General features: G+C 45.6%; 1 protein-coding gene across 4 annotated transcripts; it reads right to left on the bottom strand.

Annotated features, from left to right (window-relative positions):
* Positions 1–30,413: 30,413 nt before the first annotated feature.
* On the bottom strand, positions 30,414–65,004 carry FECH (ferrochelatase). Of its 4 annotated transcripts, none has more exons than XM_044921317.1 (11): positions 64,761–65,004; positions 59,470–59,614; positions 55,110–55,229; positions 53,162–53,310; positions 47,023–47,157; positions 44,117–44,223; positions 40,477–40,575; positions 37,335–37,442; positions 36,766–36,930; positions 32,238–32,297; positions 30,414–31,764 (listed from the first exon to the last, which is right to left on the bottom strand). In XM_044921317.1, the coding sequence occupies exons 1-11, from the start codon at positions 64,825–64,827 to the stop codon at positions 31,630–31,632; spliced, it is 1,290 nt and encodes a 429-aa protein (XP_044777252.1). In that variant the 5' UTR covers positions 64,828–65,004; the 3' UTR covers positions 30,414–31,629. The 4 variants fall into 4 exon arrangements, with proteins under 4 accessions (XP_044777252.1, XP_021542055.1, XP_044777253.1 ...); XM_021686380.1 differs by having other exon boundaries at positions 59,488–59,614; XM_044921318.1 differs by lacking the exon at positions 32,238–32,297 and having other exon boundaries at positions 59,488–59,614.
* Positions 65,005–72,089: the final 7,085 nt, after the last annotated feature.

Below are 72,089 nucleotides of genomic sequence, written 5' to 3'. Positions count from 1 at the left end.
GCAAAAGCAAGCAATTCCTGGACACCAGCTGGGCATCCTACAATTTAACTCAATTCTGACACTGTCTTCCCGGAGACAGCATCAGACCCCACAGGTGAACGGCTCAGTCCTATACGACTACGCTCCCTTCAGATGCTAATTACCACTGTGCTTCTGACCCACCAGCCACAGACTGGACGTTCCTCCAAGCCCCTCCTCGGGTTCCATTCATTTGCTAGAGTGGCTCACAGAACTCAGAGAAACTTTTTACTCATTGGACTCAGGAACAGCCTGGTGGAAGAGGTGCATAGGGCAAGGTTTGGGGGAAGGGCGTGGAGCTTCCCTGTTTTCTCCAAGCATAACACGCTACCCAACTCTCCCCATGTCCAGCAACATGGAAACTCTCTGAACGCTCTCCTTTCGGTTTTTATGGAGCCTTCATTACACAAGCACAATTGACTAAATCACTGTCCACTGGTGGTTGAACTTAATTTCCAGCCGTTCTTACCTCCCAGGAGGTCTGGGGGTAGAAATGAACGTTCCAACCCTCTATTCAAGATTGGTTCTGGCAACTCTCCCCTATCCTTAGGTGCTTGGCAGTAAGGGCTGAATCGTATTCATTTTTTGTATCACCAGCATCTTATTTTGTACATGGCGGGACATGAGATCTAGAGACAAGTGGGAAATGATAAGGATAGGAAGGTTCAGGCCCCTGGTGGGGGGTGGGGGCCAGGGGGAAAGGAGCCAAGAGCCAACCAACCAAGCAAGAGAAGTGAGGTCAAGAACTAAGCAAGTGTTGGCAGAGGACTGACTGAAGTAGAGAGCAGGTGTGAGCAGGGCTCTGTGGAGAAGCAGGGCCTGGGCCTCAGGTTTGAGCCACGAAGAGCTAGCTTCTGGGGGAACACATCGCCCTGTGGCTCGGGCAAGTGCCAGCACTGGTAGGGCAGAAGGGCGGGGGCTCAGCTTCCCACGGGAAGGCTCTGAGAAGCACCCAGGTACCGTGGCCTCTGATGACCACGCTGCTGAGAACATTCAGAGCCTACGAGCCCAATGCAAGAGACAGATTACGGCAGATGTACTTGGGGCCAGGAGAATGAGCCCTGAGCAGCCTAGAGAGCCCTTGGCTTTACTCCCCTTCCCGAGGAAATGTTTAAGGACCCTGTGAGTTTCTCCAGCAGATTTTCCAGAATCTCAGTGAAAATCTGTTTCCTCTCTGTGCCCATCTCTTTGACAAATACATACACAATGGCCATGACGAGAGTCTCTCTCTCATGAACTCCCATCTCTCCATACCATCCCGTGAAGGCTGATACAATATTTATTAAGGCTTAAATAGCGCTGTTAAGTGCATGCGTTGATTTAGAATGATGGACAGTGTCCACGGAAAGAAAAGGAATTCAGCCGCAGAGTAGGGACCCCCCAAAGGACAAGTAGATACATCGTTAGCTAAAGACTCAAGCTAGCAAATGCCACCAGCAGAGAAAAGCAATTCTTTAATTAGGGCTTTCTTTACACCGATTGTTAACACCAATTTTTTTATAAATACATATATTTTTAAAATATGGCATTAAATGGAAAGTACAGCTGTCTGCCTCACCCTCCCTACCCCCTCCCCAAGTCCCACAGATTGGAGGAAACCCCTGTTAACCTTTGGTTTTTCATTCTTCCAAGTTACTACCATAATTCTGAACAATATGGCCAGATCTCAATTCCTGGACTTGCCAGTGATAGAAAACATCAAGTCATTTCTGTTCTCTTTGAGAAAGGAAGAATTTAGCTTACAATTCCACTCGTCTCTCCCTCTTCTGAGTTTTGTCAGTTACGCCGGTACATTTACTTCCTCTATCAGTTGCCTTTACACTTTTAAACATACTCTTTTATACGTCATCCTCCATGTTCCACCTGCCCTACACAGTATCTCTTGCTTCATCCCAAAGTCAAATGAGGAAAGCTGCACCCCTACCCTCGCCTTCCCGCCCCCTGCTGCCAACTAGAACTCTGCCCCTGAAGCATCACCTTCACCATGTCAGTTACTGCACGGACATGCTTTTCTATAACATTAATTAAGCCTTCTGTTCTGATTATAAAAATTGAAACTAGTAACCATTTAATTATGACTATGTGAATGTGATTATATGACTATGAGTCACGGCAGAAATTGTGTGATTAGGGGCACCTGGGGGGCTCAGTCAATGGGGCATCTGACTCTTGATTTCGGCTAGGGTCAGGATCTCAGGGTCATGAGATCAAGCCCCATATTGGGCTCTGCCCTGGGCGTGGAGCCTGCTTGGGATTCTCTTTCTCCCTCTGTCCCTCCTCCCCCCTCCCCCACCCTGGAACACTCTCTCTCGGAAGAAGAAAGGAAGGAAGGAAGGAAGGAAGGAAGGAAGGAAGGAAGGAAGGAAGGAAGGAAGGAAGGAAAGAAAGAAAGAAAAGAAAAAAGAAAAGAAAAGAAGGAAGAAAGAAAGAAAGATGGAAGAAAGAAATTGTGTGATTAGATCCATGGAAAAAGAAATCTGTCACTGATTCTCTCAAAGGAGAATGTCCCAAGGTTTAAGGTCAAATGGATTTCCTTCTATTCCATCTAGAGCCAAGATCAGGCCACAATTTTGCTAGTTTGTGTTTGAACCACAAGTTTCTTATCTAGGGGCGCCTGGGTAGCTCAGTAGGTTAAGTGTTTGCCTTCAGTTCAGGTTATAATCCCATCAAGCCCCACATCAGTCTCCCTCTTCAGTGGGGAGTCAGCTTCTCCCTCTCCCTCTGCACTGCCCACCCCCACCCGGCTCATGCTCTCTCTAAAATAAATAAATAAAATCTTTTTAAAAAAAGTTTCTTCTCTAGTTTTTCAATGTTTTTTTTTTGGCATTTCTAATTGTGCTTCTTTTTTCTTGCTGAGAGGGAAAAAAAAACCCTAATTCTTCTTCCTTATTGGGTTAAGAGCTCCCAGCTTCTTAATCGCCCTACCTATTAAATGATTCCCATTCTAGTCTTGGAGCAATTTTTAGGGTTCTCTTACTTTATGTTTAAATTTGAGCTAGGTTTTTAGGTATGTTGTAGAGGTATCACCCAGGATAACTTTCCATTTCAAATCTAGAATAGTACCACTGTTTCCTGGGCCCATAGCTGCTTCTCTCTCTCTCCTGTACTCCTGGTAGAGGACACCCTCAAATAAGTGTATTAAAGAAAGATATCTTGGTATGGGGTGCCTGGGTGGCTCAGTTGGTTAAGCGACTGCCTTCAGCTCAGGTCATGATCCCGGAGTCCTGGGATCGAGTCCCGCATCGGGCTCCCGGCTCATCAGGGAGCCTGCTTCTCCGTCTGGCCCTCTCCCCTCTCATGCTGTTTCTTACTCTCTCTCTCAAATAAATAAATAAATCTTTAAAAAAAAAAAAAAGAAAGATATCTTGGTAGATAAAGATTCTGATTTGTTCTGAACCCGGAATGGCTGGAAAAGTGTTTATTTTACCTTCATATATATGTAATTTAAAATTTTTTAGCAGCCACATTTAAAAAGTTAAAAGTTATTTATTAGATATTTCACATTATTTTTCTCATACTAAGCCTTTGAAATCTAGTGTATATTTTATAGTTACGGCACATCTCAATCTAGACTAGCTACATTTCAACTACTCAATAGCCACACGTGGCATCTGGCTACTCCATTGGACAATGCAGGTCTAGAACTTTCTCTTTGTCTTTGTGCTGTATTGCTTCACCTAAAGATATGGGTGTTTTTTCCACTTTCTTGCCTAGAAATTAGTATGACTTATAAATTTTAAAACTTGTGTTTTTCTGTCATTGTTAGATGCTCATACTATAATTTATGTCATCATTTTCTCTCCTCTTTCTTTCTGGACCTCTCATTACTTGAATGCTGGAACTCTTATTTTATCTCTTAATTTTCCTCTTGTATTTTTCTTTTTTTTTTTAAAGATTTTATTTATTTATTTGAGAGAGAGAAAGAGGAGGGGGTGAGGAAGGGTGAGGGAGAGGGACAAGCAGACTCTGCATTGAGTGTGGAGCCCAGTGTGGGGCTTGATCCTGTGACCCTGAGATCATGACCTGAGCCGATACCAAGAGTCAGGCACTGACTAAGCCACGCAGCCGGGTGCCCCTTCCTTCCATATTTTTCATCTTTTCACCACTTTGCTCTGCTCTGAGAGAGTTCATGAAATTCATCTTCAGCCATTTTATTCAATTTTTATGCTGGCAGTCATATTTTTCATTTTTAATAATTCTTTTTGTTTTCTATAGGCTTTTTTCATAGCAGCCTGTTCTTTCTTTATGGGTACAAGATCTTGGTATCACTCTGAGGACTCTCATCAGATTGTTAAAACTTCTTTCATCAATTTTACTTCAGTTAAAAAAATTCTTTTCATTTCTGAGGGTTTTTTTTACCATTGGGTTTCATTTTTCACTTCAGTTTTCTCTGTCTGCTGCTTGTTTCCTTCACTGTCTTGGCTTGCCCATTCATATTTACGCATGAAACACTCAACTGACTAACCCAGGAAGCCATGATGGGTTCCCTCTAAGAAGGTGTGTGTTTCCACACATGACCTGGCCTCTCAACTGCATCAGGGCAATGGTGGTGGTTGATGGTGAATTCAATTCTTGTGAGCTGGCACCTCCCTATGCCCCTTCCCCACTCACTGCCGAAGTTTTGGGTTTTTTTTAAAGATTTATTTATTTATTTATTTATTTATTTAGAGAGACAGAGAGTGCACGGGGGGGGGAGGGGCAGAGCGAGAGAATCCTTCAAGCAGACACCCCACTGGGCAAGGAGCCCGACACAGGGCTCGATCCCACAACCCACGAGATCATGACCTGAGCCAAAACCAAGAGCCTGACACTCAACCCACTGAGCCATCCAGGCACCCCACACTGCCAAAGTTTTTAAAGGGTCTTATTATAAGGCACCAGCATACGTGTGAGGAGCCCTAGCCTTCTCCAGACATCTCTCAGATCAGTTTTGGATATATCTTTTTTTTCTTTATTAACTGAATCTCTTATAAAAATTAGAATCTCTGGGCTGCAGGTGCCTTCCCCACTTCCATTCTTGCTGCTGATATGGGATTTATTCATTTGTGGAGGTCTTCACTGTCATTACACTGGGATGTTGTGTACATCTGCCTTCCTGAATCAAAAGACCAATTATCTTTAAGGGAAATATCCCTCTTCTTCTAAAGCCGTTGTTGCCCAAAAGATAATGAGCAAAGGTTTGACTTTTGAATTTGATTTTCATGGTGGAACTCCTATTAGCCAAAGCATAGGTATTTGCACTGACAAATGATCATCTGACCCAATGGCAATCTAAACAGAGCCCACCAGGCACATGCCTTCCAATTTCCTCTCCAAAGTTCTTAAGTTGAAACATTTTTATGGGGTGTGTAGAGACACTGCCAACCCTTCCCCCTCTCCTTCTCTAACAAGTGCTTTGGGGGTGCTTTAGGGGAACTGAGGACCAAGGGTTCGTCTGTGTATTGTCATCCACAATATAGTGTAAGAACACTGGCCTCATGATGAAGAGACATAGGTTCTAGTCTCGGCAGGGTCCCTCTCGGTTCTGCACTGGATCCCTAACACTTGTGAGCTTCAGCTGCCTCATCTGTAAGGAGGGTGTAAACACCATTCCTGCATGTCTCATGGGGCCAATAGAAGGAGGGAAAGAGCTAACGTACTGACACACATTCTGCCCTCAAGAAATCCTGTTGGGTGATTAAGTGAAGGGTTCAAGGCAGGTGTCTTATTTTAAGGGCCTGACTGCTAACAGCCAACAGGGGTGATCAACCTCCCTGCCAGCATCCAGGCTGGCATGCAGAGTGGACCAGGCTCTGCCATCTCTCCCAGAGAACTTTCCAGAATGACTTTGATGATCCCCACAAAAGCAAAGGAAGCACAGATAGCTCTGGTCACAGCCTTCACAAGCCAACAGCTTCCCATGTATAAAGGATTCATCACCACCAGGAAGGCAGGCAAGATGACGGGGGGTCTACAGGAAAGGGCTGGGAATTATAAAAGGGCCTTGGGCCATTAAGGCTCACACTCTCCCTTTACAGATGAGGGACCCAGTGGCCCTGAATGGAAATGAGACTTGCCCAGTTAGTGACAGAGCCAAGACTAGAGTTTCTCATACAATTGTCACATATCACCTGAAACTATGCCTTAAACCCTGAAAATCCTATTTTGAAACATTTCCTGGAGACAAGCAACTCTCTTCAATGATGCCAAGCTGGGTTTTGGGAAACTGACCTAAACCTCAAGCCCAAGAAGGCTTTGAACCCCAAATTCGTGCAAACACCTGCTGGGACTCAGAGCTTATAAGAGATTTCTTGGGGGGGGGGCAGTTCCACTTGTCCAGTGCCCAGGCCATTCTCCTTCCTGGGGACCTCCAGCATCCATTCGGCTGAGTCCCCGACTGGCGGGAGCGCTCATGTCCACACTTTGGGCCAAAGTCCCAAAGTGCCTGGCATATTTCAGGCTTGCAGCATCTCCAAGGGGCCCTAGGGCCCTGCCAGAGAAGGGTAATGGCAGGAAGCCATAATATATTAAAACAGTAGATTAAAACAAACAAGAGCATTTTGGATCGTATTACACATCACTTTCCTCACGTCTGACAACAGAAAAAAATCAAAGGCGGTAAAAGACAATCGTAGACCATAATGGTCTAATAACTTGGTGATAAAAGTGCTTGTGGGAGCAGCGTGGGAGTCGTCTGCTCCTGGTGCAGGAATCAAAGCTCTCCTCCAAATCCACAGTGGCATGCTCAGAGACATTACTGCTTAAGTGCTCGGTTAAGACTTCCTCCAAAATGCAGCACACTCTCACTGGAGAATCATAATTAGGCCTCAGTTGTGGGCCATATTCACACATTGTGCATCATCCTTAAAGATGACAGAAAAAAAAATTACCCAGGGCCATGCAGAGTGGATATTACCTCTTTCACCATTGTCCTCTGTGAAAAAAAAAAAATTAATAATTCCCCATCTAGACTCACAGCTTTCTGAATACTGAGCACTATGACTGTTTGGGATTAAAATGGAAGAAGAAAAGGGGATGCACTGTGGGGATGGATGTGATCAAATCCATAAGGAAGTAAGAGTGTCAGTCATTTTCCATTCCTGGGGCACTGTCAAATGCAAGTGAGATACATATTCCAGAAAAATCACAGATGACGTTCATCAGGAGTATTCCAGCCCTGAGCTGATTAAACACTTAGAGCGCGTAATCTTTTGAAGACCACTTTCAACTAAGAGTTTGCATGATGAACTAAAATGCCATGAAAATGTCCAACCATTTGTCCGTTACACCTTCTTTTCTGCCCAAACTTCTCCCCACAAACCCACTTCCCTAAGTTTCTGCTCCTGGGGAACAGCTTTTTTAGAAATTGACAAAGCTGCCCATTGCTCAGTGTCCACATCAGCCCAGCACGTATCTGCCTCTCCCCCACAGGCCCACCTGTTCTCATTCGGGGGGCAGGGGGGTGCACCTAAACCTGATCTCAGGTCATCTTTGTTTGCACTCAGAACCCACCTACTGCTGCCATTTCTTCATACCCTTTCTCTTCATTGGTTGTTTTTTCTTCCTATTTCCCATCACCAGAAACACTTACAATTCCCACTGGCTCTTCTGGGACCCCATTTGGACGTTGGCCATGTATCGCGTTAGTGCCCTTGACTTTTTCATGGGCTAATCTGCCTTCCTTGAACACATGACAATCTGTCCTACGTCATGTGTCTCTCACCAAGTCCTAGCGCAGTGCTCACGGCGACCCTCAGTCCATTGTTGCCTGGGGCACAAGGACAACGAAATCTCTAGACCATACCTGAATTTAATTTCTGCTGTTCATTTTTTCTTGTACTGTAACCTCCCACCCTTTCCCCCCCATAGACCATTCTCTCCCCATTTTTATAAGACTTGAGGAAAAAAACAGCCCACCTTTTCTTCTCCTGGCTTTGGCAAGACGTGAATATGAGCAAAGAGAGACACAATTAGGAAACGGGAAAATACAAAAGGTCTTATAATCCTCACGGTTGTTCCAACCCTAGGTAATCGATAGTTGCCTGGACATCATCATGTGTGTTTTCTGTACAAAAATGGTGAGCACTTTGGTATCTACTTTTGCTTCCCCTTTCTTCACTTTTGCGAGCCATCAAAGCATTTGTAGAATGTTTCAGAATTTGCGAACCCCCTTCACATAGATCTATCTAGGTGCTTAGTAACAGATTATTATTTCCATCTTATAGTTTCTTAAATCTGCACTTTTTTAAAAATATTTTTTATTTATTTGACAGAGAGAGAGATAGCGAGAGCAGGAACACAAGCAGGGGGAGTGGGAGAGGGAGAAGCAGGCTTCCCGCCGAGCAGGGAGCCCGATGTGGGACTCAATCCCGGGACTCCGGGATCATGACCTGAGCTGAAGGCAGACGCTTAACGGCTGAGCCACCCAGGTACCCAAATCTGCACTTTAATAAGAGCCTCATAGCTAATAAAGGAGGTGTCACAAGTCAGTGAAAAAAAGGAATAAATTGTTCAAATGTGATTTTAAGAAAACTGGTTCTCCAGAGGCAGGAAACATCTAAATCCTCATTTCACATGATGAAATAAAATAAATTCCAGGCACGTCAAAATTACAATACCCAGAAATTACTTTAAAAACTCTAAGAAAATGTAGGTAAATATTTATTTAACCGATCTCTGCATTGAGATCGGATAAAGCATTTTCCAAGCACAAAACGACACAGGGAGTCATAAGGGAAAAGACTAACAGATTCTATCACACAAAGATTTTAAACGTCCAGATATAAAAAATAAAATAAAAGCAAACAATAAACTGAAAAAATATGAGCCCTACACATAACAGGCAAAAGGTTAATATTCTTACTTTATAAAACATCCATACAAATCAGTAAGAAAATTTAAAAATGGGTAAAGGTTATGAATAGACAATCTACAAAAGAGAAAATACAAATGTCTGCCAAATCCACGCAAGAAAAGCTATTCAGCCATAAAAAAGTAATCAAAGAAATTAAAAAGTCACCAGACACAGCTTCTTGCTTATCAAATTAGCAAAAACAATAGGAAGATTGATAGCACCAGATGCTACAAAGGTGAAGTGAGAGAAATATAAATTATATGACCTTTCTGGAAAGTGGTTTGGCAACATGTTTCCAGAACCTTGAAAATAATCATACTCTCTGCCCTGGTAACTCCTCTTTAAGGATTCAATCCTAAAAAGTGATCAGAAATATGGGCTGAAATGTCTGTAAAAGACATTCTCTAGAGAGTAATTTGTAACGGTAAAATATGGAAACAATGTCCCCCAAGAGGAAAGTGGTTGAAATGATGGCATATCTACAGAATGGAATATTGTAAAGACATTAACATTTGGGAAAAATTTCAGTGGCAAAGAAGACATTTCTTGCATAGCCAGAAAAAAATAATTGAGATAAGCCTCAGTGTTTTTCATTAAAAAGTCTGGAAAAGGTAAACAGCATAATGGAATCCAACCCTGGTCACATGATTCCACATCCACTGTTCTCTCTGCTCAACACGCTTTCTCATTTCACGGAAGAAAAAAGACCCTGCATCACCACAAAGCCCACCATACTCTAAAATCACTTCCAAGTTGGTGAATATACATAGTTGCAATTATATAGTAATTAGTAACTAGCCCTAATTATTCCTAATTAGTGCTTCTGTGTTCTGCCTTTTCTGTTTAATATTACTTAATATTTAAGTTCCCATGTATCAGCAGAGTCAACATGCACACTATTTTATTTTTAAGATTTTTATTTGTTTGAGAGAGAGAGAGAGCACAAGCAGGGAGAGGGGCAGAGGGAGAAGCAGACTCCCGGATGAGCAGGGAGCCCAACATGGGGCTCGATCCTGGGACTCCAGGATCATGACCTGAGCTGAATGAAGGCAGATGCCCAACGGACTGAGCCACCAGGTGCCCCCATGCATATCACTTTAATTATGTGGTAATCATTGCTATGTGTTCACCAAACCCCATCACCCCTACTCTCTGGGCGCATATTTCCCAGCCTCGCTTGCAGTTAGGTGTGACCAGATGACTGCACTGTGCCCACTAGAGTGCAGGCTGTCATAATGCTGCCCCCAGAACTCCAAATCTGGTTCGTGAAATGTCCCTTGTGGTCCTCTGTTATCCCTTCGTTCCCTCATGCACCTACCAGATAGAGAGAGGAAATGATGGGGCCCATAAATGTCAGGAGCCCGAGTCCCTGAGTGACCATGTGGAGTAGACTCCACTGATGAATGCTGGACTGTGATGTGGGCAAGAAATCAACGTTTGCTGTGATAAGCTGCCCAGGTTTGATGTAGTTCGTTAAAACAGTTACCCTACCCTGACCCCGGACTTAGCTACTATCCTTAGCTACTTGGCTATTTTCATAACAGATCAGTCTGCTTAACCACTGTTCTGTCTTGGGCATTTCCACGGTTGCTAAATAACGCCATGATTATCTTTGAACAAATTTTGGTTTCTCATTTGCCCCTTCTGGCTCATACTCCTCGAGCATAATCCCTAGAGGGGATTACCAGGGGGCAATACCAATGCATTACCACGATTAACTATCTCACAGCTCTTGTTATGCCAGGCTGCTCTATAGAAATCCAGGAGCAAATGAGTGCGATGTCAGCAATGCATTGTGCTTCTCCCCATCCGCGGTTGCAGTGGGTTTTATTATTTTCACTTATGTTTGTTAATTCCTTAGCACCAATTAGAAAGTGCTTTTCAAGAGATTTTACTGAGGTCATTTACACTTGCGATACCTATGGGAGTTCCCCTCTACACCGTATGAGGCAGATAGTATTTTGCTCTACCAACCCCACCCTATTCCTTACCCTTTGGCCTGCCCTCTGATACAGGCCTTCGCGGGGACCTTCACAGGTCCTGCGTTAGGAAAGTGATGACACAGCAAAATGCAGTAAAAGGAATCCAGCTTTCTCCTTCTACATTACAAAATAGGCTTTTGGAAACTCACATCAGAGACTCTAGTTTTAAGGGAGGGGGGGAGTTTTACGTGTTTCAAAGCGTGGCTTTTGAGTATAAGAAGCCTCAGGCCTGAAGGACTCTGGGCATACGGTTGAGGCATAAATAATAGATTGGGAAGAATACGTGATCAGTCAGAGCCAGACAGCTCTGCCCCAGGCTAGATAAAGTTTCTCAGGGCTGAGGCAGTGGCGAAGTAGAGAGGAAGAGAGGGCTTAAATGGCGGGTCCCAAAGGCAGAGATGTGTGACAGTAGCCCTGAGGGGCAGATTGCAGCCAAGTCCCCAGTGCTCTGCATGTGCCTGCGCAGTCGGGGGCGGCGGGGGGAGGGGCGTCCATTCACAAAGTGTCCGTGCACACGCACTGTTCTGAGCACTGCGGGTACTAAGAGACTGAGTCCTTGCTCTCATGGAACTGACATCCTAATGAGGGAAATAGACAATAAACAAAAATATATGGCTTATATACATACACACACACACATATATAGGGTTTATATCCATACACATTTCCATATAAATAATGTCAGTGGTGATAAGTGCTCTGAAGACAAAACAGGACAGAGAGTGATGGTTGATGGTGTTATTTTAAATAAAGTGTCACAGAAGGCCTCTCTGAAAATGTGACATTTAACGAGTGGAGTGGGAAGGGAATCATGAGCATATTTGGGCATAGAGCATTCTAGAAAGTGAGAGCAGTGAATGCAAAGGCCCTGAGGCAGGAGTGTGTCTTGGCATAGACAGATCTGCAAGGAGGCCACGGTCGGGGGGAGAGAGAGAGAAAGATGAGTCAGAGAACTAGCAGGGAAACAGAGTGCAATCAGCCTCTCTGGATAGAAAGGACAGAGGTAGCCTTACTTAATACAGGGCCTCTCTCCTCCTTTCCTAGTGTAGTATCTACGTTTCTAGCTATGAAGGGCCAAGGCAATGAGGGTAGGGTGTCACAAGAGGGAATGTCTGGGCTGCAGTCACATCAGATGTGACCGACGGCCCCAAGGTGGGCACGGTATCCTCCTTCTCCTCACTGCCAGGCCTCTGCGCCCTGTCCCACCCCCACCCCCCCACCCCCCCACCATGCACAGTTTCTCGCCGGCACGTGGAAGACAGCTGGCCTCCCGGGTACCTTGCGGATGGGTGCTTGCAGGGGGCTAAGCCAGATCTGCAGGAGAAACGGGTCCTTGGACCCTGCGCCCCCTCCTCTCCTGCTTTGCACCCTCGTTAGCTGCTCCTGCCCACACTGCCGCAGGCCTGGCCTGCCAGATCTCTGCACCGGGTTTCAACATCCCCACCCCCTTCCCTGAATTCCTGAGGAATTCAGACTAAAGCAATCTAATTATGTGAAGAAATACCACGTACATCAAAATGGAATAACCCTCCACGGAAATTAGTTGCTAACTAACGTAAATAAGTCTCTGATTAAGTGAACATGGAAGGAGAGGGTTTTGGGGTTTGGGTTTTTGTTTGTTTTAGCGGTTTCTTACCTATTTTTCCACTAGGGCAGGTGCGCGCATGCACGCACACGCACACCTGCATCCCCTAGAACAACAGGGCTCGGGAACCTGGCACTGGCTATCGACAGATTGCTACTCCTGCTCTAAATGAACTGCCGGCCTGGGCCTCCTTTTCAACTCAAAGGCCATTTGGCATCGCCCCATTCATCTGCGCAGACTGTCAAATTCTCTCTCCCGGACTTCTCCTGTGACCTTCATTTTATTCTCTGCTCATGCCTGAGTGTGGCGGCTGAACCGGATTGATTAAAGTTTTAGCCCTGTCTTGTTTTAATTCAAGAGCTAAGCGTAGCATTTAAATGAACTCATAGCCAGGCCCACTGTCAGGATTCTGAAATCTGGTTAACGGTGCTCCCTTGGCTACACCCTGCCCCCATCCCTGCTCTGTCTCCAGGTTGGCTTCTGGGTGATGTTCACGGTGGTTAAAAATGACATCATCAGAGTGACTGAGAGTAGATTAATGTTCATTTCCATCTATCCATCCATCACTGGAGTTCCTGGGTTCATTAACCGTGCTCCAGTCATGAATTCCCTCCATTTCCCATAATTCATCGAGGGGTCTAATGAACTAGAATGGAGTTTGTCAGTTTCCTCCGGTTCGGAGTAGAACGGACAAAGGTTCTTCGGTGCCAAGCATCTGTTATCCTGGAGAGAGAATGTGAGGGGAAGTGGGGAGAAAGGCCTGGCACGGTGACATAAATGCACATTCCTCGTTGCCATTTATAAACACTGTGAAGGGCTCCCACACGGTCAGGGATGCTCGACTCACACTTCTTCTGCCCTGGGCCTTCAGTCTGATGGCTCCTTTTCAGAGAGTCACCTGGTCCCTGCAATTGGTTATCCCGCGGTAATTGCCCATGGTTCTTCTTCTGACAGAGGGAGGAGCATGAGAGAAGTAAGCCAGGCGTCCGTCCCTAGGGCCGGATCAGGCATAGAATGTCACACCCAGGCCCCCGCTTGAATTCTCAAGGCTCTGCTCATCCACCCACCCATTTCTTCAATTCAGCAAATAGTTACCATTTGCCTTGTATGTGACAGGCCCTGTGCCAGGTGCTGAGGTATTCTAAAACGTACCAGGAATCTTGGTTTTATTCAGGTTTGGTGAGCCCAGGCAATGGCCAGCACCAAAAAGAGAGCTCGCTATATCCCACCCCCAAGCCTTATGGGTCCCAGCCTGATGCGGTGGAACGCCACACAGCAACAAAAAAGAACAAGCTATAAACACATGCAGAAGCTGGGATGAATCTGAGAACAATGATGAGTGTCAGAAGACAGATGCAAAAGAGTTCCCTTTATATGAAGTTCAAGAACATCTAGGGGCGCCTGGGTGGCCCAGTCGTTAAGCGTCTGCCTTCGGCTCAGCTCATGATCCCGGGGTCCTGGGAGCGAGCCCCGCATCGGGCTCCCTGCTCGGCGGGGGGTCTGCTTCTCCCTCTGACCCTCCCCCCTGCTCTCGCTCTCTCTTGCTCTCTCTCTCAAATAAATAATACATAAAATCTTTAAAAACAAAAGAAAAAAGAACATCTAAAACTTACAGAATTCAGAATGGTGGTTACCTCTGGGTGGGTGGGTATTGACTTAGAAGGGAACCATCTGGGCGTGCTAAATAGGTTCTATAAGGTGCTCTGCGTGGTTGTTACATGAGTGAATACTAATGTAGAGAAAAAAGGAAAAGACAGTTCCTTGTTTACAGTCGCTAAGAGGAGGGGGCACACCATGCCACATCACGCGGGGCCACACAGAGAAGCAGTCAGGAGACAGAAGGAGCAAGGAGAAAGTCATGGGCAAAAGCCTTTCTTGTGGTTTTGGTGGGAAGGAATGGGTGAGGCAGGGTAAGCAGCTGAGCAAGCTTGAGGATGGATAGTTTCGAGACTTTCAGCAGGCTCTCGGCTCTAGGGTTCTCAGTTGCCCCATCGCTGGCTCTGGGGTGGGTGATTTAGGGCAGGAGAATAATATTCTGATGAAGGGAAGTGGTTGGAGGATATGGATTTGGGACTGGGGATTGCAGATCAGTTGTTTGCTATCTAGGAATAGGCCAACCCTGGGAGGGGTAGTCCCTCCCTGGGTCTGCAAGGCCCCAAGATATCATCATAAAATATAGAAAATTTAAAATATGATTAATACATGGGGTCTCCAAAAATGACAGCCTTTGCCCTTAAAGAGGTCACAGACCTCAAAACAAACAATTGCAGTAAAGTTTGCTGTCATAATGGCACGAGATGTACCAGTCAGCTTTGGGGATGTGTGCCCAGCTCACAACTCCCCACTCGTAGGAAATACACCTCAAGTTTAAAGGAGTAGCAATCGTCAGGTTTGTAATTCATGACTTTACCCTCCCCACACCCCCCAGCCATAGTTAATTGGATCAAACTAGCCAGCCAATCCGATGTCCTCTCCCACTAATTTGGAATTGACAGAGACTGCAGAGCTTGCGTGGGTGGGAACTGTAACAGCTAAACCCAAGAACCTGGAGATAGTCTTACCTCACCATACAGACCAGTGATCCCCAGCCCTGCAGGTACACCAGAGCCATCTGGGGAGTTTGGAAGAAATACATACACCTGGGTCTCAACTCAAACCACTTACATCAGAATCCCTGAGGCTGGGGCCCAAGGGTCGGAGCCCCTGCTCCCAGGCTGACTCACTTAACAGCCGCATCGAAACTGAACTCCCTGACACCCTTGGCCCCCCAAAAGCACCACTGTGTGTGAGTGACACGGGACTGGGCTATCATTTGCGTGGATATCCCCCACATCCAGGGACTCACGGAACACTGCCTCGGGGAAGGATGGAGGATGCTCCATCACCGTTCTCCCACTAAGGCTTCTAATAAAATGAACGTCCATCAAAGGAAGATGTGTGGTGCACCCAAGAAGTCAATATGTCAATTAACCAAGAAATATTTTTAGAGAGGGGGATGAAGGAGAGGAAAGAGGAGGCTCCTGCTCTGGAGAGGTCTCCTGCTGAGCTGCAGGAGAGGTTTAGATGCCAGGTAGATACACACACATGGAAATACACACGTACGTATGCAGTCTGTTTGGTTGAGAGTAGGAGACCGAGCATAATACACACTAACAAATGGCACTCCACACAATCAGAAAAGAAAAGTCACTCTGCCCTGGCTGGTCCAGGAAGACTGCCCGGAGGTGGGGGATTTAACCTGGTCTTTTGAAGAAAGGTAGGTTTCAGACGAGTGGAAAAGGCGGGCAGCCCACAGGCCAGGGTAGCCAGCCGTGTGGGTGTTTGAGGGAGCATCTTCCCCACCTCTCTGTGAAAAGCCGGCCCCGCCAGAAGGTGTGTTCTCTGGTCTCTCCCCAGCTGGCTCCCAGAGCTCTGGTCAACCAACTGTCCGAGGTTCATCACTCTCTTGCAGCCTCACAGTTTGCCCCCCTTTCCCATCGAGCAAACCAGAAAAACGCAGGAATTTAAACTGCCACTAGTCCAAATCCAAGAAAGCACATGGACCCAGGCGGGGCCCTCTGACCTCTGGGAGAGCAGGCGTCAGGAGACAACGCAGGTGGTCCCAGAAGACAGGAGACCCGGGGCTCACCCCTGGGCAGATGCCGCCATTCAAAGGCACAGGTGCATCAAACATTTGAAACTCAGAGTCCTCACCTTCAAAATAGCTACTCTGAGAGGCAGAAACAGACAAGAGTTTTGTTCGCGTGGCTCAGCTCTTCCCAGGAACGAATTCCTAAGTGCCGGGGGTCGAGGGGTGGGGGGGCCTGGAGTAAGTACAAAACCAGTCATTCCAGAGGAAAAAGCATCCGTACTCCATTCTATGTGCACGTTTACAAATTGCTCTCCAGCTTGAGAACCAGCCATCCTAGTGAGCGCCATCTTCCCTCCGGCCTCTTCTCGTTCCCTCCGGCTGCCCTCCATCCTCCCTCTCCCCACCCCTACCTGGACCCCTCACTCCTTAGTGGCAGTCCATTCTCAAGAATTTAGCCCCAAACTCTCAAATCTGTGCCTGGATTTCTAAGGCCTTCAAACCCACAGCCTCCATCTGAGTTTCAGATCAGGGGTGTCCCCTTTCCTTGTCCTTGGCGGGGGGAGCTCAGATTTCTACACACCCTTTAAAAAAAAAAAAAAAAACAAAAAACCTTCCCTCCACTTAGTTTGGGCATGAGAATAACATCTGGGGACAGATGTCTCTGGGCCACCTTTGTCATGGGGCTCGGTTTCCCCCATGAGCAATCCAGAGTGGACCCTGACCTCTCTCCAAGGACGGCCCCTCCCCCTGCTCCTGATGCTGTTTATGGGCTTTTCTCCACGATGGCTGCTCCTTTGCCGCTGGAGGCTTTCAGCCACGCTGAGCTCTGCTCCTTTCTGCTGCTGAGGAACATTTCCCATGCCACTGGGGAGCGGAAATGCTCCTCCCATGCATTTTTGAAAGACCTCGGAAACCTCTGCATAAATCAGTAGAAGTTTATTTATGGTTTTAGAATATTCTGGATAATTTATTTGGTGTCAAGGAGCCTAAGCCCTGCAGGGCTCCACTGCATTTCCCTTGCATGTTTGTTTTGGTTTGCCCTGAAATGCTAGCCAGCCACAAGGAGACCTTTATCATTATTCCAAATAGATTTTTCCCCTTTCTAATGACATACTCTTCAGAGGTTTGACACTGAGCCAGTGCCTCTTTCCCTTTTAAAAAACCAAGAGCTAATCTAGAGCTCTTCCTTCCAGGCCACGCAGGCCACGGCTCTTAGATTTCAGCCCGTCCTTCCTGAGAGTTGGAACAGCACACAGACCTCCTCCCCGTGACTCCCTGCTGTCTTCACACTGCCCAGGACATGCAGCCTACAGAAAAGCTCCCCAGATTGTGGGGACACCATTGGAAAATGACATCTTACCCCAACAGCCCGCAGATTTGGCATGCTTGACATTCTCGGGGCTGTCCTACCAGAAATGCCTGGAGAAACACACAGCTGACATATTTAGCAATTTGCACCGTGGCTCTGCCCGGAGGCTTTTTTACATCCTTCCCGGCTATGGGTTGACATTCGGATGGTTGGCGTTGCCCGCTATTTGCTCTCTCAGTATTTCCGCTACCCCAAATCATGTGACCGAGCCCTAAACTCCTGTCCTCAGAGGACAATCAGAATGACACCTTTATTGTTTGTGCTGGATTTTATGGCCTCATGATCTTGTGCCCTTTGGAGTTCAAAGGTCACATCAGGCAGCAGGCAGGGAGGTTTTTGATGTAACCTCTGAACCCCAGAAAACAAAAGGGCAGAGGCCCACAGAGACAATCCATCTAAAAATGGTCATATAAAGAATGCAACTCAATCAGCCCAGAGCATGCAAATCACCCAACATTTTTATGGAGCATCCTGATAAATTCAAACTTATCGTCAGAAGAAGGGACACAAGCCCCATGATCCCAATACATAAATCAAAGCTTGAGAAAAGCAAAGAAATGAGTTTACAACTGGTTCAAAATGGAAGGATTTGCAAGATGTGATTTATAGATTGTCTTTTTCCCCCACTCCCCGCCTCCACACACACACACCACACACACACTGGTCAACACCATGCCACTATTTGAAAATCAAGCATTTTCTTTTCTGAAGGTTTGCCCAGAGCTAAGCTGGACAAATAAGTGAGACCCATCAAAGGCCAAGTGCTTTCTCCTTGGCCACCAGAACCATCCTCAGAAACAGGCTGAACGTCAGTAAAGCAGGCAGTCGATAAGAAGGATGAGGACTTGTCCCATTCTGTAGAACAGATGTCACCTCCCATACTACACGGAGTGTCCTTCAACAGCCCTTAATCCCTGGCACACATGCCCCTGGACAAAGGTCAGACTCATTTTGGAATTGGCGAGAAATTCTACTCATACAGTTAGGTTGTTGAGCAGGTCGGCCTCCTGTTTTTCATGACTATGAAAGTTTTACTTCTCAAAAAAATAAATACCTACATGTGTGTGTATATATAGTTTGGCAGGGAGGATGCTGATACTGGGAAACAGGCCTTTAGAACTTTGCCAAATGAGTCAGTATGAGCGGAAGCTGTGTTCAGAGACTAGACCACGGGGAGAGACGGTGTGCCTTACCCTTTTAAACGAAGACTTGGTTTGCAAATGAAACGTGTGTCCCCTTCTACAGTGAAGCTGAAGCAGTGTGTGGGAGCATCCAGACTCCTGTCACTGATCTTCCATCTGGAAGAAGTTCTCTCTGCTCCGTCTCCTCCAGGCTCCTCCTCTTTCAACTTCGCGTAGGATTGTGATTTCGCTGGGAGGAGGGAACATATTGTTGACCCTATCTAACAGTAGCACAACTGTGTCAGATAAAAATGTGTCCCCAACACTGGAACCCAAAAGCAACGTCAGATGGAATTAAGAATTACCAGAAAGAAGTCGAGAAAGGAAGAAGCCTGGTCCTACAGTTGGAAGGTCTCAGGCAGGCCACCCCCGCCCACCCTGAGCTTCAATTTCTTCATCTGTAAGTTCGAATCATGCTCCTGCTTTCCAACGGCCTGCCGCACACAGGCCCTGCCCGGGTGCCTGGACGGCACCATATCTGCTCACACTCTCTCTGGTTCTGGCCACTCTTATGTGGGCACAGGAGAACGGACTAAACCACTGCTTCTTTAACCCTATTCTTTCACTCAGGGCTTCCACAAATTGTTTCCTTCTCAGAAATAGAGAACTACAACCCACTGAAACCATTTTCCAAGTGATAACTGAGCAGCAAATATTATTAAGTGGGCCGCAACATCCTCTGGGCTATTCTGGAAGCCCAGCCCAAGGCGCGGACATGAACTAGAGGAGAGCGGGTGCAAACTGAGTTGCCGGAACCTCACATTTCTGGACGGGGTCTGCTGGACCGAGGGCTCCAGGCCGCTGTGGCTGGAAAGGCCAGGGGTCGCTTAGTTAGATCACCACCTTCTACACATTCCAGAGACACTCACTTTATCCAATTCAGGGGGGGGGGGGGGGGAGGGGGGGGGGCGGGGGGGGGGGGGGGGGTTTTTTGACCCCGCCCCCCCCCCCCCCCCCCCCCCCCCCCAACTTTAGGCGGGGGGGGGGGGGGGGGGGGGGGCATAGGAGGTCACGTGGCTAGCTGGGAAGAGTCAGGCTGGGAGTCGGGTTTCTCCACTCCCAGTCCATAATAAGTCAATGATAGCAAGTGGTTACTGTGGCCCAGAGCATGTGCTATTTACGGTCCACATCGTCTCATCTCTACAACTGCGTTACTCTCCTCATCTCAGAGATGAGGAACCAGAGTGCTGAGAGGTTTGATTGCTCAGATCTCACACCTGGTCCCTGGGTCCCTGGGGTCCAGGCTCTGCTGGATCCCAGGCCTCTGCTTGTCACCACCCACCTCAGCCCTGAGACCCCATTTCTATGCTCTAACCATACAATGCTGCCTTATAAGGGGGAGATATGAACCCAGCAGATCCTAAGGAATGTGTGTGGGGGGGTGCTTTCTGGGACAGGCAAGAAGGGGGTGTGAAGGGGGTTGAATGGTGTCCCCTGGAAAGACATGTCCGTGTCCTAACCCCTGAAGCCTGCGATGTGACCTATGTTGGGAAAAGAGTCTTTGGTGAGATCTCAAGAGTCTCAAGGTGAGATCATCCTGGATTATCTGGGGTGGGCCCCAAATCCAGTGACAAGTGATTCTTATGAAAGACAGAAGACCTGGGAGAAGGCCACGTGAAGACGAGGCAGACACTGAAGTGATGCTGGTACAAAGCAAGGAACACGTCTGGAGCCACCGGAAGCTGGAAAGGTTCTCCCCAGAGCCTCTGGTGGGAGCGCAGCCCTGCCAACACCTTGATTTTGGATTTCTGGCCTTCAGAACTGTGAGAGAATACATTTCTGGATTTTTTTTTTAAGTCACGCAGTTGGTGACTTTGTACTTTGTTACAGCAACCCCAGTAAATGGAGACAGCATTTCCTGTCAGAAGGGTTGTGTCCTCAGAGCTCCTCTCGTGAAGCCAGAGTAGTTACTTAGGCTTCTGAGGTCGTCGGTTCTGTCAACGTGAAATCTCCTTCCTTCTAGGAAGCGTGAGAGCTAGAAGGGCCATCTGGTGAGTGAGCGCCAACCCCAGCCCAGGCCCCAACCTGCTGTCCTCAGGCTCTTGACCATCCTAAAGCTGCCAGGAGTGGCTTTGGGGACTATTATCCCATGCACTTTTTGCTTAATGGCACCCAGTTCCTTTCTCTTAGTGAGACTTGGCAAGCGAACCCAGACACGTGCTAGCCTGAGTCAAAAACCCAGATTTACAAATTAGCCATCGTGGGCATGTGTTAGAGGAAGGTTCTTTACTCCATGGAAGCTTTCCTTTAGATTCCAATCCCTCCCCAGTATCTGAGAAAGGTCGTTAGATTCACAAAACTGCCCTTCCTGTGCAAATGTTTAGGATCAGGCCTCTTAGGAAAAGCATGGTCCACGGTGTGGACTTTGCCCGTTTGTTCATGCTGAATATTCAGGTTCTGGGGTGAAGGGCGGAGGGCCTGTGACCGAGGGCAGGCACCACAGGTCAGTCCCACTGCTGGACAGGGCCATCCTTCCCTGTGCTTCTCACCTGTAAACCAGAAGGACCAACTACCCCAAACGAGGGCAGGTGAGAAGAAATGGCACAGCTTACCCCTCCAACTGGGCGCTGCTGACACAGAGGCTCATTTGATCGTCGCCCCGCGGACGTTCTTCCAGTGATTCCCAACCTTTTTCGTGTAGGACGCAGGCCACATCCTGCTTTGCTGGTGTGGTTCTGGGCGGCCAAACGTGACCAGCCCGAGGTCAGGCCACCGCAGGCCACACCTGGCCACGCCAAGGGCTAGGGTACCAATAACCAGAACACCGAGACACCTGCCCGAGCACAAGAGTCACGAGGCTCTGCCTTATAAAGCTTATTTTCTGCATGTATTTAATATTTAATAAACCCAATTTTTTTAAAAAAAGTGATAGAGTTCCAATCCTCAGAAGCAAATCTTAAGATATATGGAAATATTTAAAGATGCCTCCCAAGCAAATAAAAAGAGAGTGAAGGTTTTTTAAAAATAGAAGCTTATGCCAAGGGTTTTGATAAAATGAGATCACGGTAATAAAAAATTCTCTGGGACTCCGCTCCTACCTGTGAATCACGCTGACAATGAACCACTTTGCCTTGGACGCTGGAAAGATCCTTGTGGACGTGTAGTTTGGGGAACATATAAAAGCCCCACTTTCCTTCACTTTCAGGACGAAGACCCCTCTCCTCCCCCGCTCCAACCCTCTCAACCCTCTCAACCTTCAGGTGCGCACACATGCACTCGCGCGCACGCAGACGCACCCACGCGCCCCCACGCGCGCGCTCCCACACCCCGCCCCCACAATGAACCAAGAAAGGAAGGGAAAGAGATCAGTAATCAGAGAGCCCACTAATGGATTGGCTTAAGTATAGAACAACATCCCATCACTGTTCTAGAAAATAATCAATCAAGCACTTAATTTTAAACATAAAAGTAAGCTGCCAGGAGACTGTTAATAGATAACCAAATAAATTAACAGTTGTAGGTGGGATTTGAAACCAGGTCAGATTTCCCTCTCCCCCACGCTCCGAGCCCATGCATATAAAGGGTTTCCGCAGCTTGGCACCTGATCTCACACTGTTTCAAAGCGAAATCTCCTTTTAGCCGATAGCCCCTCTCAGCGGGCTCGTCACTTCAGGGAATTGTCCTTTGTGCATCTTCCATAAATTTTATAACACCGCTACTTTAAAATATTGATGGGCAACTTGGCCTTGGCCCAGACCCGCCGTGGGTTAGTGTGGACGTGAAAACCTTCAGGAGCATAGAAGCAGGAAGAAACACATCCCCTGCTGACCTTTCTTAAAGGGACAATTGTGTAAGTGCGGTGGTTACCTGAGCTGGAGGCCTGCCCGGCTTTGATGGAGGTTCTGCCCTCTGGGAGCCCCTCTCAGAGCCACGCGGGGACAGGAGGGTGTGCAGGACACACACAGGCAATGCTCAGGTACCTGCAGACCCGTAAAGGGTAAGTGAAATCCACACATAAGCCCCCAAGTTGTTTTAACCCCAGACTCAACTTTCTCTCAACATTCAAACTCTTTGCAAAGTTATTGATGAATAAGGATTGACAGCTTTATAGTCGGTCTCTTCTCCCTCTACCTGTGACCTTCTCAGGGCAAGTGACCAAAAGTAAATGCAACAAGGAACATCAAAGGCAAGACTAGCGAATTGATCCCTGATTCCTGGAGGCCCTGTGAGTGCTCTGAACTTCAGGGATGACATCCATTCCACCATCATGCACTCTTCATAATGCCCCCCCTCCCGCCCGAACAACAACACAGTAAAATTCCACCTCCTAGAATAGTCACCACTGAGAGCAATATGGCAATAGTCTGCTAATCAAATGAATAAGAAAGTGATAGCTGTCATTTATGGGCCCTTTCACACACACACACACACACACACACACACAACACCCTGAGCACCACACTGTATTAAATACATTATGCATGTGATTTCATTGAATCCTTTTTATTTAAATCTGCAAAAATATCCTTTGATTCAGAATATCCATTTCTAGGAATTCTTCCCATGGAAGTAATTGAGAATACATCCAAGGATTTTGTTTATAAGGATGTTTATCAAATTTAAGCAAAAAATGAAAATAAGAAAAAGTTCCAATAATGGAGAGGTGGTAGAAGAATTACAATATATCCGTTCAATATAATATTGTGTAGCCATTTAACACTATGCTGTGAAAGAATGTGTATTGACCCATAAAATATGTCTAGGAGATAGTATTCGGTAAGCAGAAGAAGAGTAGGAACAATAGGAATATTTTTAAGAAATTACAGTATGTAATACATATATGCATAAAGTATGTGATGAAATGCATCAAAGTGTCATCAGATTATGGGTGATTTTTTCTTCATTTTATTTCTCTTACTTTCTAATCTTTTATAATTTCTAATAAAAGTATTTTTTAAAATTATGATCTAGGTACTATGTCCAAATATTCATAGCTCTGCATTAGCTTAAGAAGAGCCCATTCTACACACAAAGCCCTCTCTGGTCTATAATGTGGTTTTGCCACGTTGTCTCAGCTGACCCTCCCAGCAACACTTTCAGGTAGAGAGAGATGTTTGGAAATTGCAGAGATTCTCAAACACACACACACACAAATGAAAGAGAATGGTAAGAAGATGCCAGAGGCCCCCCTCGCCCCACGGGCAGGCAGCGCGCAAGTCTGCGTGGAGCAGGGCTGCCCCTGGCCGTGGCCATGAGGCCGTCCGCTCCAAGCCCTCCATGTCCACTAGGGGAGCGCGGCTCCATCGGCTGCATCTCGGGCTCTCCAAGCAATCTGCCTCGTTCCTCCTTTGGCTTCGCTGACCCCTCCCCTACCAGGGCTCAGGTTCTCCAAGATTCTGCTCAGCTCGGAGCAAGAAGGGCGGGACAACATTCCCGAATACCTGGGAAGCAGAATCTGTGACCAGGATGAGAGTCAGCAGTACCAGGGAGCTGCCTCTGACCCCCCGAGGAAAGCCAATTATTGGCATCTCTTCCCAAGCCTGCCATCGGTGACATCACAAAGGGAGCTTGCAGCCGGCCATGGTGGGAGCATTTACACCATGGAAAGTGGCAGACACTAGAAATCAGGGCTTCTTTCTCCCCCCAGAGAGCCGAGAGTTAAAGTTACCAGCCCCCCATTGGAGAGCGTCAGAACTAGAAATCCATATATTGCAGTGAAGGTCCCCCTCCGCACACCCCCGCTTTCAAAGGGATTACACCTGCGTAGACTAACGTGGGATGTGACCACTCTTTCAACATGATGACACGTTGTTCAGGAAACTCCTCGTATTTACAAAACCTTGCCAGTCTGCCTCCTCTCCATCTTCCTTGCGGCCACTTAAGTTTGCTTCCTTTTGCTATGTTCTCTTCAGAGTCAAAGGCCATCTAGCGCCCTTTTCTTTTTTTTTTTTAAAGATTTTATTTATTTATTTATTTGACAGAGACACAGTGAGAGAGGGAACACAAGCAGGGGGAGTGGGAAAGAGAGAAGCAGGCTTCCTGCCGAGCAGGGAGCCCAATGTGGGGCTCGATCCCAGGACCCTGGGATCATGACCTGAGCCGAAGGCAGATGCTTAACGACTGAGCCACCCAGGTGCACCCCCCCTTGTTTTATTTCTAAATTTGACGATGGGAATGAGCAGAGTGGCCTGCTCCCCGGTAGGTGCCGGGCCTGGTTCCGACAACTCAACAACTCGGTCTTGGCCCTGGGACTTCCCTCGGGGACCCTCAGGCGCAGCAGCCTGTCCCTGGGCCACCTCCGCTGACGCTGCATGAACCATCTCTGCTCTTTCAGCATTTGAGGACAACGCGACTGGGAGTGAAACTTGATCAGGAGATAATTCGGTCCAGATGGTGCTAATGCACACAGAAACAACGGGCAGAAGCATTCACTGGTGCAGGTCCCTAGTCTGGGGGAATCCATTTAAATTTCTTTGAGAAGTGGCTGTCACCGAGCTGCCAACTACCCACCAAACGCTCCCTCATGTGGCACAGCGGCCATCAAACGTGTGAGCTGCTCCCCGAGAGATGCCCAGCTCCCAGCAACGTAAGGCCAGCCTAATCCCTTCGGCTGGCTAGCCCAACCACGGCTCAGCGGCAGACTTGGCCTTCGGGGGCTATGGGAAGGATCAGGCATGAAACCCTGTAGATAGCCCTGGCTCCTGAGGATCAAGGGATTGCGGCAAAGGATCACACAGGGCTGGCAACAAAAGAAAGCCTCTCCGAAGCCCAGGAGGGTAAAGTGGCTGCCACGAGAGAGGCCTCGGCTCTCTTCTGGTCCAGTTCTGAGGCATAGAAGAGGTTGGAATTCACTGCTTGACTCGGTTTTATCTTTTCTGTCGCAGACTTGACATAAGAAAGACACATAAAGAAAGAAAGAAAATGCTTGTCTGCAGAGCCCAGCCCTGAGTAAAGACCACTTGGCTTCAGGAAAAATAGGAACCATGGAACCAGACGCACTCAGATGGGATGAGTCTGCAGTGAGGGGGCAGCTCGGGACTCTGGCTGTCACGGACGTCATGAGGTCCTTCCCGAGGAATGGACGTGAAACAGGAGCACGCACTCACAGAGCCCCTACTGCTCTTGAGAGCGCGATTCAGGGTTCCTGAGCAAGTCCCGGCCACCACATGTGGCCCTCACTCGTGACAGCTCCGTGGGCCGCGGGACAGGAGTGGCAGAACAAAGCCCCCTCTGCGGACCACATCCAGCCCCCTGGCTGCAACCGATGGGGAGAGGCGCACACTCACTTTTCAGGGTTTCTGTTACGACAGCAGGCTTGTGGAATTTTGTTGGAGACCATTGGAATCTTACCAAAAAGATTAAAATTCCTACTCACCATGGGGCAGCCCCCACTCGGAAGAGACAGTGAGGAGAGAGTTGTCTCTACGCATCGTGCATCCGAGGGGCAAGTATGCAGTCCACATGTATCAGGAGTGCCTTTCAGGCACTAGTGTTTTGGTAAATACTCACCAACCAGCTCTCTGAAAAGATAACCTATGCATTTGTGAGTGTATATTTATTGTAAACTTTAGCAGGATAAAAGATATGACACACTTTATACAAATTATAAAGTACATGCGACTCTTTACTGTAAATTCCATATAGTCAGCGGATCCTCAAAGAAAGCCTTTTGTTGATTTTTACCAAGTTCCTGCATCTGTAGGCAGCCTCCGGTTGCAATGGGTCAAAAAGTAGAGTTCTGACATGAATATGGATTTTTTTTTTAAATGAGTAATACAAATGTCAAACAACTTCTTTGAATGTTGAAAACTTCACTTGGATCAATTGGATAATAGTTTTCAAATAATGGAAGAGTTGTTGCGCTATTCAAATAATGTTCAAGTTACTGCGCTATTCACCATGTAATGGCTACAGATGACAACTTTTCATCTGCATTACTAATATTTTTCCATCATTTTCTTAAGTCTAGGTAATCAACAAGTCCTAATTTATAGTATTTGCTGATTTCCACAGTGTAAATAGCCCCCATCACAACCCATTGCAAGCTACCACGATGTTACTGCACCAACTTGGAAAGAGAGGAACGGTAACTCAGCCTATATAGTATTTCCACCAGATAGCACAATGAACGTAAATGACTGCTACAACAACCATAATAAAATGGAGTAAAAGAATTGAAAAGTGATGAATTTTGAATATTTGTTACTTTTGGTTTTAATATAATTTAAGATAGAGAATTTTTAACAATTGCTCTTTAACAAACTGACATTTTAACTATCAGCCTGCATACCCCGGCTTGTATCCTGTAGATAGATAGGTATATAGATAGCTTGTATTCTGTAGATAATATATATATACACACATATATAGATAGATATATAGATAGATATTTTTCCACCCTAAGGAAAAGGTAAAAATACAGACTACTTCATGAATTCTCAGGGTAAAATCTATTGTTTCTTAACATGTCAGGCAAGTAAAGCTTTGACCCACAGGGGAGACTGCAAGCAGAAAAGGTGACCTGCGTGTTCCCACACCAGGAGCGGCGGGCTGAGTGTGTGCCCGGAACGTCGGAGTGACAGCTCTCAAGCAACCAGAAACAGGACCCGATCCCTGCCCAAGGGGCTTAGAACAAAGGCTCTAACCAGGCTTTTTTTCAAAAAAAAAATTTTTTTTTAAGATTTTATTTATTTGAGAGACAGAGAGCATGAGAAGGGGTAGGGCCAGAGGGAGAAGCAGACTCCTTGCTGAGCAGGGAGCTCGATGCGGGACTTGATCCCGGGACTCTAGGATCATGACCTGAGCCGAAGGCAGTCACTTAACCAACTGAGCCACCCAGGCGCCCTTTCCAAAAAATGTTTTTAATTCCAACATCCATCTTAATGGCTTACTGTTGACTAATTTAGCGGGTAGTTTGTTCTACTAAAAATGGAAGCTAATGATTTCAGCTAACAACTAAGCCACAGTACTATCGAAGTATATCATAAGAAACTGATTATCACCGGCTGCGTTTGTATTCTACGTCCTTCTCCCTGTAGAAAGGCTTGCTAGGATTCCCACAGCAAGAGCAAAAGGCTTTCTTCCTCCCCTGGGACCCGAGGTTATGAATGTGTTCTCTAGGGGGCATCTACGCCCTCAGAGCTCTCTGAAGACTCAGCTAGCGCGCAGGGAGCAATGCACCATGCACTCCTGCTGGTCATAGTAGGGCCACGCGGCAAGTATTAACGACATCCCCTTATTTCTCTTGAGCACCCACTGGTCCTCACAACTCCGCTGGGTGCCATCTAGCTCGGCACACTTTATCCTTTCCAAAGTAAGTGGGTTTTGAAAATAGCACAACATTTTAGGCAAAGATCAGATAGTAGTCATACCACACAATGGTCCAGCTGGAAGACATCTAGCAAAAAAAAAAAACCCAAAAAACAAAAATCAAAAGTTTTCAGGTGCCACCATTTGAATTTACCAGGAATTCTGGCACTCGGCACAATTACGGCATGATTAAATATTTTAATTGGCAACGATTCAAGCATAATGCCGGTTTCTTGATTCTGATTCAATCCATTTGATGTATGGACTCTGAAACCTTATGACACTCATTTCTATAAAGTAAAATGTGGCCCAAAAAGCCACACGTGGACTGGGAAGCTACTGAAGGCACTTGTTACAAAGGAATCTCAATTATTAGGCAATTAGAACAAAACTCCTGAGAATATTTACAAAGCCTTTCTGGGGCATGACCTTGATGACATGTTTTTAATTTTATAATTTTTAGAAACAACAAAAGGAATGGTTAGCTCTTACCTTCCTCTGAGGAGTCCCCATATTGCTATTGAGACCGAGAAACTAGATGATTTTAATTCAGGGCACTAGTTTCAGCGACAGCTAAGAATTTTCTTTTCCGGCTTCTGACATCTCAACCAGTTTCCCATTTCCATTCAGTGTTGGGAAGCATGTTCCTGTGCCATCTTCAGGATTCTGGCAGAAGGGGTTTCTCAGGCTAGGTTAAGAGCTTAGAGACAAGGTACTAAAGATGGGCTCCGAGGCCCCCCACTTAATGCACCTGCATCCCCACATGAGCACACACAGACTTGAGTTCTTGCTCTGGCGGCCAGCTTTAACTGCTGCCCTCTGGCTCTACCTATACAAGCTGGCCCCTTCCCCCCACGCCCTCCCACCCCCAGGATGGAGGACTGAACACAGCAGAGTTCTAGGACTGTCGACCCATGTGGTTCCCTATTCCGGGACCTAAAATGACTTTAGGATTGTGGATCTAATGTCCCTTCTGACAGGCTTAATTTGGGCAACTTGGAGCGGAAAAATCCCCTTTCTCTTCCTATCTAGAGCCATCCCTGTCTCAATAATTTCAGTCATACAGAAATATTTAACGGAATCCTAGAGAAATGTAACGTTCTGTTCATGGGATTACTGAGCAAGGATGAGGTACTATCGGGAAGGCATGAGGGCTCCCTATGTGGTCAGTACCAACGAGTCACTGAGAGACATTTATAGGGCCTTTAACAAGGAGTTTCATTGCTCCTCAAGTGGACTAAAATCTTCTTCGAGTGCAAACACTTCTTTGAATTTAAAAAAGGTAAGTAGTTCCAGAATGCAGATTCTTTGGGAGCATTCCTTCCTTCTGTGCTGTCCATCCAGGGAGCTGGGCCTTCCAAGGACCCTGGGAGGCCGCACTGCCTCCTCGTCACAGCAAGTCTCCTGTCCGGGTTGATCCATCCGTTAAAGCCAGGTCTGTTCCTAAGCAGGCACTACCAGCAGCCCCCGGGCTAAGTCATTACCAGGGCAACCACATGGATTTCAAAGTTGACAAAGAGCATCACCATTCTAAAAGACTATCAGCTCCGAGAACAGTCGTGGATTTTGTCCTACCACATGCCCCCCTCGAGTGTGACCCTTATCCATCTTTGGTTAACAACAGTCCCAGGTAACCCTTCTCAGGACAACACATGCCATGAGCAGGGATCCCAGTAACACCCCCTTGGCCTCTCACTACAAGGGCTGGTCTGGTCCTGCTCACAATCAAGGATATTCTTCCAGACAGCCCAGTCACTGTTGATTCCAAGGTTTCCTTAGCAAATGAGGGGTTTCAGATATCCTAGCAAGACTCCTGAATTGGGGGCACATGGGTGGCTGTCGTTAAGCATCTACCTTCGGCTCAGGTCATGATCCCAGGATCCTGAGATCGAGCCCCACATCGGGCTCCCTGCTCAGTGGGAAGCCTGTTCTCCCTCTCCTGCTCTCCTCCCCTCTCCCTCTATCTGACAAATAAATAAAATCTTAAAAAAAAAAGACTCATGAATCAGAGTTTTCTGTAACATGTGCATAATACAGTCAAAGTGAAGCAGGCCCTCAGCAGATGTGCCATAGGGAGAAAGGCTGCAGGCCTATCCTGCCTTCCCGGGCCATCCCACTAACCCAGGGCATTCACTTCACTGTGGGACGGTCACCCCGTCTACCTTGAAGCTAATCCCCCCAAAGCTGATGGAAATAGCCAACTATCCATGCCTTGTACCCTTCTCTGGAAACACAATCTACTAACAGGAAAACTAATTTGGAAAAAAAAATGCACCTGTTACTCAAATTTCAGAGCTGTTATCAGTGTGGGAAAATTATTAACTAAAATGAACAGCACATTTCTTTTATTGTATTCCAAAGTAAATTCTTTCCTATAATAATTTTGATTATTAACTAACTTGCATTAGTTTTGATTTCACAGAGAGCATGAACCAAGTGGTTAAAACCTTAATGATGTGATAATATTTATTAATATAGTAAATCCCAAATATAGAAGATCTATGACTCCTCTAATACTTCCAGTTTATAAACTGGCTTCAAAAACATCAAAGACATGCTCTTTTGAAGAACAAAGTTTTAGAGCTTGGAGGAAAGAGAAGGTAATCATTACAAATTCATTACGGATCCATCAGAGATTTTTTTTAATCCATTTAAATCCACGTATAGGAGATCGGATTCTGATCTTACATTATTTCTACATTTTTAGAACAACTTTTCACTCACAAATTCAAGGTTACAATGGTGTTAAAAATATCCACAGGAAAGGAATGGCATAAGATATAATAACATGATTAATAGCTGTTATGTTAGAGTTGTTACTTCTCTTTTCTCTATTTTTCAAATTTCCAATAGGAGGGTTATATAATTTTTATAATAAAAATTGTAAGTTAAGAAAGAATTCAAGATTACAAAACATAGTTGACTTTATAAAATAATGCTTCAAACAAATAGGCAGAAAGAAGACATTCAACCAAAATAAAGAAGATGCTCCACGGAAAGGTTCACCAGGTCCTGGGACGAGCTTTACAGATGAAGCCCATCGTTAGCACTTCCGGCCTCACTGGCCTTGGAGACAGGAAGCAGCGGGAGCCCCCTTTCCTGTGGCACCACAGATCCTCACCAAGGCATGGACGACAAATGCTGGATTTCTACATGTTTATTAGCCTTGTGTGCCTGGGGAATCGCAAAGCACTTTTGGAATCTGTACTTGATTTGGTTTTAGGGTGAAGAAAGTGAGGTTCACGCAGAAGTACCAAACTGACCAACTAATGGAGACATCACAGGCCAAAGCAGCCGCTGTGGGCAAGCACACCGCCTCACCGGCATTCCGTGCCCCGTGGGCTTAGGGAAAGGCCAGGTAAGGGTTCCTTTTCAAATTATATTTCCTTTACTCAACTACGTTCCCTTAAAAAACAAGGACAACTAACTACATGCACAAGACTGTAAACAGAGCTCATTCACACTGACAGCCCACAGAGGGGACTCTCGATATCCTTGCAGGGTTTTTGGGCAATAAAACCAAAATCTATATTTAAAATATGTGTGCATCTATTAAGATAAATTTTTAAAACTCATTTTTTAAATAGCCCAGTGGACCTTCCAAACTGGTAACTTTACCCACAAAGGGGGAATATAAATGCTTACTGTATTGGTATACAAAAATAGAAAACCCCAATGAGGATTTCAGAGTCTGTTCCTCAAGAAATCACACACTTTTTGCCCAAAGGCTGTAAAGATACCAATGAAACTTTCTTCCTTGACCTCTAAATACATCTCCTCCACAACAGGGGCATCTGGGGGTTGGGCATTTGCCTAATCCCATGGGGTCCTCTGGCGGGGATCACAGCTGCTGGCTGATGAAGAAGGATTTGGTCTCCCTGCAGACAGGATTTACACAGAGCGGACAACTCAGAGTCAACTGCTTGGAGCACAGCTCGTTTGACTGGATGTGTGACAGCACCAGATCGGCCAGGGCCTGGAAGACGGGCGACAAGAAGCAGAGATTCCTCAGAAGCAAAACGTCTGCTCTCTCCCCGCGCATCTCCCCCTCCCATCTGCTCCGATAATCACTATGGCTGAGGGTTGCTTTTTTCGTCTGAATTATGACTGCTTTGAACTGGGTTCTCTGATATCTTCATTTCCTAAGGATCCTCGGCTTAGAGAAAAGTTAAAATAGAGATTTTAGAGGACATCTTCTTACCCCACCTGCTAAACCCTGCCTCTGGAAGGCAGATCTTAAATTAGACACAGTTATAGGTGGGTAGAAATAAGAAAATTGGGGCTATCTAAAGGAAGAAGGAGCAAGAGTATAAGGAATTCGATTTTATTTTTGTAATTAATTGGAACTCAAAATGTTCTAATATGTGAGAAAACCAATATTCTGTAAGAGTTTCTCAGAGGATTTCTCTCCGATATGTTCTACTAAAATGGTTGTAACACTATAGATACCTTGGAGAACAATGGATTTCCATTAAGAGACTCTGCTCTTCTGATGTTTTCAACTCCACACTGAATCAAATGAGAAAAAGAAGGAAAAACACATACACGTTTTATTTCCCGTTTTTTTTTTTTAAAGAAACCGCTACAAAAATAAATAAATAAATAAACGGACTTAGATACACACACAACTTAAAGTCTGACTTCCAAAGTGTTTCCAGATGGCTCAGAAATGCAAACAGTCCCGGGCCCAGACACAGATGTAGATTTTCACCTCTGTTATCATAAAACTGCTCTCAATTTCTATTCCTTCCCCCACCCTATTACCTTCCCCATAGGTGTTTAGTTTCCAAACCGTTTTTGAGGTTGTATTTGACAGACTTCTCAACTCAAATCTGCTTATTATTCTTTTTTTTTTTTAAGTTTTTATTTATTTATTTGACAGAGAGAGACACAGAGAGAGAAGGAAAACAAGCAGCAGGGGTGGGAGAGGGAGAAGCAGGCTTCCCGCCAAGCAGGGAGCCCGATGCGGGGCTCGATCCCAGGACCCTGGGATCATGACCTGAGCCGAAGGCAGATGCTTAACGACTGAGCCACCCAGGCACCCCCTATTCTTTTTTTATTCTACCTTTCTAATGCACACTTTTACAGACTCTACCTAAGCAGAATGTTGCTTTAATTAAATAAATCTTTATGCCTGTTTTGATTCCAACTGCCAAAAGAGGTAGATTAATTTAATGTATATTGAACCTAGATTGGATCCACTGCAGAGTGGGGCTTTTAAATATATCCTTACATAGAAAAACCCAAAATAAAACCTGAGGGCTGTTTTACTATCCTTGCTTCCCTCCCCCAAAATACCCAGTTGATTATCCCTCAAATAATTAAGAAACATCTAATTATTGTTCACTCAGGTAGTCAAGATCTTCTCTTTCCCTTTCCAAAATGCCAATGGCTTTCGGTTGCTTTATCTTTTAAGTTAACTTTAATCAGCATGGGAAAAACGGTGAGATTCAGCAAACACACAGTTCTCAACCTGAAAAGGAACTGTATTCAGGGTGTTTGGGTGACTTAGTTGGTTAAGCGTCCGACTCTTGATTTTGGCTCAGGTCATGATCTCAGGGTCGTGAGATCGAGCCCCATATCAGGCTCCACGCTCAGCAGAGAGTTTGCTTGAGATTCTCTCTCTCCCTCTCCCACTGCCCCTCCCCCCCTCACATGAACGCAAGCATGCTCGCAAGTGCTCTCTCTTAAATAAATAAATAAATCTTAAAAAAAAAAAGGAAAAAAAGAGACTGTAGAGACTGTACTCTAAGACTCCATGTAGAAGTCAGTGACAGCAAGACAACCAATGCCAGCAGTGTTCTTGAAGACTATGGATGGGAGAGTCCAAGGATATACCTCTGTAGGGCAATCCAGTAAAACATCTACCAACATATAAATTCCATTTGTAGGAATTTTTCCTAAGAAATTAATTGGAGGGCGCCTGGGTGGCTCAGATGGTTAAGCGTCTGCCTTCGGCTCAGGTCATGATCTCAGGGTCCTGGGATCGAGTCCCACATCGGGCTCCTTGCTTAGCAAGGACCCTGCTTCTCCCTCTGCCTGCCACTCCCCCTGCTTGTACTCTCCCTCTCTTTCTCCCTCTCTCTCTGGCAAATAAAAAAATAAAATCTTTAAAAAAAAAAAAAGAAATTAATTAATTGGAAAATGGAAAAGAAAATTATGTTTATTACAGAGCAGTTTAGGAAAGTAAAATGTTGGAAACATCTTAAATATATACTGATCAAGGATTCATTTAAAATAATTATAAAGGGGCGCCTGGGTGGCTCAGTCGTTAAGCGTCTGCCTTCGGCTCGGGTCATGATCTCAGGGTCCTGGGATCGAGCCCCGCATCGGGCTCCCTGCCCGACGGGAAGCCTGCTTCTCCCTCTCCCACTCACCCTGCTTGTGTTCCCTCTCTCGCTGTGTCTCTCTCTGTCAAAAAAATAAAATCTTAAATAAATAAATAAAATAATTATATAGATCTAATTACATTTATTGATTTAGGTCCATAATATATTTCTAAGGGGGGAAAAAAAGGTTACTGTTTTGTGTAAATATATGTGTAAAATACCATGCAAAAATGGTATTTTATTCATAAACATGTAGGAGCATACAATTTTTCTTAAAGTACACATACATTTAGAGAAAAAAGGGGACTAATTTTTTTTTTTAAAGATTTTATTTATTTATTTGAGAGAGAGAATGAGAGACAGAGAGCACGAGAGGGAAGAGGGTCAGAGGGAGAAGCAGACCCCCCGCCGAGCAGGGAGCCCGATGCGGGACTCGATCCCGGGACTCCGGGATCATGACCTGAGCCGAAGGCAGTCGCTTAACCAACTGAGCCACCCAGGCGCCCAAAAGGGGACTAATTTTTATCAAAATATTAACTTATCTCTTGGGGTAAGATTCTTTTTTTTTTTTTTTTTTTAAAGAGACAGAGAGGAAAATGGCGGAGGGGGAGAGGGAGAATCCTAAGCAGGCTCCACGCTCAGCGCAGAGCCAGACTCGAGGCTCGATCTCACAACCCTGAGATCAGGACCTGAGCCAAAATCAAGAGTCAGACACCGAACCGACTGGGCCACCCAGGCGCCCCTCTCAGGGGTACGATTCTTTTTTTTTTTTTTTTTTTTAAGATTTTTTTTATTTATTTGACAGAGAGAGACACAGCGAGAGAGGGAACACAAGCAGGGGGAGCGGGAGAAGGAGAAGCAGGCTCCCCGCAGAGCAGGAGCCTGATGTGGGACTCGATCCCAGGACCCTGGGATCATGACCTGAGCCAAAGGCTGTCGCTCAACTGACTGAGCCACCCAGGCGCCCGTGGGGTTACGACTCTGAATAAGCTCTACTCTCTCTGTGATACTTCTCTGAACTGTCTGTGCTCTTTATTACTTGTATTATCGAAAAGCAGTAATTTCATCTTTGGAAAAAATTCAAACTACTTTTTAAAGAAAGTCATTTTAAACACAGTATATTCTTCCATCAAAACAATGAAATCAACTGTAGCTGGATGGTTTTCTTTATTCTCTCTATGGGCTAATTTATTAGTCACTAATAATCCAGCTGATTACTGAGGAATAACCTCGGTTTGGTGATATTAATGAATGTGAATTATTGTTCAATACAAACAAAAGCTTATTTTCTAAACACACTGGAATGAACTATATTTGCACGTAAGTCTTTTTAGTAAGCTCACAGTTAGCCAAGGTCAGGGTGGGATATGGAAGGCACCATTACATGAAATCCATTACATGAAATCCACCATTACATGAAATACAGTGATTCAACAGTTCTGCATGACAACCCTGCAACCTCACTTTAGCCAATTACAGCTTCGCCATAAATTCTGTATCAGAACTATTGACAAGTAATTTACGCACCCTCTAACTTCCTCAACATTTGATTGATGACCAGCATGCATAAACAAAAACCTGTGGGGCTGGGTGCTGGCTAAAGCTGTCCCCAACCCACTCTCACCCTGCCCTGCACCTGCCACCCAGTCCCAGAGAGGGTGAAGTATCCTTTGAGGCCAGGCCTCCATCAATCACGCCTGGGGAGGACCAGGATCAGCAGCTCTGGCAGAAGATGAGAGGAGGAAGGGTTTTGTGGGTCCCGGAGCTTCCACGGTTCCCACAGAAACAATGTTATAAATTGGATTCAGGTTTCAGGCCGGCCCTCTGAAGGCGTGAGATGGGTGAATAGTAAGTTTTTCTCCACTGTGAATGATAATTCACATCCATCTTCCAACACAAGACACTATGGGTGGTATTTGTTATTTCAATAATCAGACTGATCACAACACCGGCAAACAGCTAATTAAGTGAGTGTGTGAAAGAGGTCAAGGGAATTATAACGCACACTGCTTCGGTGTTCATTCCACGGTCTTCTAAATGACAATGCTCTTCTATGCCTCAAAATCCACCAAGAACCAGTGTAAAAGTCCCACCAGGCCAAGAAAAGGAATGACAGCACAATACAATTCCTTTCCTCCCAATTGGTGAGAAGAACAATTTTTCTTAAGAAAACGTACTTTTACCACTTGCAGGTCGCACAGTAACTCCAACGAGACAAAACGACGCTGCTCATAGCCGCACCTGTGAACCTGGTCTCACAGAGGCACAGAAGTGCTTTCCCACGGCTGCTGTGGGTTACCCTGATGTGTTCAGACTAACTCAGGTTAGGTATTATTCAGAATCAGGAGGCCAGGGTACCTGCCCACAGACGCAGCGAACAATGTCACAAACATCCCAGCAAAGTTAAGGCACCGAGTTCTATTCGTTTCAGATAAACAATACAGTGATTCAACAGTTCTGCATGTTAGTGCTCATCAAGACAGGTTGTACTCTGAACTCCTCTACCTACTTCACTCGTCCCCCCCCCACCACCACCCCTCTGCTAACCACTGAACAGTATTTTTGAAGGATACAATTATATCGTTGCAGAGAAAGTTTCCTTTGAAAACAGATCACAATTTGTGAATGGGATTAATAGTCGCACTTACCTCGTTAGCTAGGACTTGAGAGTACTCGATGTCCAGTTCATACAGCGTTTCAATGTGATCGCTGGTAAACGCTATTGGAACCAAAAGAATGTTCTTCCTCCCCCGCTCACAAAGCCCTTTGATAGTCTCATCTGTTTGAGGGCCCAGCCAGGGCATCGGACCAACCTGTGAGAAAGGAGGATGGAAGGCACACCACGGCCCACTGCCCCGGACACACACACACACCACCACTCCCAGGAAGAGTGAGGGGCACGCTTTACATCTGCGTTAGTGGGTTTTGATATTTCTATACTAGGCTTGAATCCTTCTTGAAGTTGGCATAGTATAAATAAATCACAATTTCTGTCATTACAACTAAAAATAATACATTAAATCAATGAAATTCAGCTAGTCACTTGATTTCCCCTCCATTTCACCTGCTTGCAGAGTTCCTTCGGCTCATGGTGAGCCACCAGGTTATAGGACATTCTGTGTACATGAAAGAGCCAAACCTAACCATTTTATAAGTAAGTCTAAAATAGACGTCCTCAGAATTGCTGACTGCCCGCAAGCATGTGGAAACCACCTACCTTAGACTGCCAAGCCAGTCGGTAGGGATTGGAGTAACCCAGCTTATCCATGACTCTCTGCACAGTGGCACCCACCTCCTGAGGATACGGGTCCCCTCTGTTGACCACCTGCAGCAGAGACATATGGGTGTTCAGTCGCCAACACTGCGAAGGGTTCTAAGAGCCTCAGGCTGTGCAGTGAGGTGGTGTGAGCTGGGGACCGGAGTCTCCCTTTCTGTCTTCTGCACTAATGATGCTATAATCTGAGCTCAACTGCCAAACTTCCTTGGATCCATTTCCTCGTGGGCCAAAGGACACTGCACTCACGCATCTCTAAGTACCTAGGAATATGTCAAATTCTACATCCATGTTATTCACGGGAGACTGACAACGTCCAACGAGGGAGGATGGGTCTCTCCGTTCCCCCATCTGAAATAGGGAAGGAGGAATTGAGAGTGTTGTATGGATGGCGTACGGACCTACTGAATCCATGGGGCCCGCTCAACACAAGGGCAAGTGCTAGTGGAGTAAGAGAGGGGAGAGGCAGCACGTGGGTGCAGACTCCAGACTCCTCGAGAATACCACCTGTGCCTTCTAATCCCTTTCCTCTCCCCACGTCCCCCACAGCAATGGACTGCAAGGCGAGCACTGTGTGCACCTCGAACGTCTGGTGACCAGTCCTGACACAACAGCGTGATAATACTCTTAAGAATGTTCAACAGGAATTTTATTTTTACTGCTTTAACGTTTAGCTATGTACAGTCTCCCTAACCCCTTACACAGCATGATTGCTCCCCATACCATTTATTATCTCCTAACATACTGTACTATTTTCTTCTGTACTATGGTGATTATTTGTCCCCCACCCCCCCTCTCTGGGGGCAAAGACTTCTGTCTATTTCATTCATTCCCGTATCCTACGACAGTGGAGGGAACAGTGCTTAGAATATAGTGGATAGAACAGTGCTCAATAAATATTGTTGAGATAAAATACTGATAAACCATTTTATGATACTACTAAAAGACCATTAGAAACCTAAATATAGAATGAATGAGGGAAACAGAAAGTTGCCATTAGAACAACACAGAAATAATTGCTCCAGGCAAGATCTCCTGAAGGATGCTAAAATTGGTGGGCAAAAGTCGAGGAACAAGACAACATTTTCATGGTCTCAAAGTATCTCACCTAAGATATTTTAAAATCACAAGGAGAAAAACGGTAACTTTACAATGTACAATCCAGCAGATACCAGCTTAGACAAATGGCCAGGGATCACATCACCAGTGGTAGGACGTTTGTCATCATGTACCATGCACTGAGAAGGACAGATCACTCTGGAGTGTTCTTCCCAGTATTGCAGAGCCGCAATCGAATCATGGGAAAATACCTGACGGATCCAAGTGCAAGAGCGTGCTACCAAACAACCGACATTCCACTAAATCATTCTTCAAAAATATCAAGGTCATGAAAGACAGGGAAAGCATGGGGGCTGTCACAGACTGGGGCATAACTGAGAAGATGGGACAACGAAACATGACATGGGATGTTGGACCAGATCCCTGAACAAAAAAGGACAACTGTGGACGAAGTGGTGAAATCCGATCGAGCCTGGCCTTTGGCTCCTAGCATTGCACCACTGTTAGCTTCCTGGTTTGGGTCACTGTGCTGTGGTTATGGAGAGGTCAGCATGAGGAGAAGCTACGGGAAGGATGTATATGTATGTGTATGTATGTATGTATGCATGCATATGAACCCTCTGTACTATTTTTGCAACTTTGTCTAAAGTCTACAATTACTTCCGAATAATTACTTCCAAATAGTAAGTCTTTAAAAAGTCACTAAGGAGGAAAAAGCCATTAGCAGCAAGTGCAGGGGAAAAGAAAAGCCTGCTAGAACAGTCTTCTCCCTTGACTAGCCCTCATCTTCCCTACCCCTTCCTCATCCTCATGACCTCATGGCCCTCCTCAGTCCCACACAGGACCCTGGGCGACAAAGAAAGCTGGCAGCACGATGCTCGGTCCCTGAGGGAAAGAAAGGGCAGCGCGGCGGATGGTGAAGGGAAGGGCAAGCGGCACCCGGAACCGTTCACATGGAAAAGGTGTTTCCTCCTCCCCCGGTTCAAAAGCTTCCCCTTCAGACATGGCCTCATCACACCTAGCACGGTTATGAAATGGATGAGGGCAGAGCAGCGGGATAGACATGTGAAGAGGATTTGCATGATACCAGAAGAGAGAATATGAACTTGTTAAAATAAAATAGGCAGGCTTCCAGGGAGAGAAATTCCTCTCCCAAGTCACCTACAGCTGAACCGGCACCTGCTGGGTGGAGATGGAGGAGTGGAAAATCTTTAAGGGCTCGACCCCAGTGACCACCAGGTGGCAGTAAAGACCGATTAGAAAAGTGGCCCCTGACACTCAGGTTAACTCCATGAACTCTGGAGTTAAACCCTTAATGACACCTCCAAAGACAATTCTCCACCTCTCTGGCTTCGAAAGCACTGTTTGGGGGCACAATGATAGTTCTGAGCTGATGAAACTGACGGCTCATTCCATGCACATCTCTGTACCAGCACACTAGCTCGATCATTCTCGTTTGCAAATGTGCAAAGAACTAGGGTACGGAGGTGGTATTTTAGCGAACACCAAGTGTAATGTGAAAAACTCAGGAGCAACCAGATCACAACCTGATACACTCCATTTTCACTTGCTAAAATGTGGGCTCTAGTCCTAGCAGATTAAAAACTGTCATCAATTCAAACAGCCACTATCCAGTCTTGACAAAAGAACAGGATGGGAGATGGCTCAGTGTGACTGGAGGCCCTCAGCACTGGACACTGACCGAAAGATCAGGTGAGCTCCTTCAACAGGGCAGGCAAAAGCAGCCTTCCTTTACCTGCCCCATGTACTGAAAACTCCTATTCATGAATACACCTTCCAGTTATCATTTCAAAGGGGTTTATTAAGACAATATCTATTCACAATATTGTAATTTGAATTATTATTAGGTTTCAAGAAATGAGTCTAGTTAAATGAGCACCTCGGTAAGTCTGAGACGTTAGAACTCATCCTTGCACCAGGCTCAGGATGTTCTAGAAGATGGGTCCCATTTGCACATTCAGAAATCCTCTACTCCTAGGTCATCCAACGAAACGCTCTTACTTACAGACATCGGCAGTGAGTGAGCAGAAAACAGAATGACCACCTCACTTCTCTTCTCAAGTGGAAAATGGTCCAGTTCTTTCACTATGTGGTCTGCAAAGCACTGCGGGAACAGCAAGAAAAGAGGATGAGAAGGAGGGGTGAGAAGAAAAGAAACAGAAGGAAAAGAAAATATGTTTAAAATGAGAGCTAGGACAAAAATCTCCTGGCAACCCTCAAAAACTGGAACTCTCCTTTTAAAAAACTGCAAACAGTACAGTCTCCTCTCGCTTTGGTTCATCATGAAAATGGCTCATAACGGTTTCAGGGGCCTAGGGAATTTGATGGGAAACTTCTAAAGCTCGCTAATGGCTCACTGAAAATGAACGCTCTGGATCTGCTTCCCCTCGGGAGGAACAGGGCACACTTCCAGATGGAGAGGAGACACAGATGGGAAGGAGAAGTTGTTTTAAGACCTCTCATTTGCTCGGTTAGCAGGAAAACAGCTTACAGGCTCTTTCTAAATCTTCCTCAGTTTGGCTTTCAGGCCTATCACATTAAAATACATTAGACACAAATAGTAGAGGAATAAGAAAATACTATTCTATTTTTACGACCTTCTCCTTCTGAGCCCAGTATCCTCCCTGAGTCAGTCTTCACAACAACCTTCATAACAACAGATGAGAGGTTATACAACTCTCATTAAATTCACAGAGGGGGAAGAGGCCGCCGACGTGGGGGCCATTCAGTCACATCTGCGGGACCTGGGCTGCCAGGCAGGCCCCGCCTCCACCTCCAAAGCTCTGTCCACCAGACCAGTTAATTCCCTCCACCTAGTTGGCTCTTTCCGATCTACATCGATAGGTGCTGAAATACCCGATGTGAAGAGGCTTTCTTTCATCTTCCACTTTAATCATTCTTCGTCACTGAACTCAGAAAGCAAATGCTACAAAGGACATTAATGGGTCAATTGACAGAATTGGAATATGAATGTAGATTAGATGAATTTAAGTATTGATGTTAAATTTACTGAAGTTGAATACTGTATCATGGTTATGGAGGAGAAGATCCCTGCTATTTAGGTGTCAAGGGTGGTTTTATAGATATAAGTTACTCTCAAAAGGTTCAGAAGAAAAATGTACACACACACACAAGTGTGCAAATGATAGAGTGGAATAAATGCTAATAATATGTGAATCTAGGCAAAGAGTTGAGTTCCTCTACTATTCTCAGTCTTGTAACTTTTCTGCATGTTTAAACTTATTTCCAAATAGAAAGGTTTTTGAAAAATCATAAAGGATGATTTACCAGAACCACGTACATTTGCTATTTGGTATTTTGGTATATCGGTGGTTGATACTACAAGAGGAGCAAATAATTCCCTAATCAACACGGAGATATTACTAATCTTTCCAAACCCTCAAAATTTGGTGAATAAATGCACTAAGGTACAAGATGGTGCCTAGAGACTTTCCTTTTCAAAATTTAGAATTTATCTACAGAGTAAATGTGGTTATATCTAAATCTTTGTTAGATATGAACAAAACCAATATTTTCTGGCGGTCTTCGCAGTGCTTGGAAAGAAGGATGCTCAGGAAGGGCCGTGTTTGGACCCACAGCAGCCTGGGTAAGGAGACCCACTGTGAAGCTTACAAGGAGCCTGAGCCTACGTTTACTCCAATTACCGGCAGCTCGTGACACAGCAATATTAGGGATGACAGTAGGGAAATGACAGTTTCCAGTAATTACTACCTGTAACAAGTAGAAATGTAGAGTGAGACGTTCTCTTCAGTGTTAGTTTTTAACTGTATTTTTAGTTTCCAATTAGGGTTTGACTTGTTTTTTTTTTTTAATTTCTGCTAGATATCCAATCTCCTCATGTCAGCTCCACGATATGAAGAATAAAACCGGTCTATAAACTTTTGTTTCTAAAAAACTTTAGTATTTTTCCTTTTCTCCTCTCACAAAAGAGCGAGCAGAAACACAATTTGTTCCGGCTTGCAACAGACGCTAAGCCGTCGTCCACACTGAGGAGCCGCGGGCAAGGAAAAGGCTGCTTAGATCACCTCCAATTCGTCTGAGGTATCCTCGATGTGCAATCTCTCTGCGGAATGAAAGAGCCAGGAGGCTCTGAGCCTTCAATCACACCATCGAGAAGGGCAGATAAATGCCTCTAAAATTCCCTTTCATTTTGTGAGCGGAGACTTCCTCAGTTAAGAGATCTTTCCATCTTTCTGCTTCCCCCCTTTTCAAAGGGCTGAATTTTAATGCAAATCTAATTACTCAGTGGATCAGGGCAGGCAGATGCTGTGCAGATCCCTCCGTTCTCTGCTACCACATGTCAGTGCTGACCTGAAACCCCTCGCTCCCAGTCACAGGCCGCCCAGAGCAAACCAGTAGGGGCACACTGGGTCTTTCGCGGCGCTAACTGGACCCAGCAGTACAGCGAGGGGGTGGGGGGCTCTCAGAGTGGAACTACACCTATCCCTAAGGGAAGGCACCTCCTTTTCATTTTTACTTAAAACTGTTTTTCCACCTAAGTGTTAACCCTTGACATCACCTCTGTGCCTAAGGAACAGGGCCTGCTCCGGGGAAGAGCGGGCCTGCTTTTACCGATGTCTAGCCCCACCTAGTGGTGTTAGATTTTAAGTGACTCCAGGCTTTTTAAAAAGATGTTAAATGGGTATTTTGGCAGAGAATGTCCACGGAGTGAAACATAAACTGGATGAAACCTAAATCACTCCATACGTCCCCTACCTAAACTAACTCAAAGGCAGAAACCTCCTCTGACAGAACAAAACTATATCTGTACATTTTAGGGCAATTACCAATACTCCTCTCATGTACAAATGGCAAAAAAGTATATGGTAACACCAATTCAAAGCTATTGGCTTTTGATTTGTAGTTTCAACTGATTCTCCAAAAACCAAGCATCTGTTCATGGAAATATTATAAATACAATTGCATGGGAGAAATCTGAAATTTCTTCTAATAAGACTTTCTCAACTGAAATGTTAAATCTAGTTTCATGTCAGAACAAGTAGATTCAGTACCTTGAAAAATTTTAAAACCTATTGTCATTTTATTTATTTATTTTTTAAAGATTTTATTTATTTATTTGTCAGAGAGAGAGACAGAACACAAGCAAGGGGAGAGGCAGGCAGAGGGACAAGCAGGCTCCCCGCTGAGCAAGGAGCCCGATGTGGGACTCGATCCCGGAACCCTGGGATCATGACCTGAGCCGAAGGCAGCCGTTCAACCGACTGAGCCACCCAGGCGTCCCAGCCTTTTCTCATTTTAAAGAATTTAGAAATACAGGATCTGTCGGGCACTCAATATATAAATGTAAATTAATGGAAACACTCTGTATAATCTTTCATGTCCTGGTTATTGGGAAACACGAAACTCAAAACATAATTCTGCTCTAGTTTGTAACTAACAGTGTTAATCCGAAGAAAGGAAAGACTCTAACCTTTAATTATGAGATTTATTTTCTCTTGTCATAACAAGTCGAGTCTCTAATACCTTTTTTTTTAAAATCCCAGCACACAATTTAAGCAAGAGAATGGGAAGGCTCAGAAGGACGCCACAAACTAGGCAGGGACAAGAACCTGACCCACCCCAGCAGCTGGGCTGACGGGGGCTGTGGGCAGTGGCTGGCTTACCTGAATGAGGAGGGGGTGTGTGGGCCACCTGTCAATGGTGCTCCACTTCATCCCAGGCTTCTTTCCCACTTCGTTATAGTATCTGTAAATGGCATTTAAGCTGCTGCCTGAAAAATACAGGGGACCGCTTAGTAGACGCGTGTTGATGATAGTGAAAATGAAAAACAGACTAGTAAAGGCACTAAGTTCGAAATAGGTAACGGCTTCTATACTGAATTGGTCTAATTACAATCATTTCAACGCTCTAAAATGCAGATAGATTTAACTAACCTGCAAATGAAGATCACTAAAAAGCAATCAATTGCAATGGCCTTTCAAAGACAAGTGAGGCCATTTCTAGTGAGAAAGACAATGGTAGAGGATTTATGAAATATAAGCCGCCGCTATTTGCAGGAACCAAGTCTAACAACTGAAAGCATGTTAATTTTTTCCCCCATTATGAAGGTAATCAGCCCCAGCAGGAAATGTAGGGGGTGGGGAAGAAAGGAAAAAAGAAACTGGCCATGATCCAGCTAATACAGCGATCGTGTTACTCTAGCCGAGTTCTTTCCTATTATTTTCCTGTACAGCTGTTTTGTTTCACAAAGTTGTAATTTTAGCACATATGCAATTCTGTATCCTGAGCACTTGGCATATTTTTATTTATTATTATGAGATGCATCTTTTCTACCTTACAATAAAAGCTTTATAGCTATCTTTTTAAATGACTTGTTGATAAGAAGACTAGCTTATTTAGATTTGCATGAGCGTTCTCTATTATTATCTGCTTCTACAAGATTGTCATCATTCCCCAGAATAAGTTAAATGGATAGCAAATCCTTACGAGTAATCTAACAGTACTTGTATTTTTAACCAAGAGGTCAAAATCACGAAAATTCAACGACTGAAGGAAGACAGATGGTGCCAACCCAATGGAACTTCTTCCTGGCCGAGGGGAGCTGGCGTGTGTGCAACTAATCCTAACACGGAGCCTCTTTCTCAATCTTAACATAGGGCAAATGTTCCAAAACATTTCCCTGCTTCCCAACAGCAACGCACTGGTTTCTGTAACAATGAGGACTGTTAATCTGATAGGTCTCCAGATTAAAATACGAGCCGGGATACAGCCCATAGTTAAATCAAATGTACATTTAGCCTAAAACTTAATTTTCAAAAAGATAAAGGAGTTCCATTCCGGAAAACAATGAGTCAGATAAATCCAAATTGAGTCCACTGCAGGTTCAAAAACAATCTCTCCAGAAATCAGAGTCAGCAGCATATTCATACCACAAGCCACACCGTACAGGCGAATATCATCTTTAGGATTTTTGAAGCCACAAAAGGACTTCTGGAAGCCACATTAGTTCTTCTGGGTCACTCAGAAACATTTGATCAACTACCCAAAGTAGTAATGAAGGGGAAAATAGAACTAAAACAATTGCATGTGATTGATACACAGGATATACCGCTCTGCTCCAACAACGTGTGTCTAAATGATACAACAGGTAAACAACACTCTCGTGCCCTCAAAGAATGGAAGTGCTTTCCAAAGGCTTTTGAATCTCTGAGTGAAGATCACCTGCCCTTTCACGTGAGATGGACCAGGGAACAGCCCCACAGACACTGACACCTGAGACCCACTGGTAGAGTCAGCTGTGAAATGAAACCCAGTCAATCCTCTGTCATACAAATAACCATCTTCTTAACTTGTCTCATTTTGAGAGCAGACATTTGCAGTTGGGGTATATATATATTTTTTAACATTTTATTTATTTATTTGAAAGAGAGAGAGCGAGAGAGAGCGCACAAGCAGGGGGAAGAGTAGAGGGAGAGGGACAGGCAGACTCTGCACTGAGCATGGAGCCTGACTTGGGGCTTGATCCCACGACCCTGAGATCATGACCTGAGCTGAAATCAAGAGTCGGACGCTCAACGGACTGAGCCACCCAGGCACACCTACATTTGAGGTATATTTTTTAAAGCAAGGCAAAGGTATGCTTAGAAATTTATAAAATCTTATTCCTTCTCCAATAACACATTAGCAGACATTTTGAGTTGTAGAGGTACATTTCCAAAAGAAGTCAAAACTCAAACTCTTGAGGGTGTCTGAGAACTCAGGCATTTTCACAGGGGCTCTGAACAAACATTTGAGGCACACAACAGGCTTTGAACATGTCCTCTGACAGCCTTTTGTTTCTCTTTATAATTATAGAAACAATATGCACTAACATCCAAAAGCAATTTGGGAGTCAAAATGTGCTGAGCCCAATCCTTGAAACAGAACGCAAACAAATGTATGTGTGAGTAGGAGCTTTACCTATTACCAATGCTACAGAGAAGGGCAAAATTGATTATTCTCCTGCTCCAGTTAAATATATAGGAAACAACACGCAGTAATATTTTCCCAAATCTAGAACACTGAGAGAAGTTTACAAAGAGAACCTCAAGCTGGGCTTTGGTTTACCCAGTAAACCAACCCATAAATAAAGTGTAGCACAAAACATACCAGTATTTCTCATACTACCTGGGCACCTCTGCTTTCAAAATGGAAACTGCGATCACCTTTGCTACGTTACTGAGAATATGAGGGTTGCCATAAAAATAGGGTTTAGTATGCAAACATAAAAAGTGGCTTAACGTTCATCACTGAGCCGTTACACAACTGCATTAAAGCACTGAGCACGAGGGGCGACCGCCTTCCACCCACCGTTTGTAATTCTCAGCCGATTGGCCTATAACTCAAGGGACAGATGAACCGTGAGATTTCAAATGGACAGGCCTGCACTCTCGTGTTTAAAGAAGCAGACAGGCTGGATTTGCCATTCAAATGGAAAATGATTTATCCTTTGCTTCCGCACTCAGGTGCCCCGGCGATGGCGGCCAGGGCCCGGCATCCCCGCCCTCCCACTGTCAAGGGGAAGGCTTACCTGTCGTGGAGCAGCTGTACTGTGGGTACTGCGTGAAGGCAATAGCCCTCTCTACCCCGTCTCTCTCCATCTCTTCAATTGCTTCTTCTGTTAAAGGATGGACGTACCGGAATCCAATATAGTATTTGTGAGGGGCTATTAGGAAGCATGTGTGGAAAGGAGAAAGTATTAATCTTTATATAGATTCCTCGGAGTCACCAAACATCATGCAAAGCCCAGAACAAAGAACAGTTAACCTAATTTCCTGTGAGGCTGATAATGTTTAGGCTAAGTTTAGAATATTCCTCGGATCTTATCCAGTCTTCGCTAGTGCCTGGACTTTTCACCATTTTCTGGGATCAACCTCCTCCCACCCCCAACACACACACCTTTACCGAGCACAGTGGTTTTTACAACTCAAATGTCTTCTCTTTATTCTCTGCTCTTGACTGAGATAAGAGAGACTCAAAGGAAGGAAGGAAAGAACTAGCACTTACTCTTGAAATGTAACCTCCTCTGATGTACCAGATACCGTGGTGGACACTTTGCTCGTATTTTTTCTTTCATTTAAACCTCATTTTTCAGATAAAGAAACTGAAACTCTCCAAGGTTAATGAACCTGCCCAAAGTCACACCTAGCAGACGGTGGAGCTGAAATTGAATGTGGGTCTCACCCCTCCCGAGCCGGGGCCCCCTCCTGGCCCCACAGCCTGCTTCCACCACCCGGGTTCCCTCCTGCTCCCTCAGACCCCAGGTCACCTGGGTAAGCTCTGGGATACTCAACAACCGTTCAGGGATAATAAACGATTGAAATGGTTCTCCTCATTTAATAGATAAAGAAACCCAACAACAAAGCTTAAATTGGAGGCACCGATTCGGATTTGAAGTAACAGCCCAAGTCGGTGTATACCCTTGCCTTCCTTCCCCGTGTATTCCTCACAAACCCCTTCTCCTATCCCTCCTTTGTCCATCTCCGTCTTCTTGTCCTGGATCTTAAAAGCACCCACCGCCACACAATTTCTTAGGCATTTAGAAAATCATAAAACTGAAAGTCTCCTGTCGTTTCACAGGACAAAGCTAACTCCCACTCAGGGATGACGCTGAGAATATGCAACATAAATGTTAAGTCATAACAGAACCAAGATGATGCTACTGTCCCAGTGTGAGCAGGGGCTGCCACTAAGTACGGGACATGAAACAGCCACAAGAAATGTTTAGGCTGAAGTGAAGGAAAAGGTAACGTGTTCACTGTTGGTGTGTCTGTATAAAACGCACCTCAGTGATGGGACATGGGGAACGGGCAAGCAGGGGCACATGTTCCCAAGGACAGGAGCGGACATGGGAAGGAGAGAGAGGCGTGCATGTGCATGGGAAGGACAGGCTGCTCTGGTAAGTCTCTGGCTGGGGACCGCAAAAAGAGGAAGGAAGGGGCATACGAGAATCATTTTTGGCAGTCTGTCCCTTCCAGGCCACCAATTTTATGTTCTTTTGTGTAAAATGACAAACTGCAGTTAAAATACACCAGAATGCCCGACGCAGTAAGCAAAGTCCAAATGACTGACTGACCGAAGATTACAACGTGGTTCATCCCAAAACTGCCAACTGTCATGCTCCCAAGTCCCTGCCTGAGGAGCTCTGGGGGACCTAAGCTGAGGCTGAAGTGGGATTTGCCTTCTAATCTATTCTTCTGAGACAATCCTATTACTAGATTGCTACGGTAAGATCCTCCAATGCTACAGGCCAACCAGCTTCTGGCATTCTCTTTCCACCTTTGGAAAAGTTGCAGCCTAAATGCCTGAGGCCTGGGAGTTCCTCAAATCTTGCAGACAAGAGAGGTGAAGTGGCTGCCCGTGCAGATAAAGGCCGGGTGGTGACCTCGGTTTGAAGTGAGGGAGGGTAAAATACTCTGGGAGGAACAGATAAGACTTGGTAAACTGTTGGATTAAAGATGGCCTGCACAAACGTACTGCAGGAGAATGGCCATGTGCTCTCCCTGACTAGGCCTAGCCTGAGGAAGCAAATGTTTCCCCGAAGGCCACTGGCCGGCCTGGCCTAGTCTACCCTTGGAGCCACATGGCCCAGCCAAGAGTCTTTGGTGACATGTCACCAGGAAAAGAAAAAAAAAGGACTGAGTTGAATTTTTGAGCAGTGAAACTTCATTAGTTTCCAGCCCACAGTTCAAATGTCTGGCTTGTACGTGACTCTTTGAGAGAAAGGTGTGAAATAGATAGCATAATGCTTTTTGAGTTGTAGCTCGTCATGAGCCCTAGGCCAACGATGAATAATAATAAAGGCTCACATTTATTGAATTTTTACCATGTACCATGCACCAGGCTGATGCCTTTCGTGATTATCTTATGTAATATTCACAATGATCCTAGGAGTGGGGTTCTGTGATCACCACCATTTTCTTTTCTTTCTTTTTTTTTTTTTAAAGATTTTATTTATTTATTTGACAGAGAGAGACATAGTGAGAGCAGGAACACAAGCAGGGGGAGTGGGAGAGGGAGAAGCAGGCTTCCCGCGGAGCAGGGAGCCCGATGTGGGACTCGATCCCAGGACCCTGGGATCATGACCTGAGCTGAAGGCAGACGCTCAACGACCGAGCCACCCAGGCACCCGATCACCGCCATTTTCAAGATGAGGCTTAGTGGGGTAGTAATCTGCCTGAAGTCCTACAACCAGGACTGGGGAAGCCAGCTCCATCTGAAGAGAGCCCACGCTCCTCCCCATCAGGCATCCTGTAAAGAACAACTGACTTATTCTACGGAGCAGCACGCACTTACAGCTTCCTGAGAAGCAGTCACACTCTACATAACCAAAATATCATTTTTTAAATGTATTTGAGATTTAAACTTTCATAAAGTGATTACACTTCTCATCTATTTTCCTTCTCTATTCCCTCAATTCCTGTAATGTGGTGTAATCCTATGAAAAAAATTCCAAGTTATATTCCCTCGTTAAACTGACCGTATGACTTAATAGTCAATTTTACACAAAGCCAGTGCAAGCTGAAATTTCTATAACAGCTACTAAGCAACAACTACTTCCCTAAAAATGAGAGTTTGAAACATTTCTATCTGTTCGTAATCATCACACTGTTTTGCCTAAAGAGAATTTTTCCCAATAGAAATAAATAGACACAGTTTAAAAGTATACTTTATGGTTTTGTGTGAACGTATGAGAAGGGAAGAGGAAGGAGAAAGAGAGGAATGGAGGGAGGAGGAACAGAGAAAGCAGGAAGGAAAAGCCACACGAAGGGGGTGAGGGGCCCGGGTCTTCACAGCTGGCTCGGGTCCGTTCTGCGACGCATTAAGTAGCAGGACAAGGAGCCTCTTTCTAGTTAATCTGGGTGAGCTCCTGGCAGAGCCACACTTGATAATCTTGGTCTTTAGCACAAAGCTCCCCCAAAGCAGTTTCCAAACCTTGAGACTATTTCATTTTTCCTCCATCTGCATTCTGTGTGATCACTGGCCTTCCTACCCATTTTGTATAGCATCTCTCCAGTAAATCTTAAAAGATTTTCTCTCTGCCCCTTAAGCAGATTAGGCTGTAATCGCAGGGTGTCCCTGGACTGGAAGCTTCTCGTAAGTAGAAACCATGTTTTTTGACTTTGAAAAGCAGTATCGAACAGTGCAGGGCACTCAGGGTGCCACTGATGAATGACTGAGTGGACAGTCTTGGGCCTTATCAAGCATCTCTACCATACCCCCAGAGCAGGTCTGCCAAAACCGTTAGGTGGTCATTTACCATGTAGGAGAGAGCAACGATTTAACCTGCCTGCTCCGAGGGTCCCAAGTGTGGGCCAGAGGGCAGTGATAAGTCAAAGGGTCATCAGTACCAAAGCCCTCCCAGGACCAGGATCTGGACGAGCCTCCCAGATCCAGAGAAACTAAAAGTAGCCCCTAAGGGGCGCCTGGGTGGCTCCGTCAGTTAAGCATCTGCCTTCGGCTCAGGTCACGGTCCCAGGGTCCTGGGATCGAGTCCCACATCAGGTTCCCTGCTCAATGGGGAGCCTGCTTCTCCCTCTCCCTCTGCCTGCCGCTCTGCCCGCTTGTGATCTCTCTGTCTCTGTGTCAAATAAATAAAATCTTTAAAAAAAAAAAAAAATTAGCCCCTAAGACAATTTACTCCCTGCCTCAATGAAAATGACCAGGTAACTCAGCTCCATGAAGGTAAGGGTGTGACTTAGTCACTACTTTATCCCTCATCACTATACTGTACCTGAGTGTGGTCAGTGCTTACAAATACCTGGTGGTTGGCTGGATGGAAGAATGGATGCAAGTGGGAAATAATGCGTGAAAGAGCAGCTATGTGAGCAACCAAATGGGCAAGTAAATGGAGTGAGAAAGGAGGAAAGATGATTTCCCGTCACATTAGTAGTGATTTAGTGACTGGACAGGCAAGCCACTGAGCTGATGATACTTCATGGATACCCTAAACTTATCCCCAAATTATAATGAAGAATAATAGACTTTACTTTCTCATATGCCTCGATAAGATGGAATGCTTAATAACTGATTTTTTTAAAAAATCACTTACAATTCTGACTATGAAAATATGAAGTGGATATTACTATTCTTTGGTCCCTACCAAAGCAGGGAATAATCCTAGAATCTAGATGATGTAACTTCCTTTGTACTAGATGGCCACAGATTAAAATAATCAGATGTTTGATAGTAAGTGATTTAAATCGGGACTCTTTCCAAGCCAACCCGGGAGGCTGAGGCCATGGCTGGTCCGTCTGATCCGGACAACCCAGCAGCCTCACCAGAGAGAGAGGGAAGGTGGGAAGGATGCCCTCCATCTGTACTACTTGCTCAAGGCTAACAGCTCTGCTGGGATACTGGATGGATCCTACCACATCAACAGACAAAAATGGCATCTTGCCACTTCTTTTTTTCCACTGAAGACAGCACAGCAACTGCAGATCTGATTCACACTAGACCTTTTATACTGATAAACTGTTAATGACTAGAGGGCTTGTTCTCTATCAGGCAGGTGTGAGTAGGGCACAGCCAAGTTTCCCTCACCTAATGTTTTCAAGATACAATGCAGTACAAGTGGCTGAATTGTATAAGAAATGCCCTTGAGCCACCAGCGAAGGCAGGAAGCACACCCGATGTTCAGAAGCATGACTGAACAATTTTCCAAGTGAGCTGAGCTGAGCTAGAGCCTCTGTCCCTGTATGTGATGGGAAACAGTGGCTTCCAAGAGCAGCTTGAGGTGACACTCAATGGTGTTTTCTCAGAGCAGAGTGAAATGCTTTTGGTCCCGCCTGGAGGGGTGGCTGTCCTTGAGGCTCCCCACTGTGTCACACTCCTGTCCTCATTCTGGAGCCCCAAAATGCACTGTTAATTAATGTATTTCATGCACCTTACATGCACATTTCTTGGTTTAACATTTCTCATATTGGTCCACATCTGCAACAGATGCCGTCTTAAAATTAACCGGCAGAGTTTCGTGTGTGTGTGTGTGTGTGTGTGTGTGTGTGTGTGTGTGAACAATGGTGTGTCCTGCAATCTTGAATGTGTCTTGAATGCAGCTAAATACGGCACTTACAATTCATTCATGCAGTTAGTGCTTCATTCTGCACATTATCCTTCTGCATTCGAGGTTCTCAGAGGACGGTTACCAGCCACACCAATCTTCTAGCGCCTCACACTAGCCGGTGTTGCTGAGAGCCGAGGACGGTTGCTGAAAGTTGCTTACAGTCTCACGGCTGCCACAAGAGCTAGCCAGTTCTGCTCTGCTCATCTAATTAGCCGTCTGCACAGAAGGAAAGGCACTAACAGCAGCCCTGATCCATTTCCCAAAGATTTCTTCCCGGGGGCAATGAGATATGCATCTTTTATTCATGGTATGTGGCCTCTTCCTTATAATCTAGCTCAATTTAACACACACCTCAAACTTCCTTTTGAACCAATGTTCCAGATCTTTAGCTCTTTCCTCTGTAACATAAGGAATAACAGGCTACACAGCCAAGGACAAAGGATAATGCCTTAAGAACGGAGTTAAGGGACCATGCATCATACAGAAATCCCCACAGATCAAGGACTGCAGATACAGAGAACCGCATCTGCCATCCACTAGTGTTTGGGACTTCATATCTAACTTGCAAGAACAAGCCTAGTGAGATACTGATTAAGAAGCTCTGTACCTGTGTGTGGGGACAACTCATCCAGCAGCTTCACCATGCCTTCTCCTTGCTTGGAGGTCCACATCTTGATGGGAGACCCACCTCCAATTCTGCGGTACTGCTCCTGAATTTTGGGGGTTCGGCGTTTGGCGATGATTGGTGCCAGCTTACTAAATCATTTAACAGGTAGGTAAGTGGATTTTATTCCACCTTAGCAACCTCAGAAACTACTCGATAGAAAAGATAAGCAAAATTGTAAGAAGAGCCTAAGAAGATCAAGCCTTTAAAAACAGAAGCTTTGGGGGCGCCTGGGTGGCTCAGTCGTTAGGCGTCTGCCTTCGGCTCAGGTCATGATCCCGGAGTCCCGGGATCGAGTCCCACATCGGGCTCCCTGCTCGGCGGGAAGCCTGCTTCTCCCTCTCCCACTCCCCCTGCTTGTGTTCCTGCTCTCGCTCTCTCTCTCTGTCAAATAAATAATAAAATATTTAAAAAAAACAAAAAACAGAAGCTTTGAGTGAGAAACAGCCAGCTCTTTTGGCCTCAAGTAGAGAGAGAAAACTAAACACTCTCTGAGGAGTAGCCACATCTGCCCCACGTGTTATTCTAGCAACATAGCCTGAAGATTCAGGACACCAAACGCACAGGCACAGACCCTAGGTGCATGCTGGCCACTATCCTAACACTTCCTGATCCTACACCTAGTAGGAAGTGGGATATAGAAGACATTAGGAAGCATATATTCCTCTTACTTTAAGAAAATGCATATTAATCACAGATACATTTGCATATGTGAGCAACGATGTACGCAAACCACATGAATGTTCACTGTAATACGTAAACAACGTAAATGTCCACCATGAGCCACAGGTTAAATAAATTAAGGTATGACCAGACAATGCAACTATCTATACAGTCGTGGGGAAAAAACAAAAAACAAAAAACCGGATCTATATAATCTGTTACGGAACAATCTCCAAGATACATTGTTAAATTTCAAAAAAAGAAAATAGCAAAGTGTTAAATAATGTACATAAGTACATTCACATTTGTGTTGAAAAGAACAGGGAGGATATATATGTGCATATATACCTATATATCTATAAATAAAGTTATGTATATGCTTGCATATGCACGAACTATTTCTAAATGTAACCAGAAAGACATCTGTACAATTACAGATTTCTCTATTTCTGGTTACATCTGTAACCTCCCAGGTGGGTAACTGGAAGGCTGGAGTCCCAAGGAAAGGGACACTTGCTTTTTACTGTGAACATTTTTCTGCTATTTGCATTTTTTATCATATGCATGTATAAATTTTTCATTACAAAAGCCTATTTTAAAAGAGAAGAGAAGGAAGGAGGGAGGGAAGGATGAAAGGAAAGAGGCAGTCACCGTCCATATTCACAGTATGAATGAATACTAATCACTGCTTCCCTGAGTGCCAAGTACAAATGTATCTGTAATATCTTTAAAGGGACATCAGTTGTGTCAAGACAACTGCGATTTCCAGAGCTCTGGGGAGGAAAGGGCTCAAGGAGGATCCCCTCCCCAACTTGCTTTCTCTCTCTCCTGCAATTCTTGCAATATCAAATCCTTCTTTTTTTTTTTTTAAATTTTATTTATTCATTTGAGACACAGAGATACAGAGAGAGAGAGAGAAAGCATGAGCAGGTAGAGAGGCAGAGGGAGAGGGAGAAGCAGGCTCCCCGCCGAGCCAGGAGCCCGATGCGGGGCTCAATCCCAGCACCCTGGGATCATGACCTGAGCCGAAGGCAGATGCTTAACCATCTGAGCCACCCAGGCGCCCCTCAAATCCTTCTTATACCTAAGAAAATAATAATGCTGCTCTAGCCACTACCAGATGAGCATTAAAACCATTTATTTTGTGAAACTAAAGAACCGAGGTACGTGTAAGGCAAGAGGCACTGCACAAGTCAGGAAGAAGCACGGGTACTTAGACGTGTCTTACTTTTGAATAGGAAGCGTTATGAGGTCTCGGTCCAAGAAGAGCCTCAGAAGGAAGTCGTGAACATCTCCCAGGGTTTCAGGGCCTCCCATGTTTAGCATTAATATTCCAGTTTTTGGCTTCCTACAGAAAACAAAATGCAATGGTTGATTTGTAACTTTTTATTTTTCTCCTCTAGGGTACAATCTTGGTTCAGCTAGCAAACTCACATCCAGTCTGTTCAAAGCAAAGGTACAGACCTACAGAGCTGTGCACTGGCATCCCATGGCTACCTATCTGGGAACACACCAGGCCTCTGGTTCTGCATGGTCCCAGCTCTGACTCTGACCTCGGTCTCCTAGCTTCATCCGTGACGCTCGTCTTCTCTGGGCTCGAAACGTTTCTCCACTAAACGGTCAGTCCTGAACAAAGATCCCATTCCTTAGGGACTGAGAGCCAAGGTACAAATCTACAATTGTCCTGAGGCTGGAAAGACTGTTCATGTGAATGCCTTATGAATACACAAATGACTTGGTCTCTCCAAACTTCAGTTTCTTCATCTAGAAGATAGAGAGTCCACCAACTACCTCAAAAGGTTGTTTTGAGAATTAAATAAGATAGCGTACTTAGTTATTTAGCATGATCTGGTACACAGAAATTCTATTATACACAGAGAAGCCATGGGCTTCCCAGAAGTTCAGACCTCCACAGTATAATACCAGCCCATCTCTAATTCTTTACCTGCTCCCTTCTCTTTAATTTTTACGTTAAATTACTACTGACAAATTATTTCTTGCTACTCTGCTGCCTTTTCCAGAGCCTGCCTTTACTCCATCTTCAGTGTCTCCCGCTACGATAAAGTACACGTCTCATGTGACACTCACCTCTCCATCCTCCATCTAGAGCCACTGCTTAGGGGATTCCTGCAAGAAATTGCTCTAACTTATTCAAATAGGTCCAGCACTGAATGAGCCAGAAGAAGCAAAAAAAGAAAATCAAGCAGTTTGGGGGAAGTTAAATAAACCGAAGGACTATGCAAACTCTAAACCTCTAAAATCTAGAGCAGCTCTGGAGCCTGCACAGATTAACGTGAGCCAGGTCAAGATGAGTTCTCCATTCCTACACCCCTTCAGGGCGCAAGATGGAGCCAGAGTGGGACCAAGTGCCCCTCGCATGCTTCGGGTGGCCGCCAGCAGCTCAAGACTGGAGATTTGGAACTCTGAGGTCATAGCCAGAGATGAGAGCCTGGAGAACTGGAGGCCCGTGTGTTCCTGTGAACAGTAGCCCTGTGACGGCAGTGAAAGAGCCTGCAGGTGCGGACACTAAAGGACAAGGAGTATTTCTTCCATTCCTGCACTTTTTTTTTTTGCATTTGGAAAAATTTAGATATAATTTACATATCATAAAATCTGCCACGTCAAACTACAATTCATTGGTTTCTAATACACGCACCAAGTTATGCAACCATTACAACTATCTAATTCCTAAACATTTTCATTACCCTGAAAGAATATTCCCCCCCACTAGAGCCATTCCCCATTCTCCCTCCTGCTCACTCTTGGCAACCACTGACCTGCTTTCTGGGTCTATGGATCTGCCTATTCGTAGAAATAGAATCACATAATATGTGGCCCTTTGTGTCTGGTTTCTTTCCCTTAGCATACAATTTTCAAGGTTCATCCATGTGATAGCATGAATCAGTATTCTTTCCTTCTTATGGCTGAATGTAGTCTCCATTCACTCTTTGATAAAGCAGCTGAGAAGGACCAGACTGAGGTTTATGTAAAACACCATTATTACAAATGCGGAGGGGTCCCACTTTCTAACCCTCCTACATCAAGACCACCTCAAACTGCTGCAGTGACTGAGCCGATCCTGCCGAGATGGCTCTTGTTTGGAAGACTGTTCCTAATGTGTTCTAAAGCCAATGAGATCACGAGGACAGTTTAATTGCAATTTTTAAACAAACACTAACATTTGGTGATAATGTGAGGCAGCAGAGGGTGTCAAATGTATACACGTGGAAACTGTTTTTTGAGCAAACACACTATAGGGGAATGAGGCAGAAATCAGTTCTCAGCCTAAATTTTCAAAATAAGAACCAATTCCTGGGGTAAGGGGTATGTTGCATTCCAGTGAAGTCAGGGATCTTCCCGTTTAGAGCCCATCATAAGGAGGAACTAGGTTCACTTTTCACATCGTCTTAGGCCAACATTTCTCTTCCTTGGCACTACAGGCATTTTGGGCTGGATGATCCTTGGCTGTGGAGGGCCGTGTTGTACGATGCAGGGTTTCAGTAGCATCCTGGCCTCTACTTGCTAGATGGGTCTATGGATCTGCCCCAACAGCACACACCCCACCTGAGTTGTGACAACCAAAAACGTCCCCAGACATCGCCAACTATGTCTGGGGAGTGGGAGCGGAGGGTTCCCCCCTCCCTCTACTGAGAACCACTGAGTTAGAGGAAGAGGGTTTACCCTCCTTTTTACAAAACCAAGCAATTATTTTGGAAGACGGTCATTGTCCTACAACTTTTCCACCTCCTCTGACCAGAAATCCTATCGATGAATTAACAAGCTGGTATTTAGTTTTCTTTTCTTGATACCTGAAAATTCCAGATTCATTATATTGTGAAACTGTAATACTCCCTTAATCTTTCTACTTAGACCACCAGTGTTCTGGGATCCTGTCTCTCACCCTCAAAATCTGTGACTCACAATAAATTAAGCGCATTTTTCCATGGATTGCTGCCAGTTAACAGATTACTGGTTAAGAAACCCCAAGCTACGAGACTTACCTAAGCCACAGAGGGTATCAATGTGCAAACGAGATTTAGAACTGTTTTTCATCTGTAACACCTGAGCTCAGAACAAGAGTGGCTTTAAATTGGATGTTACTCTGCCCTGCAAACCCATGTTTTGTAAACCACGATGATGTTACACATGAAAGAGATGCACACGATTTGAAAATACCTAAATACACATGCACTTAATTCAAAACTGTGTTGTGCATGATGAATGGCGCATTAGCTGCCCTAGTCTGACACCCTCTTTGCGAGAATGTGAAGTGCAAAGCTTTAGCAAGGGTCACTCTGTCTCTCCTCCCCTCCAGACACAGCCCATCTGACACCAAGCTCTGAATGTCAAGTTCCCTTTGTTTGAATGTAAAAGTATAAATAGCATAAATTTAAAACTTCTCCCTTGAAAAGGTTTCAACACTTTGCCTAAGGCTCTATCCCCCCAAAACCTCAGTTTACTCAGTGTTCAATCAACGTACCCAGGATCACACAATGAAAAATAACAAACACAAAATAAGACTATTCATTTTCATAGCTGTATTGCTTTCATGGAACATCTTGTCTAGAAGAAAGGTCAAGGAGTTAATAGTTCACAGCGACTTTCCTTCTTTAACCCTGCTAGTATTGAAGTGTGCTATTTCTGTGTACTCATCTAAATAATTGCCTTATAGAGTCTTGTGCTGCGTCTGTACCAAGGAAGACTTAAGAAGGGCTGTGGCTTCTGCTATGGAAGAGGACACCCAACAAAAACGCCGTGCCCGCCATGCCCGCTGACGCCCACCAGCAAACAGCAGGGGTGAAGTACGGAACAGATACTTTATTCCTTTAATAAATCACAAATCATATTATGTCAGTTCTAATTTTGTTCACTGTGTTAACAGTGAAAAACAATGGGCAGAGTTTACCACATAAATTCTTGACAGATTAGTTATTCTTTATCCTCTACACAACCTACATTTTATAGGTGTAATTATGTTAGGTTCGTAAATACATTTCCAGCAATACATATAATTTGTGTTACATGACATATTCCAGGACGAAATTCCTACATGATTTGCAGACTGTACTGAGCTATGTGTCCTTTAACAAAAGCCCGGTGGGATTTTCTTTGTCAATCATACCCCAATAAAGCTGGAAAAAATTTTTTTAATAAAAAATTTTAGGGGCACCTGGGTGGCTCAGTCGTTAAGTGTCTGCCTTCGGCTCAGGTCATGATCCCAGGGTCCTGGGATCGAGCCCCACATCGGGCTCCCTGCTCAGCGGGAAGCCTGCTTCTCCCTCTCCCACTCCCCATGCTTGTGTTCCTCTCTCGCTGTCTCTCTCTCTCTGTCAAATAAATAAATAAAATCTTAAAAAAAAATTTTTTTTAATCTGTAAAAAATTTCAAAAAAAATTTAAAACCTTGGGGGGGGGGGGTGTGAAAGAGAGAAAGAGAGAGAGACCTGCAGTTTTCCAGTTACTGAAAGAAAGCCAAGAAAATAACACCCTACTCCTTACATACTGGCATTGCCCCGCAGCTTTCCTCCTAAGGCTGCTTGTAGCCACTCACTGGTGTTGGCATCCACAAAAAGAAATTCTTATTAGTACCTAAAATTAGAGTCATACCTCTTCCCCGGCTGAACTTGTGGTTTTGGGCTTCTGCCATGTTGGGCTGTTTCTGTGGCAGCGGCCGCCGTGGCTCCAATCGACTGGCCCCTCCATGGCTGGCAGGTCCTCGAGCCGCCATGCACCACTGTGGCAAAATTAAAGTAACAGCATGAAATCTAGCGGGGAAGTAATTACTTTGGAAGAAGTCCTCAGAGCATCAGTCCCAGATTTAAAATTTAAAGAGAGGGCGCCTGGGTGGCTCAGATGGTTAAGCGTCTGCCTTCGGCTCAGGTCATGATCCCAGGGTCCTGGGATCGAGTCCCGCATCGGGCTTCCCGCTCCTTGGGAGCCTGCTTTTCCCTCTGTTTCTCTCTGTCTCTCATGAATAAATAAAAAAAATATAAAATAAAATAAAATAAAATAAAATTTAAAGAGATGCTGTAGTGAAGGCGATTTTCCCAGCATTTCTCTGCACATGGGTAAAGGCACTTACAATCCCTCTATCCCTCTGACGGGGGGGGGGGCACCCCCTAGGATAGCGTATCAGGACCTGCATGGAGCCGTTTTAGAAACACACCTCCTCACTCTGCCTCGGCAGATTCTGACACGATCCTTCATGAAAACCACTGCCCGTTTCTGGAAGTTACTGGCAGCAGCCGCTCATACAAAGGGCGAGAAGCTTGCCCGACAGGCTAAGAGCCATTGATTTAGGGAGTGGCAGTTGAGCCAGTTTCCCATTGTCAATTGCACAGACCTCATCTGCCTATAAGCCTTCTCCCTTAAAGCACCAGTGCTAGGGACACCTGGGTGGCTCAGTCATTAAGCGTCTGCCTTCGGCTCAGGTCGTGGTCCCGGGGTCCTGGGATCCAGCCCCGCATCGGGCTCCCTGCTCAGCGGGGAGCCTGCTTCTCCCTCTGCCTGCTGTTCTCCCTGCTTGTGCTCTCTCACTCTCTCTCTGACAAATAAATAAAAAAATCTTAAAAAAAAAAAAAAAGCACCAGTGCTAAGAACCCTAGCACTGCCCTTGGACCCTGACAAGGCCAAGGGCTCCACTTTAGAGGGCCCTTTCTGGCCCTCCTCCTGCTGCAGCGCCCCCCACGGGGTATGCAGTCAGCACAGCCAAGGATTCATGGACCCCAGAGTCCACAGCTCACATTCCTGACCAGCCTCCCAGGACCTAGAACCCCAGAATTCCCTGTCCCCAGAGCCCCACACCCACTGCCAGGGTCTGCACAGGCCTCCTTCCTAGATCTAGCCTCCTGAGGCCTGACGGTGCCATCAGCGCAAGCAATTCTTGACCTGAAGGGAAGCTATTTGCAGGGGCAAGAACAGAGCTTGAACATGCAGACTGGAGTGTCCACTCGGGTGCATGCACAAGACTCTTCACCATGCGGGGCAGAGCCGGTGGTGCAAAGAGAAGCAGGGAAGCCTACAGGCGAGAGGCAGCTCTCCCAAGGCCGCGACATTTCTGTAGGCACTCTGAAGAGTTCAACAGTGCACCCCTCCACGGCGTGATGAAGGTCTAGTCGCCAGGAGTGGAGAAGAGAACATATTTCACAGCTTGTTAGCTTGCTATCCCACACATGATATGTGGGTCTCCATCTGCACTCTTGTCCTGGCCCCCACAAGAGTTAGGTGTGGGCCTGGAGAAGCCACCTGAACTGAGGAGTCCATGGGCCCTACTTAGTTGTAGCGTGAAGAATATTCATCCTTAAACGACATACAGTGAAATTAAACTGAAGCTGTACAGTAGGTCCCCAAGATGGCAATGTGGGACTGTGGTTCCTGCTGTGCCCCACACTGTACACGTGACCTCTCCCTTCCCTGCTCTCAAACCAGCTGGTCTGAAACCAGCTTGAGATCAGTCTCCTTCTACCCTCCTCCTACTTAGGAGTCAGAGGAGTCTGGGTGAGGAACTCAGGCTGTGGACCAGCAGACCTGACTGCATCCAGCTCTGCCACTTACTAGTAATGTACTGGGGCCAGGCTATACTCTTTCTGAGCCTTAGTTTCCCCAGTAAAATGATGACACCTTGCCACCAGGATCCTTGTGATGATTACAGCAGATAAGACTAGTGATGCACTCTGCAGAGCGCCTGCCATATATGATTAGTGCTGGCATTCGTTTCATTTGTAAGTGTCTAGAGCACAGGGACTACATCTGCTCTGATTTTTTTTCACCTACCCTGTCTATAAGATATAGGAGAATGGTATCTCCAGGCCCCTTAGATTTCCAACTATCCATATTGTGCACAATCCCAACAGAGCCAATTACATGAGCTTGTGCTGAACAGTCCTTATTAACTCAAAGTGGAAGTGCAAAAGATTGACATAAAGAAGTTCAATTCTGCTCAAATGAAGTCTCAAACCAACTCACATCTCCTTATTTTAGACAAGTTCAATCCTGAACTGCATGAGATTTAACCAGGTTCTCAGTCATGCCACCATGTCTGCAATTCCTTATATGAATGAGATTATACTGGGTTCCATGGGATATCAGAATAGAATTTGGGCATTACATGATTTGACTGCTGATAATAAGATTTCCCCTGTGAATCTTAAAAAGTGGCAGAAGGGAATCAGGGTGAGACTGGAGTCGTCAACTAGTACATCAATACTTCCTAGGACAATTTGGGAGCTGGTAGCTTTTCAAGCTGCTGATCTATTGCCATGCCCTCCACTTACACAATCCTCTGTGGTTGAACAAATTCTCAGGGCAATGCTGCTAATAATGGGTCCTCTGTGCTCAGGACCCACCTCTCAAAAACTTCTCTATGATACTCCTGTCCCCTAATGATCTGAAGGTTCCAGAGAAACAAAGAGTAGACTCTGACCAAACGATTTGTATACTTGTAGCTAAAGTTATTTAATTATTCAAACAAAGGACCAATGGAGATTCCTCAATATACTCAGCTCACTGTGGCATAGAGCGTATGTGTTCGAGCCAGAGAGATCTGGTGGAAATCCCAGATAGCGCCGAACAGGCTGTGTAGCAGTACTTGGGCAACTCAAAGAACTCCTCCAAGCCTCACTTTACTCCTCTGTAAAATGGTGATAAGGCCAACCCTGCAGGGCCGCTGTGAAGATTAGGAAAAATTTTTTAAATCTATGTCCAGCCCCAAGAACAGTGCCAGGCACAATGCATATGGTTAAGCAAGAAGAATACTCAGTAGCAGGGACCTGCCCACTTATTAACTAAGACCAGGTATTCTAATCCTACTTTTACATGAACTGCGGAAGGCCTACAAGCCATAAAGGCTATAAAACTAAGAAAATGCAGAATATAAAGAAAGCAAAACTTCCTAACTCCTGGACAAACCCAAAAGGTGAAGTATTCAAAAGTTTATCTGTGACTTAAGTTCATGGGTATCAACTGGTTCTCCAAAACCAAATTACTATATTTTGGATGCTTAGGGGTGGGGCAAAGGAGGGTATAAAGGCACACAAGTACTTAAATATATAATGGAGCCCTTTTCTATCACATAGGAGATGAGGCTTATTTCAAAAGGTACTTATAAAAATAGGTACATTTTAGGGGCGCCTGGGTGGCTCAGTCAGTTGGGCGTCTGCCTTTGGCTCGGGTCATGATCCCAGGGTCTTGGGATGAAGCCCCACATCAGGCTCCCTACTCAGTGGGAAGCCTGCTTCTCCCTCTCCCCCTGCTTGTGTTCCCTCTCTCGCTGTCTCTCTCTCTGTGTCAAATAAATAAATAAAATCTTTAAAAAAGGTACATTTTAAAAATTAACAGAAATAATGTACTATATGGTGGCTATTAATAAACACTTGGGGAGGGGAGGCTTTCAAAAAAGAATTACTTTCTGGTATGGCACCAAAATGTTCTAGTGTCTTTAAACACTAATACTTTTTTTATTATTCCAGAAATTTTTTTCTAATTATGAAAGACATGGATGCTTAGTGCAGAAAATTTGGAAAGAAAAGGCAAAAACAAAAAACAGTAATTCATTAATCTACCAACTTTCTAATTTAAATATATATATAGTATACACAGTATGTGGCCCACCCCAGGGAGCTTCTTACTGATTCTTATTGATACATGGTGTAAAACTTTGCTTTTACACTTTTACTTTCAGAATTTGTTTTCAGTAATACTACCCAATTTTTTCTAACCCAGATAATGTTAATTCCTTCATTTCAAAAGGATGATTAAAGTATTATAACTACATCATAAAATCAGAGTCCATAATTCAATTGACTTCAAATCCACTTTCATTATGGTTTCTGAATCCTTCCACTTAGTCACCTATAATCTGGACAACAAATCATTTAAAGTTTTTCAAATTGTTCTATGACCTCAAATGTAGAACGTGTCAGATTTTGCCACAGAAAGGGCCAAAGAAAGAAAACATTAATTCAATACATCTTTCAGCCCTGTTACCAGCATCGCGCTTCCTCTTCTTAAAAAATAATGCCCGGGCGCCTGGGTGGCTCAGTTGGTTGGGCGACTGCCTTCAGCTCAGGTCATGATCCTGGAGTCCCTGGATCGAGTCCCGCATCGGGCTCCCTGCTTGGCGGGGAGTCTGCTTCTCCCTCTGACCCTCCCCCCTCTCATGTGCTCTCTCTCTCATTCTCTCTCTCTCAAATAAATAAATAAAATCTTTAAAAAAAATAAATAATAATAATAATGCCCTTTGCTCCAGTACCCTGAGTGGCCTGACCCTCAGTATAAACTGGGTCCTTATTATTTTCCTCACACACCCGTAATAAGATAAGGAAATTCAAAGTGGATTCTCTCCATTCCCTCTCAGTAGGCACCAGACTGATGAACTGTGGAACTGCTCAGAAAAAATAAGTCAGGTCTGTGTCCAGTCACCATTCAGCAGCAGTGGGCACACTGCGACCTCCATCACAAGGGAGGGAACCCCAGGACAGATGTCCTTAGTTAAGTCAGGTCCTTAACTCACGCTCCCTCCCGTAATGCTCACAACAACCCCGTGACTCTCATTATTGATTTTACAGATAAGAACTAAGGCCCTGGCAAATTCCGGCACTGCTCATGGCTACCCAGCTGACCGGTGGTGCTCCAGGACACCCCCCCCCCCGGCAGTGCCCCAGCGCCCCCAGATGACCCACTTACCCCCCTCTCGCCCTCCCAGGGGACGACCCCTTTCCTGTCCCACCTCCACGGCGCCCCTCGCCCCGTCCCGCGGAGCCTCCTGCGCCGCTCCCGGAAGCCCCCAGGTCGGCGGAGCCCGGCGCTAGCTGCCCCCTGCCCGCTGCCCCGGGCGTCGCAGTGACCTCGGCGGCGGTGGCGGCCGCGACAGCCTCACTTACGCCGATCGCGGAGCAGGGCGCTCGCAGCTCGCACGGCCGCAGCCATGTTTGTGCCGCCTGAAAGCATTCCCGGAGCAGCCTCGGCCCGGGACCCGGGCTCCTCCCGCGGTGGCGCGATCGGGTGTCGGTCCCCAAGGCGCCGAGCTGCTGGCACTGCCACCCTAGGCCGCCTTATCTCGCGTAGCTGTCCCCTGAGCCCTCGCGGCGCCACCTGCTCATTCGCTGCCGGCCGGGCCAGAGCCTCGGGGGCGGGGCCAGGGAAGACACGCCCCTCACGGGAGCCCGCCCCGCCGCCGGGCGGTCCCCGGGGGGTAAAAGGGGCCGGGTGCGCGCTAGTGGCGGCGCCCCACCACCCGGCAGTTCCCCGCCCTGGAGCCCCGCTCGGCCCCTGATCACCCTGAACGAATGCCCTGGTTGCAACTGCCAACCTGGCCAAGTCAGGAACCGCAGCCACAACTCAGCAAAGGACTTTCCAGACATTTCCAGTACTATTCCTGAGATAGGAGGATGCTTTTGCCTCAGTTCTCCGGTTTGCTTGCCTTGTTACCGCACAGCTGTGCCGACCCAGTTTTGTTATGCTTGGTTTTCAGAATAGGAAAAGGAATTGTTTTATATGAGACACTCATGAATGGCATATTATTCAAGTTCTCTGTAGCATCTCTATATAGCCGGGTTTGACAGGTGGGACCAGAAAGCAAACATTATCCGGCTAACAGGAGAAAAGGGGAACATAGGAAAAGTGAAGGCCAGCCCAGCAAATGCGTTTCTGGGAGGGATGGCATGGCGAAGTTTCTGGGTATATCTGCGCACGGTTGCAAGATAGCTATCGGGCCCCAATCCGCACACGGGACAGGCACCTCCCTCATTTCTAGCCATTCCTGCATTCCCACACTTCCACATGCCCACCCTGCCCATTGTTCTGTGCATCTTGGAGTACAAGACCAACCTGGGAACAGAAAGGTCTCAGACGTTATTCATTCGTTGGACAAGTATTGACCACCTACTGAGTGCACTGGAAAAATAGCAGTGAACAGAGCAGACAAGTGGCTTATGTGGGGGTTAAGGGAGAGAAAAAATAATCAGAATATGTATTATTTTGAGTGATGATAAGCATTAGAAAGAAGAAGGAAGCAACATGAGGGAGTTGGGGAAAAGGGAGGCTAATGCAATTTGAAATAGATGGGACGCCTGGGTGGCTCAGTCGGTTGAGTGTGCCTTTGGCTCAGGTAGTGATCCCAGAGTCCTGGGATCAAGCCCTGTGTTGGGCTCCCTGCTCAGCGGGAAACCTGCTTCTCCCTCTCTCACTCCCCCTGCTTGTGCTCTCTCTCCCTGACAAATAAATAAATAAAATCTTTTTAAAAAATGAAATAGATGGGTCAGAGAAGTTCTGACATCTGGACAAAGGCCTGAAGGAAGTAAGGGGGCAAGCTTCATGGAATATTCTGGGAAGATGGACTCTAGATTGAGTTGAAAATCACCTATCTGGAGCATAAAATTTATGTTCCTGATTGAGTTAGTTTATTATTAAAGTTGGTCCTCCTTATGGTTATAAGCCAAATGTAAAATATCACATTAAATGGATTGTCTTCATATTACCTACATGACTTTCAGATCCAAAAAGGAGATGTTCCCTGAGAAATGAACAGTAAAACTTGCTCCAAGTTCCAAACTGCTTTCCTATATATTTTCCTAACTCTCTACTCTCATAATTAAATTATATTCATTTATTTTGCCCTTTAAAGGTGATCTTTATAATGTACTTCTCTACCTAAAGCTTAAACCCATTTCTTTTAAGCAAGCTGCTACAAAAAAGCTCTACATTTTGAACTGCTGTGCTGGACAAAGTGTAGACAGGTCCAGAGAACTAGGAAAGACTGAGGGTTTTAGATGTTTGAAATGCATGGGCTCTTCTCCCCTACTCTGGAAGGCTCTGGATAAGTCACCCTTCCATCCCCAGGGCTGTGCCCCTTCTGCAAGGTAGAGATAACAGGGGTCTTCTGGCCCCTCCTAGGGAAATACCCATGATCAGTGACGATGCACAAAGGTGCCAAAATCTCACATAATCAACAGCTGGGACAGGTATCTGACCAGAGAGGAGAAAGGAACTAGCAACACGTGCTTTATTAAATATATCAACATAATAACATTTAAAAAAATGAATTAGCACCGTTTCATACATTTTATTTTATTTTTAATATTTTATTTATTTGAGAGAGAGAGAGACAGAGGTAGCAAGAAGAGAGCACGAGCAGGGAGGAGAGGGAGAAGCAAGCTCCTGCTGAGCAGGGAGCCCGACGTGGGGATCAATCCCAGGACCCTGGGATCATGACCTGAGCCAAAGGCAGACGCTTAACCGATTGAGCCACCCAGGTGCCCTGTTTCATACATTTTATTTACATCTTTTATTTTCATTTTTACTAAATTGAAAAAGATTCATTCAAAATCCCTCATGTATAACCCCCCCGATGCACATATTAAGACTCATAGATCAAAAAATAAAAATATAAGTAAATAAATAAATAAATAAAGACTCAAAGGTCATAGATGGAAACAGAACTTCATTATTTTTCCAGAACAGAGAGTATCATAAAAATTATTATTTCTAATCTATGGCTCATTTCTTACAAACATCAAATATAATAGCTTTTCAACAAGTAAATTTTTATGTTTTTATGAAAGCAAATAAAATGTGTTTTATACAGGTCCTTTTCAAAACTGATTAGAAAATACAGCTTTTAACCCATAAATTGTGAATTCTAAAGATTTATTTATTTATTTGAGAGAGACAAGAAGGAGGAGCAGAGGGAGAGGGAGAGAACAGACTCTGAGCTGAGCATGGAGCCTGATGGCAGGGCTCGATCTCACGCCCCTGACATCACGACCCTGAGATCATGACCTGAGCCAAAACCAAGAGGTGGATGCCTAACTGACTGTGCCACCCAGGTGCCCCAGAAATTATGAATTCTAAATGTGGGTTTACTAAGAAAACCAGAAAAATCTTTAAAAGGCTAAAGAAATTTATAAAAGTATATGAGATTTATATGTGTGTGTTTGTGTGCATATGTACACATAAATGCATTTTTTTTCTGGCTTACATATTTGTAACAAATGTATCTATCACTTCCCTTAGCAAAAAGAAGGCCAAAGGCACAGTTTCTGGGCCAACTGATAAGCTGCACCCCCCCCACCCCGGAGAGGGTTTGTCTGAGCCCGGGTGACTTAATTAGTGAAGAAAGCACTCTCCTGTCACAGACAACACTCTGAGTTCAGCCTTTGGTCCTAAATAAAATGAACTTGTTGGTTTCAGCTCAATGCTTCAGGGAAGGGCAGGGGGATCACCTAATTCATTATTTGTCATGATTGGCACCTCTGAGCTACACACACTAAATTTAGATTACTCAATTCTGTCTCCTTAATCAGAAAAACAACAGGGCAAGAAGGGGCGGTGTGCAGTACAAGAGAAACAGTGGCTGGACGAGGCAGACAAATGGTGAGCTCAAAACGATCACTCAGAGACATCGGATCGATGGTCCCCACAATTGTTTTACAGCAAAGAGGCCACCCAACACAGGCCAATGTGGTGTGCATTTTGACTTCCTCTTTTCACCACGCAGAGCCTTAAGCCCACGAGTGATGATGGGTTTATTAGTCCATCTGTACACATTTCCTGAGAGTCTGTGATAAGCAAAGCATTGTAACAGGCAACAGGAGGATAAAAACATAAAGGGTAAACTGTACTCTCAAGGAGCTCATTCATTTATGAAACAAATATGCATGGACAGCTTGCCTGCGTCAGGCACGTGCTAGGCACTGGGTTTGCAGCAATGAATTGGACTGTCTCTACTTCCACGGAACTTACATTTCTGAAGGCAAGGAATACAATAAATGACAGATATACCATTTAATGTTTGTATGACTGGGACCATGAAGAAAAATAGAAGAGGTAAGGGAGTAGAGAGGGGCAGAAGTTGCTATTCAGGGGTGCATGTTGGACATGGTATCTCTGCAGAGGTGGCATGGAGCAGGGACCCGTGGGGAGTCAGGGAGGCTCTCTGTGGAAGGGCTCTGCAAGCAGAAGGATGAGCAAGGCAGGAAAACCTTTGAGGCTTGTTAGTTTCCTAGGGTTGCTGGAACAAAAATACCACACACAAGGTGGCTTAAAACCACAGAAATGTGTAGCTCAGAAGGCTTAAATTCCCGCATTAAGATGCCAGCAGGACCATGCTCCCTCTGAAATCTGTAGGGGACAATTCTTCCCTGTTTCTTCCCAGCTTCTGGGAATGACCAGCAATCCTTGATGTTCCTTGGTTTGCAGCTGCATCACTGGATCTCCGCCTCCATCTTTGTCCATGTGTCTGTCCTTTCGTAACAGCTTTCCCCCTTCGAAGGACACTGGTCATATTGGAGTAAGGGCCACATCTTAATTACATCTGCAGAGACCCTATTTCCAAATAAGGCCATATTTGCAAGTAGTAGAGGTGAAGATTTCAGCATCTTTTTTTTTTTTTTAAAGATTTTATTTATTTGAGAGAGAGAATGAGAGACAGAGAGCACGAGAGGGAAGCGGGTCAAAGGGAGAAGCAGACCCCCCGCCGAGCAGGGAGCCTGATGTGGGACTCAATCCCGGGACTCGATCCTGGGACTCCAGGATCATGACCTGAGCCGAAGGCAGTCGCTCAACCAACTGAGCCACCCAGGCGCCCCAGATTTCAGCATATCTTTTTAAGGGACACAATCCATTACAAGGCCTTTGAGGAACAGCAGGGAGACGCACGTGTCTTGAGCAGAGTGTGTGGGGTGAGTGGCAAGAAATTTGGGCCAAATGATGCAGGACTTTGTAGGTGATGAAAGACTGTGTCCTACTGGGTGATCTCCCTCTAACAGAGTGATCCATGTTTACATTTCAAAGGTTCACTTTGCAGTAGGGAAAAGAAACGGCAGCTCCTGAGCCCATATTAAGATACTGCCTGACCAAAGGCGTTCATTTTCTCCTCTGAGTGGTGGTTTTTTTAAAGCTCATATTGGGCAAAGAGTGGTTTTTTCCCAAAGAGTTCTCTGCTCCCTGGGTCGTGGAAGGATCCTAAGAGCCTTTCTGGTTTGCCTCTGAAAGGATCCAGGGATCCCACCAGTCTTAGTTGGGGGTGGTGTTCATTTCTCGGCTTGGGAGGCCTGTTCCTTGCAGGGGTGTAAGAATCAGGGGAGTTGACTCTTTCCAGGAAGCTTTCATTCCCTATGCAGAGCCTTGGGCAGATGGCAGGCTTCCTTGGCGTTCCTTGGCCAATTTTCTAGGTCTCTTATCACAGAAGAGCCAGCCCTCTGAGGCCCCACTTCATGCAAGCAGGGGTCCGGCCCTTTCTCTGCCTTTCTGTCTGGGCATGGGCGTTCTAGGAGCTGGGTACAGGATGCATTCACTTTGTGGAAATTCATGGAATTTAATATAACTTTTTAAAAAGTGCTTTCCGTAGGGCGCCTGGGTGGCTCAGTTGGTTAAGCGTCTGCCTTTGGCTCAGGTCATGATCCCAGAATCCTGGGATCAAGCACAGTGTTGGGCTCCCTGCTCAGCGGGGAGCCTGCTTCTCCCTCTTCCGCCCCCCTCCCCCCCACTGCTTGTGCTCTCTCTCGCTACCTCTCTGTCTGAAATAAATAAGTAAAATCTTAAAAAAAAATAAAAAAGCACCTTCCCTGTGTCTTTATCTGGGCTCAGTTCCCACTGTAACCCTCAACCCTGACCTAACAGCCCTGGCTTTGAGACCCTCAGACCTCCCTGCCCTCCAATTCTGATGCCTAGAGATGTGCCTTTCACACACAGCTAAGATTTGGGGGTGGAGGGAATTATTCTATTTATTCAATAAATCGATCTGTTTACAGTGGGGGAGCAAGAGGTGAGCAGAAGTCTCCCTGATACAAGTGGGTGATGATTTCAGACTGAGAGGAGGAAGGAATGCTTTGTTATCCAAGTGGTCTCAGAACTTTCGAGGAGCACTGGAATGTCCTCCACGGGAGGGGAGACCACGGAAGCAGAAAAGCACAGCATGCCCAAGAGCGAGGCATTCTCTTCACCACCTCGCCAGAGATGGGAAGGATTAAGAGTTAAGCTGAGGGGCAAGCTGGGAAGTTCTCAGGACTTGGACCTTCGTGCGTAGGCTCACGGATTGGTGATAGTCATGACAGTCAGTGTCCGGGGCTGTGCTCTGTGGAAAACAGTTGAGCAAGCACGTGCAGGCTACAGGGGCCAGACAGGCGCGGCAGGGAGAGCAGACAGGAGACAGTGCTGGTGGTGTTTTGTCTGCTTTCGAGCACAGACCTTGAAGGATGGGGGTGGGGGAAGAAAAGGGAATCATGGCAACAGACTTTTGGAAGCTGGAAGGCAGATGCATACATGGTTAATGATTTAGCAGACCCCAGAGAACCAAATCCTACGCTGGCCATCATCCTAAGACAAGAACCATGGAGATTTACATGACAGAATCCCTAGGCGGTTCAGGATCGGCAGTACCAGGTACCTCTGGAAGCGGGGATGAAAGAGGGATAAAGAAGTCCGACTGCCCAGGTCCCCCCACGGCAGCAGCCGGCTGGAGGTCATGTTGCTGGGAAGCCACAGCTGGCTCTGACCTGAAGAGGTCAGGTGCAGTGCGGAGCAGGTGCACCTCTCCTACCCACGCACCCAAGCATTTGCACCCCTCCTGGGAATTCTCAGCAGATAACTAACCACCTGACAACTGAGGAAAGCCTCTAACAGGAGAAACAGAGACCCAGCCAAACAGAAGAAGAGAATATGGAAGAAACAGGGAAGATGCAGGATGAAAATCTGGATGACAGACCATGAAGGAACTTTCTGAGGCCAGAATAAGAATTAAAAAAAATTTTTTTCCCCTTTACTCTGCTACGAGATGAAAAACCCAATAGAAAGATTGGGGAAAATTAACTCCCAGAAAATAGCAAGCAAAATAAAAGATAAAAGAACATTTAAAAGGCCTAATATCTGAAGGGGCGGCTGGGTGGCACAGTCAGTTAAGCATCCGTCTCTTCGTTTCCGCTCAGGTCATGATTTCAGGGTCATGAGATCAAGCCCCGTGTCAGGCTCTGCGCTCAGCATGGAGTCTGCTTGGGATTCTCTCTCCCTCTGCCTCTGCCCTTCCCACCTGTGTTCTCTCACTGTCTCTCAAGTAAATAAAATCTTTAAAAATAAATAAGGAAATAAGGAAATAAATAAATAAAGGCCTAATACCTGAATAGTAGCAGTTTTAGAAAGAAAGCAAAAGAGAGTAGAGACTTTCAATGAAGCAATTTTAGAAACTTTTTCACAACTCAAGGGCATGATTTCCTGGA

This window comes from Neomonachus schauinslandi, chromosome 14 (genome assembly GCF_002201575.2).
Source record: "Neomonachus schauinslandi chromosome 14, ASM220157v2, whole genome shotgun sequence".
NCBI lineage: Eukaryota > Metazoa > Chordata > Mammalia > Carnivora > Phocidae > Neomonachus > Neomonachus schauinslandi.
This window is presented reverse-complemented; position numbering and strand designations above follow the sequence as displayed.

Excerpts from the sequence above, each read along its gene's own strand:
- FECH (XM_044921317.1), bottom strand. The coding sequence starts at position 64,827 with ATGCTTTCAGGCGGCACAAACATGGCTGCGGCCGTGCGAGCTGCGAGC. Across the intron at positions 40,576-44,116 it reads CACACCCCCTCCTCATTCAG|TGCTTTGCAGACCACATAGT; the intron begins GTAAGCCAGCCA and ends CTGTTCCCGCAG. Across the intron at positions 37,443-40,476 it reads CTCACTCACTGCCGATGTCT|GTGGTCAACAGAGGGGACCC; the intron begins GTAAGTAAGAGC and ends TCTCTGCTGCAG.